At 38.4% G+C, this 72,089-nt stretch overlaps 1 protein-coding gene across 1 annotated transcript; it reads left to right on the forward strand.

The window, feature by feature from the left end:
* The first annotated feature begins 17,323 nt into the window (after positions 1-17,323).
* Positions 17,324-24,974, forward strand: GMNC (geminin coiled-coil domain containing). The gene is made up of 5 exons (XM_069572967.1): positions 17,324-17,712; positions 19,279-19,453; positions 21,115-21,203; positions 22,086-22,202; positions 23,701-24,974. The coding sequence occupies exons 1-5, from the start codon at positions 17,710-17,712 to the stop codon at positions 24,316-24,318; spliced, it is 1,002 nt and encodes a 333-aa protein (XP_069429068.1). The 5' UTR covers positions 17,324-17,709; the 3' UTR covers positions 24,319-24,974.
* The last annotated feature ends 47,115 nt before the right edge of the window (positions 24,975-72,089 follow it).

A 72,089-nucleotide genomic window follows, 5' to 3' on the forward strand; every position in this document is an offset into this window, starting at 1 on the left:
CAACATTAATGTCAGAAAGTAGACCTTGTGATTGAAAGCACTAAACAATGTATAAGGTAGATTGATATGTATTAAAGGACACATTTATTAATATAAGATATACAGGCATAGATCTTTGTAGCACAAACAATACAGGAGTTAAATAAATAAAGAGTTACATATTAGAATATCAGCAACTTGATGAAAATAAAATTACAATCTCATTAAAAACCTTTAATAGATCTCTTTTGAAATTTGAGTAAAGCTAAGTACTTCCTGAACATTAACTGATTTAATACTCATCATAATTACCTTGCGATGTGGACACAGTTTTAATCTTTATTGCAACTAAGGAAAAGCACAAAAGATAAATCAAAATTTTTCTTTTTATAGATGTCTAATAAAAGTGATGGTGGTGATGATTTAGTTATTTGCTAAGTCTTATCCAACTCTTGCAACCCCATGGACTGTAGCCTGCCAGACTCTTCTGTCCATGGGATTCTCCAGGCAAGAATACTGGAGTGGGTTGCCATTTCCTTCTCCAGAGGATCTTCCCAACCTGGGGATTGAACCCGGGTCTCCCAAATTGCAGGCAGACACTTTACCATCTAAGCCCACGAGGGAAGCCCAATAAAAATGATAAATCTCTCATAAACTTGATTAAGGACAAAAGAATGGGAGTAAAATATATAAGATTAGAGCTAACAAGACTAAACTGAAGAGGCTATGAAAAGAATAATAAAATGTTATGATATGTAATTCTATGGTAACAGCTTTGAAAACCTAAAAAATTGATTTGGGGGCAAAATATATAATTATTACAAATGAATGAAAAATAAGTGAAAATTTTTACATAGTTACTTATAATTGAAAAATATTGAAAGGCTGGATAGACTCATAGGTGATTTCTATCAAATATTTAAATTGCAGATACTTCAAGTATATTATAGTAATATGGAAACTATTAGAAAATCTATAGAGATGAAAATAAATGTGATAAAATTTAGTTTTTTATTTAGTTGCGATAAAATTTAGTTGTCTAATACTAGTAAGAAGAATAAAATCAGAAAGAAAAGAAAGTACTAAACTTAATATTTGACTACTCAAGTAAAACAGCGTATTGTTATAAAGCTTTAAAGTAATTATATTTAAGGTCTAGACTAGATAAGGAGGTTTGCTTTTGTCTTTAGTTTTCAATATTTTCTGGAATGTAAAGAAAACAAGAGAGTAAGGGAAAATGAATCTTATTAATACTGGGGGAAAAAAAAAAAAGAGTTTCACTTCTTTCCGCTGATATGATTGTATCCATCCCTGGATGTTCTAGAAAAATCTATTAAAATTAATATGTGAGTTTGTAAGGAAAGTGAGTATAAATAGATGTAAAAAATAGTTTTCTCTTTTGCTCTGAAGCATATAGAAGTGGAAAGAGGAAAATAAAACCTCATTGATAATAGCACAGACACAGAGCTAAAAATGCTTAGAAACTAAGAGTGGAGTAGGAGCTGTATTATATATATATATATGTATATATTTGAAGTATATATGAAATTGTATATGAAATATGTGAAAGTGAAGTCACTCAGCTGTGTCTGACTTTTTGCCACCCCATGGACTATAGCCTACCAGGCTCCTCCATCCACGGAATTTTGCAAGCAAGAGTACTGGAGTGGGTTGCCATTTCCTTCTCCAGGGGATCCTTCCAACCCTGTGATCAAACCTGGGTCTCCTACATTGCAGGCAGAGACTTTACTGTCTGAGCCACTAGGGAAGCCCATGATATATATAGATATAGATATATAGATATAGATATCTAAATATTATATATATATCTGGAGCCACCAGGGAAGCCCATGAAATACATATATATATATGTACATATATATATATATAATCTTTTGAGTAAGATGAAATATTCTCAGCAAACAGAATTAGCTGTATGCTGCTAGTTAAAATGAGAAGTATTGTAGGCAATATAAAAAGAAGTGTCTAGCAGTATCTATTAAAGTAATAAGACCTTTGACCCAGCAAATACTCTCCTGGGAATCTATCTTTGAGAAATAAGTTGCCACTACATCTAGATATATGCATTGAGAAAGTTTATTATGCAATATTTATAGCAACAAAATATGAAAATAATTAAATTTCCACTGAGAGAAATTATTGTCTATATTACATAGCCAATGTATTATGTTATGGCCAATAAACCTTTTAAAATTATTTTACTTGGTTTCTATTAAAATCAGTTTACTTAGTTTCTACAAGGAATCATTGAATGAGAAACATATATAGATGAATCTATATCTCTTCCCATTCTTCTGTAAAATGATGTCAAAATGTAAAATAATGTTAAAAATAGTCCTACATGGCATATGTGGATGTATTGTCTATACATGTTTACATACACTTAATAACATGGGCATGGATAAACTACTTATGTGGGATATGTTGGCAGGAGTCAGTGTCCAGGATGGAGAAAAACAATTGATCACTATGGCTTCTTAACAACCCCAAAACTTAGTGGCTTAAAGCAGTGATTCTTAACTGGGGATGATTTTGCCTACCAAGAGGCATGTTTTGATTGTCATGACTTGAGAAGGGATTGCTGCTGACAGGGATGATGTTAAGGATCTTTCTGATGCACAGGGCAGCTCTCCACAGCAAAGAATTGTCCAGCATATCAGTAGGACAAAGCTGAGAAATCCTGGCTTAAAGAAATGACAATATTTATTTGGCTCATGAATCTGCAGTTTGGTTCAGGAAGAACTGAATAAGAGGAGCTCGTTTCTGCTCTAGCCAGTGTCAGGCTAGAAGGCCAGGCTGAAATCACATGAAAATCCTCTCGCTTAATATGGTTTGGTTTGGTTGTTGACTGTGGGCTGAGACCCTAGATAGTCAACAGGCCTGCGGGCACCCAACCTTTCTCATAACAGTGTGGCTAGGTTCCAGGGAGAGAGAGACAGAGAAATAGAAACAGACACACACACACACACACACACACACAGAGAAACCATATTATCTTATGTTGTTTATTTGGTTCAGGTAGTTCAAGGAACCTAGCAGTTTTAAGAGGAAGCAAACTAGACTCTAGACACCACCTCCTGACAGGAGTGCATAGTTCTAAAAGCACATGTACAGATGGAAATACTGTATTGTCCACTTTTGAAAGTTATAATTTGCCACACAACAATAATGAAAGATACACATTTAAAAAATTACTTCTGTAAAATTATCTATAAGTGTGTGTGGGTATTTTAGCATTCTTGGTAAAGTTAGCAATTTTACATGTCAGTAAGCATTTGCTATTATCTTCTATGAATAAAGTCCATTGCACATTTTTTCTATTGTTTAGAGTTTCCTTATTTACTTGTATATGTTCTTTATTATTAACTGTTCTCCACCTCTTTCCATTAAACACTTAAACTCCTTAAAAGAATAGAAAAAAAAAACATGAAGTTGGCATAGAAAAAATAGGAGAGACAGAATAAATTAAGAAAATGCAAGGACATCAAACAAGAACCAAATGAGGGTAAAAATTAGTGCCATAAAAACCTTTACCTTCATATAGGCTCTACACTTACACAGCAACACAGGGAAGAGGGAAACTTAAACCAACTCTCAATTTACACATTTATTTTGATGTAAAGAACAGATTTAGTCAGGGAATTGTGGGGGAAACATGAGAAAATAATACAATATTTAATGAATTACAACAATTTCAATGACAAACCACAATTACACAATACAGACAGTCCCTGACTTACAGCGGTTTGACCCACTTACAGTGGTGTGAAAATTATATACACTAGTGGAAACCATACTTTGACTCTTGAATTTCAGTCTTTTCCCAGGCTGACAATATATGGTACAATATTCTCTTTGATGCTGGCCAGTGGCAGTGAGGGTAAACACAGGGGTGAGGCGGCACTAGTGGCAAAGAACACGCCCTCCAATGCGGGAGATGCAAGAGACGCTGGTTTGATTTCTGGGTCCAGACGATTCCCTGGAGGAGGAAATGGCAACCCACTTCAGTGTTCTTGTCTGGAGAATCCCATGTAAGCTAATATAAGTGTGCCGAGCACTTTTAAGTTAGACCAGGCTAGCTATGATGTTTGGTAGGTGAAGTGTGTTAAATATATTTTCAGCTTAATATTTTCAACCTAGCGTTTATCAGGATGTAACACCATTTTAAGTTAAGGAATATCTGTGTACAATAGTAAAATAAACCTTTGAAATATTACATGTCTGTTCTCTTTTATGTAATTTCATATACATACTTGTGTAATGGGGCTTCTCAGATGGCGCTAGTGGTCAAGAACCTGCTTGCCAATCAGGAGACATAAGAGATGTGGGTTTGATCCTTGGGTGGTAGATCCCCTGGAGGAGGAAATGGCAACCCACTCCAGTGGTCTTGCCTGGAGAATCCAATGGACAGAGGAGCCTGGTGGGCTATCATTCATAGGGTCACAAAGAGTGAGACATGACTGAAGTGACTAAGCAACAGCTGCATATACATAATGGGATATTTTTCAGCCATAAAAAAGAAAGAAATCTTGCCATTCGCAACATTATGGAGGAACGTTGAGGGCATCATATTCAATGAAATGTCAGCAAGAGAAAGTCAAATACTGTATAATCTCACTTTTATGTAGAATCTAAAAACAACCAACAAAGTGAAAATTAATAAATACAGAGAAGAGATTGGTAGTTACCAGAGATAGATGTGGGGAAATGGGCAAAATGGTTAAATGTATTCAAAAGGTACAAACTTCAAATGATAAAACAAATAAATCATGGGGATGTAATGTATAGCATGGTGACTGTAGTTCATTACACTGTTGCATATTTAAAAGCTGATAATAGAGTAGGTCTGTAAAAAGTTTGCATTTATGCTTAAAAAGCCCTCCTGAAACCAGAGTTTGGATTAGTATTAAGAATATGGTAGCATTTTTTTATTACAACTGAATAATGATGTTTAAACAAATGGTATATGTGGCTAATACAGCTGTAATTTAATTTTAGAGGACTATGTTTTTCTCACAATATTTAGAATACCTGAAGAAGGCCATTAGAATAATTTTTTGTCCATTCTAAACTGTAAAATAAAAGCTCCATAGCTCAAGACATCAAATTGAAAAATGTGACTGCCTCTTAAACATTGAAGAATTATTATAATCACTAATCATTTATTTAAAAACAACATTGATTAGCAGCAAGATTGGGTGGAAATTTTTAGATTCAGTTTCTGGTTCTAGTTTTTCACTTAAGAAGTGGTCTTGGGAAGCTCCAGAATCCTTCTGGATGTTCCTCAGGAGATAAGAGAACAGATGCAATTATATCTAAAGCATCTTTCTATTTTAAAAATTATAAATCCAGAGATTTAAAGTTTTAGGCACAACCCAAGATCAATAAAAATAATATTTTGGTTTTGTTTTTACAGGAGAACTTGTTCTGCCCAAGGGTATAGGGACATGAATTGCCCAGGTGTAACTGATTGGAGGAAGGGCCTCCATTTTATACAATCCTGAATTTGGAAAACCCTTATTGTAACCAACAACTGGTGTTTTGGAAACAAATGTCACTTTACTCACCTAGTTAAACCCTCAATAACTTTCCACTACTCTTAAGATAGAGCTTGACGCCTTCATAACCTTTTCTCATATGCTTCCACAGCCCCATTACTCACCACTTTGGTTCAGAATATGTGTTTCAGTACCTTGGCATGTGCTTTTTACCTTCCTTGTTTTATATTTCCCTCTCCTCCAACTGTTCAACTCCAACTCTTCCTTCAAATCTTTGCTAAAATGTCATTTCCTCAAGAAAATATATCTTGACATCTCAGTCTACTACCAGCTTTCTTCTTCCAGGTAAATAAGTTAGGACACAGGTTCAACATTCCCACACCCTGTAATTCCCCTTTCATTGCACTTAGCCACAGTTTCAATTTAGGTAAATATATCCTTGGAAGAAACTTTATGACCAACCTAGACAGCATATTGAAAAGCAAAAACATTACTTTGCCAACAAAGGTCTGTCTAGTCAAGGCTATGGTTTTTCCAGTGGTCATGTATGGATGTGAGAGTTGGACTGTGAAGAAGGCTGAGCACCCAAGAATTGACGCTTCTGAACTGTGGTGTTGGAGAAGACTCTTGAGAGTCCCTTGGACTGCAAGGAGATCCAACCAGTCCATTCTGAAGGAGATCAGCCTTTGGAGATCAGTTCTTTGGAGGGAATGGTGCTAAAGCTGAAACTCCAGTACTTTGGCCACCTCATGTGAAGAGTTGACTCATTGGAAAAGACTCTGATGCTGGGAGGGATTGGGGGCAGGAGGAGAAGGGGACGACAGAGGATGAGATGGCTGGATGGCATCACTGACTTGATGGACGTGAGTCTGAGTGAACTCCAGGAGTTGGTGATGGACAGGGAGGCCTGGAGTGCCGCGAATCATGGGGTCGCAAAGAGTCGGACATGACTGAGCAACTGAACCGAACTGAACTGATGCACAGTGTTTACCTCCTAGAGCAGAAACATCATTAAGGCAGAGATTATTATCCCCATTACATATATAAAACAGAAGAAAATGGAAGAACTCACTTACTTTTTGAATGAATGCCTACTGCATTCACTAAATAATCTTCTGTTTTCTGCCTTTGATGGAATACCTCCAGGGATGAAGCACCCACTATTGCTTAAGGAAAAAAGAAAATTATTTCTGTTCTGACAGCTCTTTTAAAAAAAGTATCTTCAACTACTGAAACTAAATCTGTGTCCCTGTAATTTCTACCTCATTTCTCTTTTGGCCTCTGACTTTATGTAGAATGAATGATTCTTGAGTCTCATGAAATTTGTAGGACTTTCTCTGTTCTGTACATATATTTTCAGCTAGAATATAGTTCAAATTTTCAATGAAAAATGAATATAGAACCTGATATCTGCAGCAAAATGACTAAATAAAGGAGAGCAAAAGATGAAAGGTGATCTTTTGTTTCACCAAGAGCAAAAAGTAAAATACTTACTTAACGTGTGATTTCTTTAGCCTCCAGAAACCAAAGGATTTAGTAAACCCATTTTCACATTCTCCTTCTTTTCTGATTGTCACTTTTTGATCCATTTTCTTCTTATTGGCTTTTATTTATTTATTAAATTTTATAATTTATTAAGATATCATCACCTACTTTCAGTTCAATTCAGTTCAGTTGCTCAGTCATGTTCGACTCTTTACAACCCATGGACTGTAGCACATGAGGCTTCCCTGTTCATCACCAACTCCCAGAGTTTACTCAAACTCATGTCCATTGAGTTGGTGATGCCATCCACCATCTCATCCTCTATCGTCCCCTTCTCCTCCCACCTTCAATCTTTCCCAGCATAAGGGTCTTTTCAAATGAGTCAGTTCTTCGCATCAAGTGGCCAAAGTATTGGAGTTTGAGCTTCAGCATCAGTCCTTCCAAGAAATAGTCAGGATTGATTTCCTTTAGTATGGACTATTTGGAGCTCCTTGCTGTCCAAGTGACTCTGAAGAGTCTTCTCCAACACCACAGTTCAGAAGCATCAATTCCTCAGCACTCAGCTTTCTTTATAGTCCAATTCTCACATCCATGCATGACCACTGGAAAAACCATAGCTTTGACTAGACAGACCTTTGTTGGCAAAGTAATGTCTCTGCTTTTTCATATGCTGTCTAGGTTCATCATAACTTTTTTTCCAAGGAGTAAGTGTCTTCTAATTTCATGGCTGCAGTCACCATCTGCAGTGATTTTGGAGCCCCCAGAAATAAAGTCTGTCACTGTTTCTATTGTTTCCAAGTGATGGGACCAGATGCCATGATCCTACTTTTCTGAATGTTGAGTTTTAAGCCAACTTTTTCACTCTCCTCTTTCACTTTCATCAAGAGGATCTTTAGTTCTTCTTTGCTATCTGCCAAAAGTATGGTGTCATTTGCATATCTGAGGTTATTGATATTTCTCCCAGCAATCTTGATTCTAATCTTTGATACCTACTTTAACTGTGTGCATTTCATTTTTCTCAACATCCTAGTCTCTCAAAGTCTTAAGTTCCCAAATCAAAGCAGCAATGTGAGAAGGAAGCTCAGCTTCAGTTCAGTTCAGTTCAGTTGCTCAGTTGTGTCCGACTCTTTGTGACCCCATGGACTGTAGCACGCCAGGCCTCCCAGTCCATCACCAACTCCCAGAATTTACTCAAACTCATGCCCACTGAGACAGTGATGCCATCCAACCAATTCATCCTCTGTTGTCCCCTTCTCCTCCTACCCTCAATCTTTCCCAGCATCAGGGTCTTTTCAAATGAGACTACTCTTCGCATCAGGGGGCCAAAGTTTTGGAGTTTCAGCTTCAGCATCAGTCCTTTCAATGAATATCCGGGACTGATTTCCTTTAGGAAATTAAAGCTCAGCCTGGTAACCTTTAATTTTCCCTTGAGCCCTGGTAAGTTATGGCTTAGTATAACCTGACTCATTAAGGTCCTGCACTCCAAATTCTTAGTTTTCCTTAAAACTTAAACTCTTAAAACCTGAGATGGACTCAATATATCCTCACACTAAGTATGCTTCTTTCACTTACTATGACTAGTTCTCAGGATGTGTAGGGGCCCTGAGATTGAAGGAAAAGATGCTAAGGAATGGGGATTGGCAGTGACCCTTCCCTACAACCAACATTTTCACCCACTGCCACTCTCTTGCCATATTCCAAATCACCCTTGGTCCCAATGGAAGTTCAACTAAATTGCAGCAAAACTCAATCTCTATTCTCTATCCCTGTAAAGATATGCATGGAAATTAATTACAAAGATTCTTAATCTCAAAATACTCTTAAATTATAAATTCTCATCATTGGAAATAATTTTAAGGAGCATATCTTCTTAGTATTACCAGGGTATGAATGAAAAATTTAAAAAAAAATCTGAGATTACTGGTAATCTGACCCTTCTTTGAATTTTTCTAATGACCAAGACCTCACTGCTCACAAAGTATCTAGTTCTATGTTTACATAGTACTGAGTGTTGGAATGTCTTTCTTTTTTAAACTGAAATCTGCTAACTTATTAACTACACCTATTGGCACTAGTTCTATTTAATCCCTTTAATATTTGTTTTCATTTAAAGATTATAATAATTTATTTTCTTCTTTTATATATTTAAGAAAGATCCAAACCTTCTTGTATTTTGTGATGTTTTATTTTAGTATCAGAGCCTCACTAAATCTTTGTAAATTTTGGCATTTGGAGCAACGCAGTATAAATAAATAAAGTGCCTATTTTGTTGTAAAGCATTTTTGTCCTCTCTATAGACTTGTACGGTTTTTAAAATAGCTTTGAAGCTGTGGAAAGAAAAGAAATAAAGAATCTTTCTGCCCCCACTTCTTCCTTCATACTACAAATTTGGATTCAAATAAAAACATGTGAAATACTTATTTTAATCAGTACACTCACAGATATTATCTATTACTACTGTTAAAGTTGCTTTCATTTTAAATATGATGTTACACCACAAAAAAATTGTCACTAGTGATTTTCCCCTTACTTTTTCAATTGCATGAATATACTTGTATTATCCTAATAGTTAACATAATGCTGTTTGTCCATGTCTGTAACACTTTTCCAAAAATATTTTCTATGAATACATAGCCCATGCTATGAACATACATGGACTCTATTTATTGAAGTTCCTTTCAAAAGCAATTTATTGAAAGAGTCTCTTATTGGACATTTAGAACTTTTTACAGTGTTTATTATATGATAATCAAAGTGGTATATTATTTTTGTTCAACTTTGTTATTTTTATAAATTGATCATTTTGTGCTGCTTATCTAAAAGATATGGATATTTTATTTATTTTTATTTTTTAATATTTATTCATTTATTTGGCTGCACCAGGTCTTAGTTGCAGCATGTGGGATCTAATTCCCTGACCATGGATCAAACCTGGGCACCCTGCATTGGGAGCTCAGAGTCTTAATCCCTGGACCAGCAGGGAAGTCCCAATATGGATATTTTAAAGTTCTTAAAATATACACATATGGTCAATTTCATATAATTCTTTTCTGATTACTTATGCTTTATTAAAAAGCATAGAATTTGTGTGTGTGTGGCCTATGTATGTGTGGCAGTAAATAACGATCCTTTCTCTCTTTCTTAAACTAAAAATAAGCTATAGACACAAAAAGGCAGGTATGTGAAGTAAAAGTTATCTTTATCAGTTGAAGAAAAGAAGCCTGATTGTCAAATATGACTTAATATTTGTAGTTTTAATAGGCTTCCTAGTAGTTATTTGCCCTATCATGGTGACACTGACCAGCCACACACAGTTCCAGTTGGGATGGAACCCTCCCTTCTTCCTTTCCTCAGAGGAAGCAGAAAAAGTGTGTTATGCAGATGCTGATATAAATGTGGGTAATTCGTTTCCTTTCCTTTCTCCAATCCCACCAATCAAATAAAGCTTGTCTCATGGGAACAGCTGCCCCTTTATATAAAAGTGGAAAAGGAGTACAAGTCTTTGTTTCCCAGCACCTTTTTCACTTCACTTTGTAAGTATTTCAAGGCAATGGGCTTCATTGATTCTGTCAGATACATGCATATATATATATATATATATATATATACACACACACACACACACATATATATATATGAGCAAACATATAAACATGTACATTTATATACATGTAAATATATACATACTAAAGAATACTCAAAGAATGATTGCTAGTAATTTTTTAAAAAAGACAAAAGCTCTGCAATATGCAACTTGAGTTCTTACCAGTTGTGTTCTTGGATGATAAACTATATTTTTTAAGAGCTTAGTCAGTTCACTTGTTTGTGTTATGATACCCTCTCACCTTTTAATGAAGCTTTGGAAACTTATTGTGTTCAAGATTATTAGCTATAGTTTGTTCATGCAGGGCTAATACTGCTGCTCCAGAGGCAGACAGCACAAAGGTTTCTGTTTGGAGGAAGCAAAATCAGATTATTTGCACATGATGACCCTCTATTTATACATTCACAGAGGATTTTGGAGTTTTACTTTATTGTTGTCATGGTACCGTATTCATAGTCTAATGCTTCTGCTTATTCATTTAAGTGTTATTTAGCATTATTAATTACATCACCAACTCAATGAACATGAGTTTGAGCAAACTCTGGGAGATAGAGAAGGACAGGGATGCCTGGCGTGTTGCAGTTCATGGGGTCACAGAGTTGGATACAACTTAGCGACCGAACAACAACGATTTCATTATTCTCTGTATTTTCCTCAGATTGGTTTTGAATGTATAAATGCTTCCACTAACTAGAGGTTGGCATTATGCTTTCATTTAATAATTTTTAAAAAGTGGAAAAAAGTTTGACTAGAGACATCCAAATCTGATTATTACAAATTTCAAAGTAAATTTCTTTGATTGTAAATAATGTGATCTTGCCACAAATTATCGGGTCAAAAAGAATTCAGCTAACATTTTCTGGAGTTTTATGGATTACAAAGATAGATGGGATTATAACTTAACTTAAGCTTAATATTTCATATCTAAACATATATTTTTGTCTTCTTTTCATGAAAGATGTCATATTATTTCAGATTCTTCATTCCAGGGCAGAAGGAGTCTGGTCCTGGTTGTACTGTTTTGCTATTATACTCTGAACTAAACTTTTTGAAGAAACCAGTCAATGATATCCTTATTTTTATTCTCATTGGTATAAAATTAGATGCCACAATCCATGCTAATGTACCTTTTAGTTCTTTAATGCCTAGTCAGCAATCCAGCCACTAACCTCAAGATCAAAACTCTGTAAGAGAGATTGAAGGAGCAGCAAAGATACTGAAGTCTAATTTATGAAAGTACTAAGGTTCCTGAAGCAGAAATCCATTTTATTTCAGGTTAGAATTGGACCAGCATATCTCTGATACATAATAACCATAATAATTTGCTATTTCCATGATTGACTAATGTGACTGGAGTGAAGCAATCATGGGTAGCGTTGCATTTGTTTTGTGTTGTTTAGGATTCCACATTTCTAATCTTTCTGTTAATGTAAATAGCTTTCACTACTCGTGTATTTTTAGAGTAGTATTGAGATTGTTTTATTCCAATTTGATGAGAGAGGTTGTCAAAGAGCACAGTACACCAAAGCACGATGAGTTAAAGCCTTGGGAAACAGCAGTGCCTCCAGGCGTCATAGTGACTTGACAGGGCCTGGGAGGAATGAGATATTTGTTCACAAATATTATTTTTTGAAATGCTATGTTAGGTGAAAAATCAGAAAAAGCAACATTACAGAGTATAAAAGGGGTTTGCTTCACTTTACACAGTGAATACAGATTTGCATTCACTTGCTAGGTATCCTTCATTATGAAGTAAAGAGTTGATATTTGAAAGATTTGTGAATATTATTATAGTATATGATGGCTCTTAATACAATCCAATACAACTGAAAAATTAAGCAATCATTCAATAAGTCAATAAATAAAGTTCTAAATCTGGTTATAAAGCTATTATAATTAATTCTGGCTGAAACTTCCAATAAGATAGTGTCATATGTCTCTATTCTCCTGCCCCCTCATTCTATATAGCTCTAATCTGAGTCAGGCCTGTATAGAACATTGCACTCTATAATTTGTCTTTTCTGGCTAATATCCTGATACTAACAGTTGACTTTCTCTTGTATACTCTTTGTTCATGTAGAGATAGCTTTCACCAGGGCATAAGTTATGCATGAGCTTCTCAGGTGGCTCAGTGGTTAAGGAATGTGCCTGCAATGCAGTAGACACAGGTTCTACCCTTGGGTGGGGGAAGATACCTTGGAGAAGGGCATAGTAGCCCATTCCAGTATTCTTGCCTGGAGAATCCCATGGACAGAGGAGCCTGGCAGACTACAGTCCATGGGGTCGCAAAGAGTCAAACATCGACTCAAGTGACCGAGCACGCACGCAGGCAAGCTATTGCATATGTGATGGTTACTAGAAGCTATGCTGGGTAAGTGGTAGGTGAACGAAAGGCAAGATTCTGTCCATGTTGACATGATTGATTTCTGTGTATCGCTCTGGAGGAGTGATATTCAACACTAAAACTAAATATGTCATGGTTCTCCAGGCATGCTGAAATAAAACATGCAAATGTTAAATCTGCTACTATAAATCAGTTACTGCATTGAATTTTCTCTAAGGTTTTTTTTTTTTTTTTTTACCTATATGTGAAAGCAGGCACAGTATCTTTCTATTCCCTGGAGACTTAGCTATGAAACCTATAGGGAAAGGTTATGTTTTAAAAAGAATTTTAAAATTGTTCTTTTATTATATATGCTACTGAATTAATTAAAGTGTTAGTCTGAATTCACTAATAAGGTAGCCAAATAAAGAGTCCTCCAGGGGTGAAATAAAAGAACATTCCATATGCCAATCTATTTATCTCCTTGGCGCCCACCTCTGATCATACTTTTTTTTTGCCTGAAGACTTGGTTTGGGTGTGGATCAAATTACCTTCTATTTTGTTATATTTTCACCCTGGCAGGAGGCAGTTATTAGCCACCTTCCTTTTAACACCATCCCTTCAGCCACTATACAAAAGGCAGTTTTAAACTGATCTTATTTTCCATTGAAGAAAAAAAATCTACATGGGTTGCAGTCACTAAGGAAGGTGCCCCTTCTTCTTTCATACTTGTAAATAAAAAATGGCCAAAGGATTTCACATTACTGCTGAATTGATTCTTTTTTTCAAAAAATAATCTAACAAACAAACAATAAGGCTTATATCTAAGCTGCTTCTAGTGCTGCTAAGTCGTTTCAGTCATGTCCGACTCTGTGCGACCCCACAGACAGCAGCCCACCAGGCTCCCCCATCCCTGGGATTCTCCAGGCAAGAACACTGGAGTGGGTTGCCATTTCCTTCTCCAATGCATAAAAGTGAAAGTGAAGTCGCTCAGTCGTGCCCAACTCTTAGCGACCCCATGGACTGCAGCCCACCAGGCTCCTCTGTCCGTGGGATTTTCCAGGCAAGAGTACTGGCGTGGGGTGCCATTGCCTTCTCCGATATCTAAGCAGTAGACCTTAAATAAAAATATGTGCTTAAATCAGAACTTAAGAATTGGGAAATTTTTTCTAGTAGTTGATGATTTCAGGAAAGCTTCATCTTCTGATTTATATTAAACTGTCAGTAGCTCTTCACTGTTTAAAGATTCTCTGCCATCATATACACTCCCACACCATTAAGCTAAAGTAGTTAAGGATTTATGAAATATTTGTGTGCTGAAAATCCATCAAAAACTTAAAAAAATTTTCTACTCAAAAGACCCAAGAATTTTACAAATTAGTTCATATTTTTATTTATTTTTAGTAGTCAAGGTACTATAGCTTATGTGTTCAAAGAGTTAATAATAGCTCCAAGTCATGATTTAGGCAGTGAATTAGGGATTTTTCAAGCCATTAGTAATCAGCTTTTTAACAAACCTCTCAAGTAGTTACTTTCTTAATTCACCAGAGGAGCTAACTGAGGATTTGGAGACCATAATATAGCCTCAGCTGACTCAGTCTCAGAGGATACAGCAGGAATTTGAATGCAAGTATATTTGGATGTAAACAAAGCTCTGCCCTTCATATCATTCCATATTTGCTTAGGATTTCTCAGGTGATGCCAGTGGTGAAGAGCCCATCTGCCAGTGCAGGAGGTTTAAGAGACAGAGGTTCAGTTCCTGGGTCGGGAATATCCCCTGTAGAAGGGTATGACAACCCACTCCAGGATTCTTGCCTGAAGAATCCCATGGACAGAGGAGTCTGTTGAGCTATACCACACACACATGCTTGCTTGCTTAATTACCTATTTGTATCATTTTTGGAGTCAAGAAATTGTATCTTCCAAAGGCTTCCATGCCTTATTTATGATAGTTTCCCAAAGCAAAACAACTCCCTCCTCCTTTTGCTTGTCCCTGGTGCTCATTGCAAAGCTCATTAGGATCTTCTTTGCCATGAACAAGATCACTGATTCTTACCACCTGCTGCTGCTGCTGCTGCTGCTGCTAAGTTGCTTCAGTCGTGTCCAACTGATCTTATTTTCCATTGAAGAAAAAAAAATCTACATGGGTTGTAGTCACTAAGGAAGGCGCCCCTTCTTCTTTCATACTTGTAAATAAAAAATGGTCGAAGGATTTCCCATTACTGCTGAATTTATTCTTTTATTTTTTCCAAAAAATAATCTAACAAACAAACAATAAGGCTTATATCTAAGCTGCTGCTGCTGCTGCTGCTAAGTTGCTTCAGTCGTGTCCGACTCTGTGCGACCCCATAGACTGCAGCTCACTAGGCTCCTCTGTCCCTGGGATTCTCCAGGCAAGAATACTGGAGTGGGTTGCCATTTCCTTCTCCAATGCATGAAAGTGAAAAGTGAAACTGAAGTAGCTCAGTCGTGCCCGACTCTTACCACCTAAGTGGTGATAATTTTAGTCTATTTTCCCCCTCATGTTAAGGTCACATTGCAAGGACATCCTTGCCCTTTATGCAGCAAGAGCAGAGAGGAGACCACCGTCTCACATCACTGTCTGAGATGAGTCCTGTTGAGTGACTCTGGCAATATCTTTCAGGGAGTGATTCTCAAACCTGGTACTAGTCACTTAAAAAGGCTTGTGAATCAACAGTATTAGAAAAGCAGAAAGGGACTCTACTGAATCTGGCAACTTCTTCCATTTTTTTTTTTTTAAATTTTGGACACAGAACTTAATGAGTATCTGCTGTATGTTTAGTGTGCATGTGTGTGCTAAGTTGCTTCAGTTGTGTCCTGCTCTTTGCAACCCTTTGGACTGAATCTGCCAAGTTCCTCTGTCCATGGGATTCTCCAGGCAAGGCTGGAGTGGGTTGCTATGCCCTTCTCCAGGGGATCTTCCCAACTGAGGGATCGAACCCACATCTCCTGCGTTGCAGGCGGATTCCTTACCATTGAGCCACCATGGAAACCCCGGCTATATGTTAGTCACTGCTAAATGCTTGTATGGTAAATACAAGGCAGAATGAATAAAGGTTAAAACTGGTTTAGAGAAAGGATTTTGCAAATCAGAATCAGAACTTTTCTCAGTTCCTTCACTATGTCTGTGTTAGTCTGCTAGGGTTTCCATAACAAGAACCACAGACTGGATGCGTTGAACAACAGAAATTTATTTTCTCACAATTCTAAAGGCTGCAAGTCCAAAAATCAGGATGTCAGTGGGCTTCTTGATTTCTCCTGGGACCTCATTCCTTGACATGCAGATGGCTGCCTTTTCTCTGTGTCCTCTCACGGCCATTTCTCTGTGCATGCCATCTTTGGGGTCTCTTCCTTTTCTTATGACCCTGGACCTATAAGATTAGAGTGCCACCCTCGTGACTTCTTAACATTCATGATCTCATTAGAGGCTTTATCTTCAAATACATTGAAGGTTAGAGATTCAGCACATATAAAATTGAAGGGAACACAATTCAGTCCATAAAAATGCCCATTACATAAATGGCCATTAATGTACAGTAGAAAGAAATCAAAGAGAGTCAAACTATAATTATGAGAATTAGCATGGATGCTGATGCCAGAAGTTCAAATCTCTAGTCTGCCACTGTTTAATTGTGTGAACATTGGTCAAATTTAACTTCAGGGCTTCATTCACTATCTTTTGAAACAGGGACAAGACTAATGACTTCCTGGGTTATTGCAGATGAAACAAGAGTTGATGCTTAGTGGTAGATGATTAGTTTTTAAAATGACATTATTCTTTTTTTCTCCTTTGAATATAACATTGTGGGAATGATGAGAACAAAATGCAAGAGGAAAAATGGCAGAAATAAAACACTCTAATTGAGAAATATTAGCACACTAAATTTTCTTTATTATATTAATTTGGTCTATAGAATAGTTGTGAAGAAAAACCAACACAGAGACACAGCTGAGACTCTAAATTTATAGTTTAATTCATTCTTTATTCAGCACTTAGTACATGTTAGAAATTGTTCTGGGAGTTTGGGAGACAGCAGTGAGCAAAATAGTCAGAAATGGCTATTCCCCTGAAGCTTACTTTCTAGAATGAATAGAGATCACCTCCACATTTCACACCCACTTCAGAAGCTGGGGAAAATGAGACATATTTAATAGTAGGAAAAAGCCAATCAATAAGCAAGCTGATATTTACCAAGAAGCCAGAGAAAACCCAGGAGCAGTATTCATCTGGGGGTTGGAAGGCTTCCCCAAGTGCTGCTCTGATGCCTGAGAAGCTGGTGTGGGTTTTTTTTGACAACACTCTCTGGCTCTGGGGCCAACCTGTGCGCCCCGCCCAGCCCGCCAGCTGCAGACTCTCGCGGGCAAGAGCTGGTGCGCCCCGTCGGTCAGGGCGGCGCCGACACCGCGGGTCCTGATGCCGGGCCAGTGGGACGCGCAGCGAGCCAGCATTCGCGCGGATTTTGAAGCCGCGTTGCACACCCGAAGAGCCGCGGGCCCGCCGTGAACACACTGCCTGGAACCCCGAGCCGTTGATCCTGGGTCTGGGGAGCAGGTCGCCGAGAGTGCCAGTGACTTTGGCTTTGGCTGGATGTCTCCTGACCCACGTCACCAGCCTGACAGCCTTGCACCAAATCAGAGGGCGGCGCTCGTCACCGGGAGCTGCTGCAGATTAGAACTCGCCTCTCCTAACTCCTCCCCTCAGTCCCATTTAAAGCTACCACCCGCTTATCCGAAAATTGAGTGGGCTCAGTTTCCTCAGCGCCTTCTTCCAGGGCAAGATGGTAAGTGAGGAGCTGGCATTAGCTAGTTCCCTGGCGAAACCGGGGGCGCTCTGAGAGCCAGAAAACTTTGCCTTTAGAATTTCTTCCACCTTGGAAACAAGATTACTCTGCTACCTGCCAATTAAAACAGGTCTTCTTTGCTGCTCCATCTCCCTTTTCCTCTCCCCCATCTTCTCCTGGCTTTCTGTGTCTGCCTCTCCGGCTCCTTCATTCTCAGCCTCTCTCATCGTTTTGTTCTTTATTTCTATTCTGAACTGTCTCCCAACTTTTCCTCTACAGCTGCACTCACTTTTCATTCCACCTCTTCCTCTCGATTATGCACATATTTGCAAACACTTGAACTTGAGGCTAGGGGTATTTGGGGTTTGTTTTCTTCTCAGGTGTCAATTGCATAATAGCACAGCTCTGATTCCAATAATAACCTCAGGGAAAGAGCCTGCAAACATGCCTTTAGAATGAAAGAAAATAGCACTTGATAAACCTTTGGCCGCATTTCTTTGGTCTGCAATGCCCACGCTGGACTTGCTTCAAGACTGGACTTTTTCAAAACTTAACTTATTGGGAATGTTAACAAAGTATGACTTAATTGACTTCACTTTCTTTTTTCCTCTTATTTGTTTTCTCTCTGTTTATGCTATGCCCAAGAAAGTTCACAAGTCAACAAAAGACTTGTCGTGGTCAAAAAGAGTTTGTCCAAAGCTAGTCTCTGATGAAATGAATGGCTTTTACCTGATTAAACATTGACAAATAATTAGGAATGGTCTGTTGTACAAATTAACCCAGGGAGGCTGCATACCTGCTCCTGACTGGACATTTGGAAAGACTGTGTGTTTGAGGTTTGAGGAGGCAGGGGCAGGAGGGTGTTCACTGGCTCAGAACACAGTAGAGAATACATGCCAGACAGTTAGTCGTGCAAGATAACTTTGGAAAGGCATTGAGACCTGGTGATGGAGGGACCTACATAGAGCTTGCTGTCTTTCCTAACTAACCTATTTCAAGAGGATCCAGTAGCATTTAAAGTCAGAGGAAGAGAGGAAAGAGGAAGTGAGGAATGGAGCAAGGTTATGATTCAGAAACTAAAATTTCAAAGTTAGAGTATATGGTATGTTCTGTCCATCCCAGCGCTAGCATTCAAACTTTTTTTAAGTTATTAGAAATATAACTAAGATATTTGCAAGAAAGAGTCAAATAGTTCTTACACAATTCATTCATTAAGTAGAGTTTCTTTTGCTTAGATCTTGGGTAGCCTGTTAGATGACTGAGGCATAGCAACAGAGAATACTCCTGGATATTTACAAATTTGGTCCATCCAATAGTAGCCTGTTCTATGCTGAGAGGACCTATGGGAAGGACTGGTTGAACCACGAAGCCGATTCCTTTTTAGTAATTATATTTGGATCACTCAAAATTAATCTGGGATCTATACTTAGCATCTTTACTGGGTTTTATTCACTGCATGTATTTTCTGCTTCTTTCTCCCACTCTTTTCCCCCTCTGAATGCCCATCACCGCATCTCTTGGGACAACCCTCCCACCCCCAACCAACCTACATACTGAATTTTACAGAACACCGTTCTGCCTTGCCAAGACCAGTACTTTGTAGGAGGTCAGAGCTATAATTGTCCGTATTCCACTACAACGTCAGAATCTAGTGTTGACGTTTCCACGGAGACTTGGGTCTCTTTCTGGGCTGCTGGTTTCCTGGACAACAGAGAGCCCCAACAGGCACCACAGGCACAGGGTAAGTTCTGCTCTTCTGCTTTGCTGGTAGATCGGAAGCCCTTTCCCAGTACTCATAGTTGCAAGGCATTATGGGCTGGAACTCTGTAGAAGAAGGAATGATCGGCAAGGTTTAAGAAAGCCCAAGGACTCCTGTATTTTGCAGCCCAAATAACTTCCTTGTTTTGTACTTGCCAAAGAGTGAAAATGGGATTCTACTCCTTGCCCACTGGATAATCTGCATTCCTTCCATACTATACTATACATAAAGTATAATATGTATACTTTACAGTTCTTGGAGATTTCCAAGTCATTGAGAAAGTTTGGGTCTATGTCAAAGTTATATAAACAATATTAGTGAATGCTTTGGGAATTAAGAAACTAGTTAGAAGCTTTTTGTTGTGCTGGTTGTTTTTTTTGTTTGTGTGTTTGTTTTTTGTTTTCATTAAGGAATATTTCCCTGGGAATGAGAGAGAAGCAAGCAAAATTACTAATCTTTTATTTCAAAAAGGAAATTCTATGAATAGTGCCTTATAAATGGAAAAAAAAAAGTCCCATTTTGCCTAAAGAAGACTTCAACTTAGTTTTCACATTAGTTTTGCCATGGGGCTTAGTAAACAGTGTCTATAAATATTAAACAAATTTTCTGTATTAACACTCAAGTTTCTGGAATAACTATAAGACACCTCAGAATTCTTTATCTGTAGTGCTATTTCTGCCACATGTATTTGTTTGATTTGAAGAAAGATACAAGCAAAAAGCCCCCAATTTTTGAAACACACTTAATGTCCGGAAGGGAATTATTTAATTTTAGCTTTCTACCACAAGAAACAAAGAAAACAGAATGCCCAGGAATATGAAACCAAAGAGTGTATAAAATTTTATTCCTATCTTGTTGTCCATCATTCCAATTTAAAAATAGTATTTCAGTAATATTTTAGTTGACTTAGAGGTGATCAAGTTTCCAAACTGTTCTAAATCAGGAAAAAAAAAAAAAAGTAAATCAACTTAGCATGCCCAAGCAGTCTTATTGGTAGGCATAATTTGCTGTCAAACATGAAAAAACAAAAACTTTGAAAAAACATAAAACATACAGGTAATGACATTTGACATATATGAGTTTTAGTACAGTTTTGCGATTTTCATTGAGTTCTTCAGGAAAAAAAAGTTCAAATTATTTTGAAAAAGAAAGTGCTATTCCATAAAATTCTGAATAGATACTCTCCATCAGACTTCACTGATAGGCAGACATTTTCATCTGGGGAAAAAAAAATGGTTACATCAAAAATAGGATTTGATTCTAGAGACAAACACTGTAATTACCTAAGCACTATAGCTTAGAAAATAAGATAAAAGCTTAGAAAACATAGTAGAATTGCAATGCAGGCCTAATTGAGGGTGGGGCAAATAAACATTTGCATGAATTAGTAATGCAGACAGGAACTCTTATCTCCTGAAAATTGACCTCTGAGACACTTGCAGATAGTCTTTAAATATTTGTCTTTCATAGCATGCCTGCCCCTTCTAAAAACTTCAAATATGTCATTTTCCCATGTGAAGGCAATGGCTAGCTTCAGAAAGGTAATTGAACTTACTGCCTTTCTGAAATCCTTTGGTTAGTTCTTTATTACACAAAAACTGAGTTTGTATTTTCTCAGTTATCCATTTTGTGTTTTCACATAGAACCATCAGGTGACTCGAATTTCCCTGTTCCTAATTTGTGTTCATGGGAAGAGGCTCAGCTTTCCTCTCAGCTCTACAGGAATAAGCAGGTACGTATAGATAATCAGAACATGGAGATCAGCCGTGTTCCAAGTAGTTCATTCTCAACACCATCCCTTAGTGTCACATGGCTTTCATGGAGAAGTCAAAGTGAAGGGATCAATGCGACAGAAAATAATAGCAAAACCAAAACCCTCTTGAAAGGCTTGCAAGTCAAGCCCTAAACTCTCACCTGTTAGCTGACCTCTTGAATCTTCTTTTACTTTAATCTGTGAAATGGAGATATTTGTACTGTCTACCTCAGAGGGCTGGTGGAAAGGTATATGATATATATGAGATATATATATATATATCAAATGATATAATGAGAGTGATAGTATTTTTGAGTCATAAATAGCTCATCACTTAGAGAAGAGATGATGACTATAAAAATTCTTATAAAGATTGCTTAATTTTCCATATTTTGTTTGTTGTTATTTCTGAGAGTAATTTGATCTTGTGGACATACAAACAGGTTGATCTGAGATGGAGGGAATCCAACCCATATTGTTTTTTCTTTCTTCTTTTTTTAACATGCAAGAAAGAAGCTCAGCAAAACCTTTATAAACACTGTTTTCTATATTTAAACAGTTGCATGCAGCTCGTTTTCCTACATACCTTCTTGATCTCCTGTGGTTATGATTTTAAAAGTCATATAATCTCTCCAAACACTTCGCAAAGAATAAAAAAAATTCAGAGCACAAAGCCGAACAATCAGGTAGTAGGTGGGTGTAGATTGAATTCACTCCTTGGAGGACAAGGGCTCCCTAATATTGTGTTCATAAAACAAACAATAATAATCAAATTTAAGTAGGTTAAGGATCAGTGGTATTATTATAAGGTTACAAAGTCAATATAGTGGAGCAGCCGTCACCATTGTCTGCTTTTTGCAGCTCCAAGATACTCTGGTACAGAAGGAAGAAGAACTTGCTAGGTTACATGAAGAGAATAATCATCTCAAACAATATCTGAATTCTGCTCTAGTTAAATGTCTTGAGGAAAAAGCGAAGGTATGTGACTATGCCCTTTATACAGACAGAGAAGTGACGTGAGAAAGAAGACCATTTGGGTAAAAGTCCTTGATTACATGTAAGAAGTGTATGAAACAATATGTCTTGAAATTCATCAATAGGATGGATGTATTTTTCTGAAAGAAAAATAGCACTTTCAGAAGAATGTTTATGTATCATTTCTCTGAAGTATCTAGATTACAGATTTTAGCCATAATGTTACAAAAGGAGTTGCTAAAGAATCAAAAACCAGTCAAGGGGGTTGCTGAGACAACAGAAATTAATCTAAGATAGATGGTTGAAACATTAAGGTGGAAATTAGATCTGAGAGACATGGGTTTCTTTAAACTGTCTGTTTGACTTTAGGTAAATCAGTCTCTCACTTGGGGCCTCATTTAGTTCATTTGTAAGTGGATGGACTAAAACGATCTTTTAAGAATCTTTCCAGCTCTAAATGTTATAAATATGGCTGGAGCCGAATGGAGCCGAAATCGCTTAACTGACGATTAGACATAGCCAGTAACATTACCTTTTAATGAACATTATGTTCTTACCCGTTAAAATGTTTCTAACTCATGGATAGTTTGCCATTAGTCCCTTTTTGTTATTCTTCCTTTTGAGAGGTTTCGTGGTTTTTTTTTTTTTACCTCTTTGCCGTTCTCTTACCATTATTGTTTTATCGTCAATCTTTACCTTACTTCTAGGCAAGCTACATTATTTATCTAATTCAATCATATTGCTTACAACTCTTACCAGATATAACGGTTTAGAGAAGAAAACCCGCTATATTAGTTTCTTTAGAATTCTGTTTGCTTTGTTAAGAATAGAGAGTATAGCTCACAGTTATTAGCCCGGGTTCCAATCTTTAGCCACCATTCTGTAAAAAAGGTCAGTTATCAAAGCAGTAAGTGATATTAATTAGGCATTTTTTTCTCTGTTGTTCTCAATTTTGCAAGACTTAGAATAGTATGATACATATCACATGGGAGTGCTATGAAAGTGAGTAAAATTAGAGAAAAAGTATTCTGTAGCATTTTAATCAGTGGTTCAATCTAGATTCAGACGGTTTCGGTTTAAATCTAGGTTGAGCAATCCTTAGCAAGTCACTAATGTGCTTCTGCCTCTTTCCTCATTAAAGAAGATTTCAATAGCATCTACATAAAATTAGATCATGCATGTACCTCAGTACATGATAGTTGTTATTATTGCCATAATAACAATAATCTTTACTTCCCTGAACTGAAATTTTAAAGACATCATATACTCCCTTCAACTTTTAAATGACTAGTACGATAATACGAATTGGAATTTCTAAGTGGTAACATGTCATCATAGATTTTAACTTAAAGACAGGTTAATCTGATCAGTTTTGCTTTGTATGAGAAAATAAAAAATTATTCAAGTTTTCTAGGGAACTAATGTAACTAGTAAATATTTGACGATAATAAAGAAAATGATGTTGGGTGATTGATTGTATTTTCAAATACTATTTCCCCAGAAATTGCTGTCATCAGATGAGTTCTCCAAAGCATGTAGAAAATTCAGAAAGGGGAAGAGGAAACCCAAAGAGCAAAGATATTTTCCTCCTGAGATTCCCCATCATAAAAATGCCAAGAGAAGCCTTGCTAGTGAATTTGCTAACTGTGGACAAAATGGACCCCCTGTGGATCCCTGGGTTCTTCAGACACTGGGGTTAAAAGACCTCAACACCATTGATGACACCTCATCAGCTAACTACAGTGCCCTCTCGTCTCATGCCAGACAGACCACTAGCACATTTCCCCAGTTTCTGGATGAGGCAATTGAATATCCCAATGTCCCTGGGGAAGATCTGCCAGTTGACTATGGAGGCGATAGAACTACTCCCTTGCAAGGCACTGCCAGCCACAGTGAAGATTTTCACTTCCTTTCTCAGCTTTCAAATCCTCCAGAAGGACTACAAACTCTTCCTTACTATACTTCTGATGTGTCACCCAATAAGACAGAGATGGCCTTTTCCACATCCTTGAGCCCTCACTGTAATGTGAAGACTCACTCCTTCCACCAGGGACAAGCCTTTGTTCGTCGAGATGAGGAGGGAGGCTGGAAGTTTACCTGGGTCCCTAAGCAGTCTTAGTGACCCCCTCTTCTATCACAAAGGACTGCCATGAACTCTGTTTACAAGACCCTTCTTGCACTTGAACCTGACTATGTGGAAAACACAAGCTATTGCCCAGACAGTCTCCTGCCACTTTAAATGTCACTCTCAATTACCCACTTAAATCTGCAGGGAATGGCTTCCAAGAATCCATAATGAAACATGCCTGCTCTTCTTTCACCTAAATTTGACTTGTTTACACACCCCCACCTGCTGTTGACTTCCTCCCTTGGCCTTTTACTTGAAAAGGTATTTTCCAATTGCCTGAATATTCCTTTGAGATCTAAATGTGCTGTTCCAATTATAACAAGTCTAACAGCTTTTTTTCTTTCATCAAGCAGTTTAAATGTTCACAGCCTTCACCTTCTCAGTTTTATTTCTCTTCTGTTCCTCTTCATTTCTAAAAACTGCTTTTGAAATGACCATTTTAATTGCTCAAAGTACCTGCTATTAGGTGTTCAAATATCTGAGGGTGGGGTTGAAATGAGTATCTTGGCCCATTGTTGTTCCTGAAGACATAATATAGGTATAAGTAACGTTATATGAGACAATTCATTGAGTGTCCCATGGTGGAATTGACATATTACTTCAAATACTATGACTCTGCTATAACACTGATAAAGTAAAAGATAAAAGATATTTAAAATTACTTGCCTGCATAGTGTATCAGCTTCTGTGGGCACCTGGCATTGTATCTGTAACCAACATGACTCAATCAAGAACATTTTTTAAGGGACTTGTGGTAACAGAATAAGTCACTGTCCTAAACTGCTTAGATGCTGATAAACTTCTATTCCTGCAAGTATAGTCTAGCCTAGCCCTGACATTGTATTACTCATCCATTCAGTCATTCATATGTTCATTTTTCCATTCATCAATACACCCAAAGTATTTGTAGAACACCAACTATTGGTGTTAGTACCAGGCATCGTGCTATGGGGTAGTGATAAAATGTGAACAAGTTAGATGCTGTGGGTATCCTCATGAGACTTAGACCCACTCATCTGCTGTGACCTTGAGAAAGCTACTTCCCTGGTATGAACATTCAGTTTTCTGAGCTATAGAATATAGAAGTCAGACTAAATAATCTCTAACATTCTATAAATCGAGCCTGGGTCCCATCAGCTTTATCCTAACATTGTCATCCCAGGGCACTATTCTCTAGTTTTGATTGGCACTGTAGATATGTTGGATGAACTTTTTTATATATGTTTTTTTTTTAATGTGAGCCTTTTGTAGTTAACACTAGAAGTCATTGTTCTGATCACAGTATTCTCTTCCTGGTATGAATCCATTTTGGGGTTAAATCAATCTAATTGTGTGAGAACATGAATCTAAAAAATATAGACATTATTTTTCAAATAAGTGTGCCTAGATTTAATGGAAATATTGACATAAAAGATTTCTCTCTCTAAATTAAACATATTCTTCATGCTCATGCTAGTTTTTCTTTCCAGCTCTAGTTCCCTATCCTTTCTAGAATATTTTACATTTCAAAGATGTGCACCCATTATTTTGGGGGGACCAAGCTTCAGTTGATAATAAAACCCACCATGTTGAATGCCCTTCCCATTTTTTCTTTATTCTGCCCTTCATTAAGTTGTCTGCACAGTCAGTGCCTAGAGAGTGAAAGTTGCTCAGTCATGTCCGACTCTTTGCAATCCCATGGACTATACAGTCCACAGAATTCTCCTGGCCAGAATACTGGAGTGGGTAGCCTTTTCCTTCTCCAGGGGATCTTCCCAGCCTAGGGATCGAACCCAGGTCTCCCACATTGCAGGCAGATTCTTTATCAACTGAGCCACAAGGGAAGCCCTTCATTAAGTTGCGTGTACAGTCAGTGCCTAAGAGCATGAGTATTCTATCTGGAATTCTTTGCAACTAAGAGATATCTTTCATTTTTTGTTGCTGCTGTTTGGTTTTTGCTTTATTTTTGTGATGTGAACAAATAATCTTTGTCATAAAGCTTTGCTACCACCCAGTTTTCTGTATAATCTGTGAAGGGGAATCAAATATATTAAATATTTTATGATTTAAGAATAAATAGAACACATTCTATTTTCTAAAAACAGAATCCAAAATAAAAAAGTTCCTTTTACATTCTAGAATCAGTTCCCTGTATGGGTAAAATTTATCTCTTTTTAACAACAAACTTAAGAATTAGAATTGACTGTACTATAGTAGTAGGAATCAACAAAGCAACATAAATATTTTGAAAGTCTAAATGATCAAGCAGTAAAACAAAATTGATTAGTCAACAAATAATTATTTTGCATTTTTATGTGTTGTATCATGTGTTAGGTACTATGAGGAAGCATCCAGTCTCAGACATTTGGTACATAAAACAAAACCACATAAAATGTAATAGCTTTTAAATGAAACTTGGTCTCAGTCCAGTTTAAAGAAATTACAGCACATTTGTGGTAAATGATAACTTGCTCTGGCTTATCTGGGAGAAAATTACCACTTATTCTCACAATCACATCTATAGGTATTTGATATTTAATTGAATTATGCATAGAATATTATTTTGCTGATGTTTAAAAAATTAAAAATTTTTCTCACCTGAGTCTATGTTCTGACTTTATGGTTTCACTATGCCCATCCAGCAAACCAGAGTTAATATTTTACTAATATAAAGTGCAAAATAAAAATTCAATAGCACTTTTGTGATCGCAATGAATATTTTTATATTGTGCATAACATTTTCTAAACATTTTCTTCTCCTAGATTTTAAGCATACTCATTTGATGTGCACCTGTTTTGTACGATATATGTGGCCAGACCAATATTTTCAGCATTTAGAGTTCATTCTTTATCTAGGATACATTTTGGGTGTTAAGTGGCCTAAAAGGTCAAGTGCTTTTTGTGTATAGCACTCTTTACCTAACCTCCAACAAAAATTAGAATCCAATATCAGTTTTTAATATTGATGACATTTCCAGTGTCCTCTGGTCATCTGAAAATAAATCATACTTGTATCTCACTAGCATCTGGAAAATAAAGGCAATTGCAAAATTACTTATGCAGGTGACATTTAATGAATGGGAGTGTTTAACATTACAGTGATGTTAAACTATAATTTTAAAAATTTTGAAGAAAAGAAACCATGTTAATTAATGAAAATAATTTTTCTGATCTGTTTCAAGAAAACAGCAAAATTTGATAAATCAATTCAATAACTGACCTATTAAGTATAGAGTTAATCTGTAATAGTTTTTTGATACATTTATTTCTTGCCTGTAAGTCAAGATGTGTGATTTACATTTGTTTCAGTTTACCAAAAGATTCACGTAAGGTAAATAAATATTAAATGCATAATTTACAAATTAATAAACCAAATAAAATTGGTTTATAAGTTACAAATATATGGTATATTTCATAACATATTTGTCATATTTTTGTCTACATTTGTTGTTACATGAACATAACCAGACATCCAGTTATAATTGTTACAATGGATATTCTATAACTGTAAAACACAATTTAACACTTAATATTTTAAATGATTTTTATGTTTATGATTTAAAATATTTTTAATTATATCTGTCAATTTTGTAATGAATTTATATCTAATAAATAAATAAATGACAAAAAATTGAATCCTACATTTTTGGTCTTATTTTAGAAAATTTTTCAGTGAATGAGCAACAGGCTAAGAACGTTTTCTGTACTCATTTCTGCCCATAAGTTTGGCAATAGAAAAATATATTTTTTAATTTCCAAATAGTGGTAGACTAATAATTGTCACTCATTTGACAGATGTAGTCTGTGCCACACTCTGCAGAAGATATAAGGATGAAATATGTGCTCAACTAACATGGCTATAAATGAGAGAAAAACCTTAAATAAGCTTAATCAAAGCAAGGGAATAATTAGCCTCCATAAGTAAAAGTTTGTGCTTCAGATATGGCTGTATCTAAGTGCTCAACAAACATTGTCAGGAATCTGGTTTGGGATCTAAAGGAAAACATGATTAGGAATGGATTCTGGAATGGAGTTAAGATAGTACTCACTACACAAAAGTTTGGCAGAAACAAGGATGATAGGCAATATGAATGTGAAGAGCAGCTAGTTATATCCCATGAACCATTGTACAGTTATGTAGCATTCTCCTTATTGTTCACATCATAACCCCTCCCTTCCAAAATGAATAAAACCCCAGTTAATGTTCTGGACTGGTCTCAGTCATACCAAGGGAGATTATGAAAATATTTGGATGTCTGCACATAAAAACTGTGAGGAGATTTTCCCCTGAGATCACTATAGAAGCCCTGCTGCTGCTGCTGCTAAGTCGCTCCAGTCATGCCCGAATCTGTGCGACCCCATAGACGGCAGCCCATCAGGCTCCACCGTCCCTGGGATTCTAGGGGGAAATTAATATCAAGAGATATTAATATATCTATCTATCCCAAAGGAGAAAATTAATATCAAGAGAAATAATTTGAGACTCACGTATCATGTCCATAATCATTGTTACACAGATTTCCAGTAATGGGTAATTCACATTTTGCTTGGTTTCTCTACAGGGATTTTTATTTTTTTCGTTTTTCTTGGAGACAACCACCTCTAAATCTCATGTTAAATAAACTTGAAAATTCATGTCATACGTACAGGCTGTTAGAAATATCCTGATTTCCACTTTACAAATGAGAAAACTGGCTCTAAGTGTTTTATAGTTCAAGTTGTAACAAGAAATTTAGGCCTGAACTAAACCCTGGGCACTGACTTCAGACATAACTTCCCCCCCGCCCCCCCATATTATACAATCTTGATATTTGGGACAAGTAAGTATATTTACAGTCTGCAATCTGTTACAGACTATTATAGGTCTCAGAGCTAGAGACCTGGAAGTAGAAATTTTTGCTTATTTCATCAGAGATCTTTCAGTGGTCCAAGCTGTCTTAATCCCAATGTTAAAAGGGATTATTCACAAAAGACTTAATTCATCTTCCATCATTAAAAAAAAAAGGAAAGTGTAAAAATTGAAATCTCTGTAGAAATTTGGGATTGAGAGTAGAAGTGAGAAAAATTAATGTACTTCTTAAATGAAAGGAAGATAAGAGAAATAAATCTCTCTCTGATCTCTCTGTGCTACCAATATAGAAGCTTAAAGTAGCAGTTTATAAGCAATGTTCATGAAATCTCTTTCTTTCTCCCTTTGTACAGGAAACAGACTTTATTCCTGTCGAAGTAATAACAGCATTCCTGCTCCTTTAAGTATAACTTCTCTGGTGGCTCACTTGGTAAAGAATCCACCTGCAATGCAGGAGACCTGGGTTCGACTCCTAGGTTAGTAAGATCCCCTGGAGAAGGGAATGGCTACCCACTTTAGTGTCCTGATCTGGATAATTCTATGGACAGAGGAGCCTGGCTGACTATAGTTCTTGGGGTGGCAAAGAGTCGTATAGGATTGAGTGGCTTTCACTTTCTTTCACTTTTCTCCTGTCAATTCTTTTAAGTAAAACTCTGAGGAACAGCAAAATAGTTGAGAAAGCAGATTTATAATGCTGACACCACTTCTTCTAAGACACGGGGAACATTCTATTCTCTCCTTCTGGAAATCAAGAGTTAAATGATACTTTTTCAGGGGTGGGGCAAAGCAGATGTTTCTTTCTCATCTCTTTTCCAGGTTTATAATCTGAAATAATAAGGCAGAGAAAAGATGTTTCAAAGTAACTTTCTTACTTCCAGAGGGTCCCTAGTACTCAATGGATGGTCCTTCTGGGATGAGGCTCAAGATCTCAGATCTGTAATTAGGAGCATTCTGAAGGCACTGTTCCCTCAGGGCTCTCTAGTTACTCTGAAACCAAGAGCAGGAGAAGCCCCGTAATGAATGTGAAGTGAGAAATCCAAATGCCTCATTACAATCAGGCAAAAGGCTGAATCACACCCTCCTTTCATGTTAGTCTCCCGAGATTTGCCACCTTTCGATCTTCTTTCGCCCCTAACCCACAGAGGAGTGTGGGATAAGGCTGGGATCTGAAAGCGGCATCTGCACAGTGCGGTCCCTGCGGCATCCACTGGGAGAGTGTGGTGCACCCCAGGAATCCCAGCTTCCTGTGGGAGCAGGGCAGCATATGGCCAGAGACTTAGTCTTTTTCTTCTTTTGATTTTAAGGATCATAAGTAGTCCAGCTAGCCCACCCTACTGTCCTCACGCCAAATTTCTACAATATTTTTAATTAATACGCTTTTTTATTTAAAATTATTTTAAAAGTTTTTTTTTAACTGAAGGATAATTGCTTTACAGAATTCTGTCGTTTTCTGTCGAAGCTCAACATGAATCAGCCATAGGTATACACATATCCCCTCCTTTCTGAACCTCTCTCCCATCTCCCTCCCCATCCCACCCCTCTAAGTTGATACAGACCCGATGTTTGAGTTTCCTGAGTTTCCTGAGCCATACAGCAAATTCCTGTTGGCTATCTATTTTACATATGGTGATGTAAGTTTTCTTGTTACTCTCTCCATACATCTTCTACATCTCACTCTCTTCTGCCCTCTCCCCATGTCCATAAATCTATTTTCTTTGTCTGTTTCTCCATTGCTGCCCTGCAAATAAATTCTTTGGTACCATCTTTCTAGATTCTGTATAAATGCATTCAGTTCAGTTCAGTCGCTCAGTCATGTCTGACTCTTTGCGACCCCATGAATCGCAGCACACCAGGCCTCCCTGTCCATCACCAACTCCCGGAGTTCACTTAGACTCATGTCCATCGCGTCAGTGATGGCATCCAGCCATCTCATCCTCTGTCATCCCCTTCTCCTCCTGCCCCCAATCCCTCCCAGCATCAGAGCCTTTTCCAATGAGTCAACTCTTCGCATGAGGTGGCCAAAGTACTGGAGTTTCAGCTTTAGCATCATTCCTTCTAAAGAACACCCAGGGCTGATCTCCTTTAAAATGAACTGGTTGGATCTCCTTGCAGTCCAAGGGACTCTCAAGAGTCTTCTCCAACACCACAGTTCAAAAGCATCAATTCTTGGGTGCTCAGCCTTCTTCACAGTCCAACTCTCACATCCATACATGACCACTGGAAAAACCATAGCCTTGACTAGATGGACCTTTGCTGGCAAAATAATGTCTCTGCTTTTGAATATGCTATCTAGGTTGGTCATAACTTTTCTTCCAAGGAGTAAGTGTCTTTTAATTTCATGGCTGCAATCACCATCTGCAGTGATTTTGGAGCCCCCCAAAATAAAGTCTGCCACTGTTTCCACTGTTTCCCCATCTATTTGCCATTAAGTGATGGGACCAGATGCCCTGATCTTAGTTTTCTGAATGTTGAGCTTTAAGCCAACTTTTTCACTCCCCTCCTTCACTTTCAGTATACGATATTTATCTTTCTCTTTCTGACTTACTTCATTCTGTACAGTAAGCTCTACGTTCCTCCACCTCATCAGAACTGACTAAGATGCGTCCCCTTCTATGGCTGAGTAATGTCCCATTGTGTATATGTACACATCTCCTTTATCCACTCATCTGTCAGTGGACATCTGTCTTCTAACTATTATAAACAATGCTGCAATGAACAATGGGGTCCATGTGTCTTTTTCAAGATGGGGAACATCTGTCTTTTTGGTTTCCTCAGGGTATATGCCTAGGAGTGGGATTGCTGGGTCATATGGTGGTCTTATTCCTGGTTTTTTAAGCAATCTCCATACCATCTTCCATAGTGGCTGTATCAATTTACATTCCCACCAACAGTGCAAGAGGGCCCCCTTTTGTCCACAACCTCTGCAGCATTTTTTGTTGTAGACTTTTTTATGATGGCCATTCTGACTGGTGTGAGGTGATATCTCATTGTAGTTTTGATTCACATTTCTCTAATAATAAGCAATTGTGAGCATCTTTTCATGTGTTTGTTAACCATCTGTATGTCTTCTTTGGAGAAATGTCTGTTTAGGCCTTTTTCCCACTTTTTATTGGGTTGTTTGTTTTTCTGGTATTAAGTTGTATGAGCTGCTTGTGTATTTTGGAAATTAATCCTTTGTCAGTTGTTTCATTTGCTATTATTTTTTTCCCATTCTGAGGGTTGTCTTTTCACCTTGCTTATAGTTTCCTTTGCTGTGCAAAAGCTTTAATCAGATCCCACTTGTTTACTTTTTATTTCCATTACTCTAGGAGATGGGTCTTAGAGGATCTTGCTTTGAATGATGTTGAGTTTTCTGCCTATGTTTTTCTCTAAGAGTTCTATAGTTTCTGGTCTTACATTTAGGTCTTTAATCCATTATGAGTTTATCTTTGTGTATGGTTTTAGGAAGTGTTCTAGTTTCATTCTTTGACATGTAGCTCTCCAGTTCCCCCAGCATCACTTATTGAAGAGGTTGTCTTTGCCCCATTGTGTATTCTTGCCTCCTTTGTCAAAAACAAGGAACTCATAGGTGCATGCGTTTATTTCTGGGCTTTCTATCTTGTTCCACTGGTATGTATTTCTGTTTTTGTGCCAGTACCATACTGTCTTGATGACTGTAGGTTTGTAGAATATACTTTCTTTGGAAATTGTAAAGAATAAATTACATTTCTTGTGAGCTGTCCTGTTATTAACAAAGGAAGAGTAAGGGCTGGACCTCCAAAATAACCCTCCAACAAATGTAAAGATCCTTCCATTGGCCTTGGAAAGGGCTTCAGGAAGATTGTTTAATATCTATGCTAATGATTAGCATTTATTTGCATCAGTAGATCAGAACACAGACAAAAGACTTTCCTTCCTCTTTCCTACATCTCAGTGATATTATAGAAAAACAAAGGACTCTAGCCAACAAATGGAGCTTCTTCTCTCACAACTGTAGTACCTCAGGAATTAATTTAGCCTTCTTCAGCCTCAGTGTATTCACCTATAAAATGGAGACAGTGTTTTCCCTGTCTCATAAGTCTATGACATCATCTTTTAATTTTTAAGAATCATGTGTAAGTTAAGAGGATTCTGTCATTTCTTACAATCTTCACACAGAGTAAGTGAAGTCACTCAGTCATGTCCGACTCTTTGCGACCCCACAGACTGTAGCCCACAAGGTTCCTCTGTCCACGGGATTCTCCAGGCAAGAGTACTGGAGAGGGTTGCCATTTCCTTCTCCAGAGGATCTTCCTGACCCAGGGATCGAACCCAGGTCTCCTGCATTGTAGGCAGATGCTTTACCATCTGAGCCACCAGGGGAGTCCACACAGAGTAAATGTCTATCCAATTTAATTCTCGAGTGAAAAAAAAACTTCATACTGCATAAAATGTTACATCTTAAAGCTGCTTTTACATATTTCCATTGATTCAAATCAGGAAATGCCCTCTGTTTTCGTCTTATGTGCAAAGTGCGATTTAATGTTCCAGGGACTAAGGCCTATGTCTCAAAAGAGTTTGTAAATTGGTTAGTGGAGAGAAACTAAAAAAGGGGTCATGGGAGGCATGTTGAGATAGTCACTGGAAATTTAGAATTGAGTCAGTAAAGCTAGATGTAGGAGGAAAATAAAGAGAAGAGAAGCTCCAGAGGGAAAAGAGTGAGGTCTTTTCAGGGAGTGATCACTAGCCGAGTGACTTCAGAGCAGATTTTTTATGAAGTAAAATCTATATTTTTGTATTCTAGCAGAAATTTCTGTACAGTGAGACCTACTACTGACTCTACAGATGTATTATTAATAATAGAAGTGGGTACCACCTATGGCATTCAAAAGAATAAAAGCAATAATTTAAATATGTTATTTGCATCCTTAAAATACTTTAATCATAATTTTCATGCCTATTTACATGATGTTGATGTAGTAAATCATAAAGAAGTCCAATTTTTATAGATTAAAAAAAATGCTCTTAATTTCTCAAGACAGAGTCAGGCAGACCCTTCAAAAACAAAGTTATGGAGATACAGGTAGTTGAGACAATCAGTTGTTTTTGACTTCTATCCAAAAATGAACAATGATTTAAGTGTTTTAAAATTCACTTTATATATGTGAACATTTTGAAGTTTCCTTTTGTGTTTTCTCTGCTAAGTCACTTCAGTCGTGTCCAACTCTGTTCGACCCCATAGACGGCAGCCCACCAGGCTCCACCATCCCTGGGATTCTCCAGGCAAGAACACTGGAGTGGGTTCCCATTTCTTTCTCCAATACATGAAAGTGAAAAGTGAAAGTGAAGTCGCTCAGTCGTGCCCGACTCTTAGCAACCCCATGGACTGCAGGCTACCAGGCTCCTTTGTCCATGGGATTTTCTAGGCAAGAGTACTAGAGTGGGTTGCCATTGCCTTCTCCATGTGTTTTCTCTATTTGCTTAAAATATTAATAAAATGTGATAACCCATCTAGAAATCTGAAGCAATATCAATTTTTTTTCTCTAAAGCTGTTTCTATTGTCACCTGCAAATTAATTTTTTAGTTTGATGAAAGAGTGTAAAACATTGCTTCTGTGCAAAATATTAATCAATAACTTTTCTTGTGCCATTAGTTACCCTCAAATTACAGCTTGTAAAAGTTTTCCTGAAAACACACTGCATTTTCATATATGCATATTTGCTTATGTATTTTGCATGTAATATTTATATGCAAAGGAAATGACTAAGAAATATATATTAAATAATAAAAATAGTATAATAAAACATAATTATAGTTTCATTAGATGAAACAATTTAATGAAAATGTATACATGAACAAAGCAAAAAGCAGAAATGAGATAAACAATATAAACTTTTTTTTGGAAGGAGACAGTTGAGGATGGAAAATTTGGATGACATGTTTTCTTCTCATTTGTGTTTCTATTAATATCCTAACCAAAACAATTTGCCAAAAAGCTAAAAAGAAGTGACAATAAAAGATAATGAATGGAGTTCGTTGTGCTGAACATGTGATAGATTCTCATTGTCCCAAAGTAATGAATTACCAGGGAATAAAAATGAAAAACCTGTTATATGATAGAGTTAAACATTTAGGCAACAAATACTTGATCTATTTTCTTCCCAGATGAGATGATTTTTAAGCCATAGGAAATAAGTATTCCAGATCCTTAGTTAATGAGGTCATTTTACTCACCATCCAATTATGCATGGGCTGGAAGAAGCACAAGCTGGAATCAAGTTTGCCGGGAGAAATATCAATACCTCAGATATGCAGATGACACCACCCTTATGGCAGAAAGTGAAGAGGAAGTCAAAAGCCTCTTGATGAAAGTAAAAGTGGAGAGTGAAAAAGTTGGCTTAAAGCTCAACGTTCAGAAAACTAAGATCATGGCATCCGGTCCCATCACTTCATGGGAAATAGATGGGGAAACAGTGGAAACAGTATCAGACTTTATTTTTTGGGGGTCCAAAATCACTGCAGATGGTGATTACAGCCATGAAATTAAGACGCTTACTCCTTGGAAGGAAAGTTATGACCAACCTAGATAGCATATTCAAAAGCAGAGACATTACTTGACTGACTAAGGTCTGTCTAGACAAGGCTATGGTTTTTCCTGTGGTCATGTGTGGATGTGAGAGTCGGGCTGTGAAGAAAGCTGAGCGCCGAAGAATTCATGCTTTTGAACTGTGGTGTTGGAGAAGACTCTTGAGAGTCCCTTGGACTGCAAAGAGATCCAACCAGTCCATTCTGAAGGAGATCAGTCCTGGGATTTCTTTGGAAGGAATGATCCTGAAGCCGAAACTCCAGTACTTTGGCCACCTCATGTGAAGAGTTGACTCATTGGAAAAGACTCTGATGCTGGGAGGGATTGGGGGCAGGAGGAGAAGGGGACGACAGAGGATGAGATGGCTGGATGGCATCACGGACACGATGGTCATGAGTCTGAGTGAACTCCGGGAGTTGGTGATGGACAGGGAGACCTGGCATGCTGCAATTCATGGGGTCGCAAAGAGTCAGACACGACTGAGCGACTGAACTGAACTGAATTCTTCATCACTTTTGAATAAAACAATACTACTATTAAAATTAATATCAAAATCTTTAGTATATTTTAGATACTGCTTATATTAATTGATTAAAATGAAAATCAGCCAAAGTCTATAACATAGAATGGTCAGGAATCCACATGTGCATGTGTGTAGATAAACAAAATGTTGTATAATATAAAATTTTTCCTAGGAAAGGAGTTAAGCTTACTTTGCTGTGTGGCAGGGACCCTAGAACTCAATTTTTATCCAGAATCTTAAATAAAAAGCAGGTCAGAACCTTTATTATTTACGTCATTGTAATTCATCTGACTCTCTTACCATGCTTCTAATCTCTAAGAAGTCACAAATTGTAACAAATCCCTGACCATCTGCTTTTCTTTTCCCTCTACTTTCCCCCTTCTTTTTCTGTTTCAACTTGCCTATTAATAATCCTACTAATTACAACCATGCCTGGAAAGTAATTTTATTTCCCAGTAAATATTATTATCTTCAGAAACATTATCTTCAATATCAAACCTGAATTTTATCAACTGTTTCCTTTGTATCACTACTGTCACAATTCTAACACCCTACCAAGCCAGAGTCTACACATGAATGTCTCCAGATGGTCGGTACCAGATTCAGATTGATTATATTCTTTGTAGCTGAAGATGCAGAAGCTGTATACAGTCAGCAAAAACAAGACCAGAGCTGCCCATGGCTCACATCATGAACTCCTTATTGCAAAATGCAGACTTAAATTGAAGAACATAGGGAGAATCACTAGGCCATTCAGGCATGACCTAAATCAAATCCCTTATGATTATACAGTGGAACTGACAAATAGATTCCAGGGATTAGATCTGATACCCAGAGTGCCTGAAGAACTATGGGTAGAGGTTCATAACATTGGATAGGAGGTGGTGATCAAAACCATCCACAAGAAAAAGAACTGCAAAAAGGCAAAAGAGTTGTCTGAGGAGATCTTACAAATAGCTGAAAAAATAAGAGAGTGAAAGGCAAAGGAGAAAAGGAAAGACATACCCATTCGAATTCAGAGTTCAAAAGAACAGCAAGGAGAGATAAGAAAGCCTTCCTCAGTGATTAGTGCAAAGAAATAGAGGAAAACAGTAGAATGGGAAAGACTAGAGATTTCTTCAAGAAAATTAGAGATATCAAGGGAATATTTCATGCACAGATAGGCACAATAAAGAACCTAAAAAAGGCAAAAGATACTAAGAAGAGGTGGCAAGAATACACAGAAGAACTATACAAAAAAGATCTTAATGACCTAGATAACCACAAAGGTGTGATTACTCACCTAAAGCCAGATATCCTAGAGTGCAAAGTCAAGTGGGCCTTAGGAAGCATCACTATGAACAAAGTTAGTAGAGGTGATGAGCTCTGAGTTTATTCCAGCTGAGCTATTTCAGACCCTAACAGATGATGATGTTAAAGCGCTGCACTCAACATGCCAGCAAATTTGGAAAACTCAGCAGTGGCCACAGGACTGGAAAATGTTAGTTTTCGTTTCAATCCCAAAGAATGTTTAAATTACTGCACAATTGCACTCATTTCATATGCTAAGCAAGGTCATGCTCAAAGTCCTCCAAGCTAGGCTTTAGCAGTACATCAACTGAGAATTTCCAGGTATACAAGCTGGATTTAGAAATGGCAGAGGAACCAGAGATCAAATTGCCAACATCCATTGGATCATAGAAAAAGCAAAAGAATTGTAGAAAAACATCTGATTCATTGACTATACTAAAACTTTTGACTGTGTGGATCACAAAAAACTATGGAAAATTCTTCAGCAGATGTGAATACCAGACCACTTTACTTGCCTCCCAAGAAACCTGTATGCAGATCAAGAAATAACAGTTAGAACCAGACATGGAGCAATTAATGGACTGGCTCCAAATTGAGAAAGGAGTAGGTCAAGGCTGTATATTGTCATCCTGCTTATTTAACTTATATGCAGAGCAGCTGGATGAAGCACAAGCTGGAATAAAGATTGCCAAGATTGTCAATAACCTCAGATATGTGATGGCACAAGCCTTATGGCAGAAAGTAAAGAGGAACTAAAGAGCCTCTTGATTTAGGTGAAAGAGGAGAGTGAAACAGTTGGCTTAAAACTCCTCATTCAGAAAACTAAAATCATGTCATCCAGTCCCATCACTTCATGGCAAATGGATGAGGAAACAATGGAAACAGTGACAGATTCTATTTTCTTGGGCTCCAAAATCACTGCAGACGATGACTGCAACCATGAAATTAAAAGATTCTTGCTCCTTGGAAGAAAAGGTATGACCAACATAGACAGCATATTAAAAAGCAGGGACATTGCTTTGCCGACAAAGGTGAGTATTGTCAAAGCTATGATTTTTCCAGTAGTCATGTATGAATGTGAGAGATGGACCATAGAGAAGGCTGAGCATCAAAGCTTTGATGCTTTTGAACTGTGATGTTGGAAAAGACTCTTGAGAGTCCTTTGGACTGCAAGGAGATCCAACCAGTCAGTTCTAAATGAAATCAACCCTGAATATTCATTTGAAGGACTGATGCTGAATCTGAAGCTCCATTACTGAGGCCACCTGATGTGAAGAGCCAACTCATTTTAAAAGATCCTGATGGTGAGAAAAATAGAAGGCAGGAGGAGAAGGGGATGACAGAAGATGAGATGGTTGGAGGGCATCACTGACTCAATGGACATGAGTTTGAGCAACCTCGGGGAGTTGGTGGTGGACAGGGAAGCCTGGAGTGCTGCATCCGTGGGACTGCAGAGTCGGACATCACTGAGTGACTGAACAGCAGCCAAGCCAGAGACTTGTGTGGGTGTCTGCATGTTCAGCCACTCCATCGTGTCGGACTCTTCACGACCCCATGGACTGTAGCCCACCAGGCTCCTCTGTCCATGGGATTCTCTAGGTAAGGATACTGGAGTGGGCTGCTATTTCCTCCTCCAGGGGATCTTCCTGATCCAGGCATCGAAACAGCATCTCTTGTGTCTCCTGCACTGGCAGGTGGATTCTTTTACCCTGGGCCACCCGAGAAGCCTATGTAACTTCTGTAACAAGTACAAAGAGAAAGCAGATCACTTAGAAAGGAACAAAGACTCTGTGAGTGGGAAGAATGGTCAATCAAATTAGGGTCTTCTTCACAGCATAGTTATGGTCTCAGATTTGTCTTTTTACCTATATTAGCACCTCAACCATCAATATATATTGGACCCATAAGGTATGTTCAGAGGAGGCGATGGCACCCCACTCCAGTACTCTTGCCTGGAAAATCCATGGACAGAGGAGCTTGGTACGCAGCAGTCCATGGGGTCGCGAAGAGTCGGACATGACTGAACGACTTCCCTTTCACTTTTCACTTTCCTGCATTGGAGAAGGAAATGGCAACCCACTCCAGTGTTCTTGACTGGAGAATCCCAGGGACGGGGGAGCCTGGTGGGCTGCCATCTATGGGGTCGCACAGAGTCGGACACGACTGAAGTGACTTAGTAGCAAAGTATGTTACATATTTAAATCTATGATTTCTATCAAGGCTCTTGCTTCACTTTAGCACTGTGAGGGAAAGCTAATGATGTATTTTTACAAATCATTTTTTTAAATCACACATGCTTATGTGAGAAATATTAGAAAACAAATATAAGCAGAAAGAACAACCGTAACTCTGAAACCAACGTACATGTTTATATACATATTTTTTGTCCCTTCTTCTACACACAAATGTGTATTTTTTACAAAAATTAAACCATTGCATTTCTTTTATCTTTATTATGTATTTTCTATTCTTAAATAATAACTTAAGTAGACATCTTTTTCCATATATAAAGGGAGGTAGGAATTTGGATAATATGACCTTTATATTTTCTTCAACTTGAGGGTGACATGATTTCTTTTAAAAGGATGATTATTAAGGTAAAGCTTGTTGAAGACTTTAATGGATACTTAGAAAGTGATTATAACTGGTTATTGCATCTGTTTGCCAATTACTTTTGAATATATATTTGTTAGTATAGAGAAACAATGGTTGCTCTGTTGTATCCAAGGTGTGCAAATGTATTAAAAATGTTCTCAATCTCATTGCTCTGACCAAGGTGCTGAAATCTGCCCTTGAAATTGCATCTCAACTACTAAGAAGCTAGAACTTGTTATACAGAGTAAAGTAAGTCAGAAAGAGAAAAACTAATATAGTATATTAATGCATATATATGGAATCTAGAAAAATGATATTGATGAAATCATTTGCAAAGAAGGAATGGAGATGTAGAAAATAGACTTGTAGACACAGTGGAGGAGGGAGAGAGAGGGACAAATGGAGAAAGTAGCATCAGCATATATATTGTATCAGGTGTAAAATGGTTAGTTGGTGAGAAGTTGCTGTGTGGCAAAGGGATCACAGTGTGGAGCTCTGTGATGACCTGGAGGGATGGGATAGAGGCAGGAAGGGAGGATAGGGAGGGAGGGAATGTATGTGTAATTATGGCTGATTTGCATTGTTGTAGTAAAGATTAAGATTAAAGCCACACTACTCAGTTAAGTTCAGTTCAGTTCAGTCGCTCAGTCATGTCCAACTCTGCGACCCCATGAATCACAGCATGCCAGGCCTGCCTGTCCATCACCACCTCCCGGAGTTCACTCAGACTCATTTTCATCACGTCAGTGATGCCATCAAGCCATCTCATCCTCTGTCGTCCCCTTCTCCTCCTGCCCCCAATCCCTCCCAGCATCAGAGTCTTTTCCAATGAGTCAACTCTTCGCATGAGGTGGCCAAAGTACTGGAGTTTCAACTTCAGCATCATTCCCTCCAAAGAAATGCCAGGACTGATCTCCTTCAGAATGGACTGGTTGGATCTCCTTGCAGTCCAAGGGACTCTCAAGAGTCTTCTCCAACACCACAGTTCAAAGCCACACTATAGCTCACTTTAAAATATTGAACATATGGAAAGCAAGCAAACTTATATGACATATTTAAGAGACCATAACACAAACAAATACACAACATAAATTACAGATAGATATTTTTAGGATATAAATTAGAATTATTCTAATCTTAATGTCATTATTAAATAAAACAGTGAATTTGTGACATGTTATGTTGTAATTTCTTGCTTTTATCATAGAACTTGGGTATGAAATTTTGGCAAGTGGAAAAAATTCACTTCTGTGTCAATATCTTTCCTTTCTCTGGAATTTCCTTCCTTTCAATTTCTGTTGAAAACTCTTCTATTTGTAAACTCTCTTCTCATTATTTATACAGTTTACCATTTAAGTGTCACTAAGTACACTTGACACTTATGTCTAAAGGGAGACAAGTTAGTTCCATGGCTGGTTATTCAGGTATTATATTGTCAGCATTCATCTGCATCTCATTCACCTAGCAGAAATCACTTACTAGCCACTCTATCCTAGTCTATGCTTTGAGGGAAAAGCAAAAGCAATGAGTATGAGAGATAAGACAAAACAAATAAGCATAATATACATGTTTTTAAATGGTACATTACCTAAGACAATAGTGATGAGGAGACTGAATATAGAAAGAGTTTAATTCCGTATCAAGACAGACAGTTATTGCAAGAGTATGAATAAGGACTGAGGATTGATGAAGTGGCATTTGACTAATGGAAGCTGGAAGATCATTTGACAGGAAAGGAAATAATGAGAAGAAAATCATTCAGGAAGGAATTTATGGTGCATGAAGTAGAGTGATGGTATACAAAGCTGATAAATTAGGTGGTAAAAATACGTAGAGAACTTTCTGTTTATCCAGAAACATTTTACGGGGTTTAGGAAATATCTTTTAGAAAATAAGGGTTCATGAAGGCTTTTGGGAAAAAGCATTACCCATTCATAACTATATTTTAGGAAAATAAAGATATCAATAAACATAGGAGGCAATAAGGAGGAAGTGAAATAAGGGGTTATGTGGATATCCTAGCATTGGCAGTAGCAATAGAAAGGAAAGCCAGAAAGGACAATATTGTATTATTTTTTCCCCAGGAGAAACAAAAATAAGATTTTATTTGACAATCAAAAGAATACTGTGTTGGTGAAAACCTGTAGTTGAAGTATTTATCATGTGCAATGTTTTTGTTGATCTTATTTAATTCTGTGGGAAAATCTATAATTGGGTATGAATTCTTATTCTTTACTGCTCTCTCTCTCATCCTCCCACTGTCCTAATTGGTATGAGCTTGTTCAGTTTCACAGATGAAAGAAAGGCAGAAGGGAGAGAATGAATTCTGGAGCTATTTTCTAAAAGCTGATAGACATTATGTGCTTAATAAATCATAACCTGGTCACGTGTATAAAATTTTAAAATCCTACAGAAAAGGCAGCATACACATGATCAGGCTCTTGTTTTTGTTGGTGTTGTTTTGTTATCTCATGAATGCTCACATCTTGGATTGAGATCCATTCAACATTGCATTTTTAACAACCCACTCAATATATTGAAATTCTTGTAAAGAAGATATTTGAATATGATTTATTATAAACATAATTGTCAAATAAACTGGAAAATGTTCATCTATCAAGGTAACTATTTAAAAGTTATTCATTGAACCAATACAAAGTTAATGGAGTGGTTAAAATGAGACACTAGATTTGCTCAATTTAGGAAATAAATGCACACATAATACATTCTCTTGTCCTCAAAACCTTTTATCCTAGTCGGGACACAGATGTATAAACAAATAACTTATATATAACTAAAGATTTGCATAAATTAAAAAAAAACTTATTGAGAGGATCTAGCGATGAGACGCAGAGGAATGAGCGCTGCATTGGCAGTCTGGAAGTCTGACTTCTGATTCACTTTGTCACTTATAGTCTCTATGACCTTGCATTATAAGTCATTTTCTTTACGAAACAGAAATTTGCATGCAGGGGAATTTCTTAGGCATATTCTCAGGAACAAACATGTAAGGGACTATATGCACATTCAGGAAAACAGAAAAAAATAAATAGTGTTTCAGTTAAAACAAAGCCCTCAGACAAACACATGGGGAACTCTGGAGCAGAGCTGGCCCTTCAAAATTGAAGTAAGGAATTTAGTTTTTGTACCCCAACCTTCAAAGCAGAATTAATCTTGGGTTTGGCAGCTCCTTTCAGCTGAAGTCCATCCTTGAAGAGTTAGCGGAGTGAGTGCCTTAACCCTGAAAGGGATTTTGGATCACTTATAGTGTTCCTTAAGATGAACCTCTTGCACTGTTCAGATTCACTTATCAACAATAAGTTCATTTCATATGAAAATATCTCCTATAATATTCTGGTTTATCTTTTTTTCTTCCTGTTGAAACTCAGAAGAATTTAAAAAATTTAGTGTTCACAAAGAAGTTCATCTTGGGACTGCAACCGATACTCATTCTATGGCTTATTATCCATTCTTGCTGCACCCTAAACTTCTGCTAGCACCTCTGCCTGTCTAGGTGACTTACCTTGTAGTGATTCAGACTGTCATTCATATGTGATCTGATGTGCTGGTCACCATGATCTTCCTGCCATAAATAGCTCTGGCTGATGCTTTTGTCCATTTACCATTAAATTGGGCAAGCGAGTACTGTTATTCCAGTCGGTCAGACAGATGTCAAGCATTTCCTCCATATAACCATTCTGTAATGGTAGCCCAGTATCCTCCTGGTAACTAGGATAAACTACCCATACAATTGTTTCTTTTTCTTTTCTGTTACTCTCTTAGCACAAAGAACCCAAATGACTTTTAAATAACCACAGCATAAGGTTCTATGAGACTCTTACTGTATTCTTTGATGGAGGTGTCCCTCCTCTAAGAAGAGGACATCCAGAAAATGGAGATTAAAGCACAAATTCTTCAAGTGAATCAATGAGAGTGAGGGTAAATGGACCATTCTTACCTCCTTGATATGGGAACTACATATTTTACTTAATGGAGGCCTAGTACCATAAAATAGATCACTGATTTATGATGTAAACCACATCCAAGAGGATAACATATCAACTTTGTGGGTTACCATCTTCAGGTTGGTTCTTCATCTGTATTACTCAATTATGTTGGCAGATTCTAGGTGAGAAGGAATGTCATGAGTCATATGCTCACTTCTATATCTCTTTTGGTTTGGTTTCCTCTTTCTGAAATTATATTTTCAGTATTCTCAGATGTCTCAGATGGTAAAGTATCTGTCTGAAATGCAAGAGACTCAGGTTCGATTCCTGGGTCAGGAAGATCCCCTGGAGAAGGAAACGGCAACCTACTCCAGTATTCTTTCCTGGAGAATCCCACAGACAGAGGTGCCTGGTGGGCTACAGTCCATGGCGTCACAAAGAGTCAGATACAACTGAGCAACTAACACTAACCAACTAACCAGTCTACGTGGTAGATCAGAAAATCTATATGTTTTTGGATAGTGATACTGGCCCAAGAGAGCAGTGAATGCAGGCCTATAACTTAAACATGTATCTACCTCAGTCAAAATGAACTTCTACCCTTTTCTGATGAAAGGGATCCAATATGCTCATCTTGAAACCAGATAACTAGCTGATCTCCTTGACAGATGTGGCAGAAGCTCTGTGTTGGTCTCCATTGATGGTAGATTGATACTATGCTAGAGCTAGATCAGATGTGGGTTGTTGAAGACCATGTTGGTGGGTCTCTGCATGCACTGCCCTCATCTTCACCATCAAGGCTGCTCCATTTGTCACCTCGCTGTGTTCCATTACAGTGTCTTTTAGGCTTCTCCCACAGTTAGGTTTTCTTTGGTGAATATTAACTTGAAATGGAAAGATCTTCACCCTCATGCCCACACCCATAGTTTTTGGTGTATCATCTTCTCCAGGCTAGGAGATAGATTTAAGGGTTTCCACTTTACTTTCCCCATTTCAACAGCTCTGATCCCAAAGGTTAAAAAACCATCATGGGGTTCCTTCCATAACCAAATATGTCCATTCCAATTATGTGTTCAAGAACCAGAGGAAATGTCTGCAGACCCAGTGAACACAATGCCAGCTGCACTTGGGCTAGAATTCCACTTCCTATCAGGTCCTTACATGCACCAACTTTAACCATAGGACTGTAATAATGGTTCAGACCCTCAAGTGTTAATATAAGTGTAAATTCTTTCACAGGGTTCAAAATGTCCGGGTATTCACATTTTCATGAATGCTCTGAATTTATGGTTATCTGGTTAAGAAGCCATAAGTCCTCTGGAAGATTAAGGAAATATAACTCTATACATGCCTTGGTGTTCAAAGTCATTCCTCATGGAGACTCAGTCTCTCCGTTAATCAATGGATTAATTAATCGAATTTGAGAATTGGCTCAGATATGGAAACTAAACAAGGGATTGGAATATTTTACTGGAGTGGCTGCTAGTACTCTTATTGGCTGATCACCCATCTTTCCCACAGGAACACTGTGTCCTTTGAAACATTTCCATAGTTTTGGGGTTGCACACTGACATTGATAGTCATTACCATAACGACTTCAAACTTGCTGTTATCCGGCATCTCTTATTTTAGAATCATTATTCCCATTACTATCAGTGAGCCCAATTCTTAGCATCACCTCCTGTCATCTACTTTGGACTGGAGAGGCTAACCATCAATGAGCTTTGCTTTTTTTGTTTAATTTTTATTAGAGCATAGTTGCTTTACAATGTGGGGTTAGTTTCTGCTCTACTGCAAAAGGGATCAGCTATACACATACATAACACCCCTCTTCTTGGAATTTCCTTCCTAGTTAGGTCACCACAGAGCACTGGGTAGAGTTCCTTGTGCTATAAAGCTGGTTCTCACTAGTTATCTATTTTATACATACTGGTATCTCTTATCGGAGCACTGCTAATCACTTTGGTAAATAGAGTCATCAGCTATTGTTCTTTCTGGCTTCATTTAATAAATTTACCGTAGCATGCCCACTTGTCTAAGCATTCTTTCATCTTCTGCCTTAGTATTTCTGTTATTTCTACTTCACTTAGGTGGGGGCCATTATTTTCTTCTGGGACTTCTCTGGTGGCTCAGCTGGTAAAGAAACTGCCTGCAAGGAAGGAGCCCAGGTTTGATCTCTGGGTAGGGAAGATCACCTGGAGTGGGGCATGGCAATCCACTCCCGTATTCTTGCCTGGAAAATCCCATGGACAGAAGAGTCTGGTGGGCTATAGTCCACAGGATTGCTCAGTTGGACACAACTGAAGCAACTTAGCACACAGAACATTATTTTCTTCTAACTTCCAATAGTCATTTTGACATTGTATTCATACCATATTTCAGGGTCCTGTACTACTTATTCTTGTAAACATTCTGCCTCTCCTTGATCCAACACATTTAGTATTCATTTAACTATGTGTACCTGAGGTATTCTTATGCATATTTATTTATTTTTAATATAAATTTATTTATTTTAACTGGAGGCTAATATTGTATTGGTTTTGCCATACATTCTTATACATATTTAAGAAAAGAAGTGAGGCATTCAAGGCATTGAAAGGAGGTATATAAATGATAATTACATATTAAGAATCAATGCACACTTAATTGAATTCTATTTTAACTTGATGCTTCCCATTTACGTATGTCCTTACCCTTATTGAATATGGATATACTAAACATAGAACTTGCCCTCATTTTTTCAAGAGATCACCACTTCAAATGCACATCACTTTGGGTAAGCACATGTACACACACATACACAGTTACACGTATGCAAATACTCACACATCCACCACAGTTCTGGACCCACGAGTTTAAACAAGAGCCTGAAACTAGGTCAAAGGATGAGAGGAAGAGGAGTTCATATCTTTTAATGTTTAAGTAACCTCAGTTATGCATGAACAAGAAGACTGAATCCAACTTGCCAAGTAGGTCAGCAGACAGTATCATGAAAGATCAGAACAGTCTGGTCATGGATCATCCTTTACAACAGTGGTTCATTACCTTCTATTTTAGCTCATGAACAAATAGCTCCTTGCTGCCAGAAATACAGTGGGTGGAGAACAGAGAAATTCCTAATTCAATATTGGAATTCTTTGGAACGTAATTTACCAAGGCCAAGTTAGAGGATCATGAAGTCATGAAGTCACAAGAGAAAACTAAGCCTTATTGCAGAGACGAGAAACATGGACAAAACAACTTTTAGATATGAAACAAGCAAAATTGATTGTGACTAGGCATTTACAAAAAAATACTAGAAGAAATGCTACTAACTGATAACCTCTTCTGACAGACTCTAAGCCTCTTTATGATGATCAGAGTTTGTAGGTTTCACATTACTGTTAGCACTGTGGATAAAATACTGTATTTTAATGAAATTTAAGTATTTACATGTGTCTTTTTCTTTTCTAACCTGGCATTTTATCTTCATGTTTAATTATTTAGGGTATAGTCCTCTCTCTCTCTGTCTTTCCTCATCTCTACATTTTGAGGGAAAAAAAATGTCTGCTCAGCATAAATCTCCCTCTAAAATGTTTTTGCATGATTAATTCTTATAGAAGTCTGATAAGGACACTTGAAAATAGGACATTGATTTCATTAAATAAAGAAAAGGGAAGAGAGTTTCTGAAACCTCTTAATTAATTTCATTAAAATGGCTCCATTAAAGGGAAAAAAGAATCTTGAAGGATATGAGGAGTCTGGCACAATTAAGCTTACTCCCATCAGCAGGGTCATATATTAAGCTGGCTCACTTGAAATTTCCATTTCTATAGGACAGATATGGTCTAATATTGGCCATTTCATATAATTTAGTCTACCTGAATAGGTATCAAGAATGTACTTTAATGAAAAAATAATCTATGAAAGTACTTAACAAATTAAACTGGCAAACAAAGTAAATAAACAAAAACCTAGAAGTAACTACTTCACATATAATTGAAATTAACGTATTTTTTCCGAGAAATTGTTTGATAGTAAAATAATGCTTTCTAATTTCAAAGTTTACAGCTAATTCAGATAATTTGTAACCATTAAACACACTTTGGAGTTTAGTCCAAATGTTAGACCAGTAACAATCATTACAAAACGCCAACCTATCAACAATGTGATTGTTAGTTAACTTTATCTTGGATTTTATTGGATGAAAAAGCTTTCTTTTCCATACAAAGGTGTATATCTTCACTGGAGACCTTCATTAGACTCTAAAATTTCAAATATGCTAGATGGTAAAGTTATAGTTACAGTTCTGAGGAATAAAGCAAAGCCTCTAACTCAGATACTCTTTCTATTTTGGGGAGACATTGCTGCCATTTTTGGAACAATACTTTAGTGGAACATAAATATTTCCTGCTTATCTTGAATCCATTCCAATGAAAAAGCTGTCCTTTATATGTATACTTAACTAGGTCAGCATATACCAGCATTCAGGGATCTACTTTTATTCCAACAGGTGCAATCAAACGTAACAGTGAAATGCAGAGGTACATCCAAGGACAATAACTAAGTGGCTTCTGCGGGCTAAAATTCAGTCTCTTGAATTGCTAATGTCCTTCTGTGCTGCAGAAAATTATAAAAGTAATTGTTAAGGAAAGATTGTTTTGCAAATGATATAATGAAGAAATATATGCCAAATATATCTGTAAATCTAAATAGCAAAGTAGCACTTCATATTTCCATAGTACTTAGGGAAGTGAGGGAAGCATTGAAAAGGTATTCAGAGAAGGTTTGTTAAAATAACAAAAGAATAAATGCATTAATTAATGAAATAATTATTTTAGAGGTCAACATGGTACCTCATGTGTATGCAATACCTTACCATTTATCAAGCACTTTCAAACATATACAATATGATTTTGATACTCAGAGGATGTACGAGGTGCTGAAATGCACATACAATTTGGAACGAGAGGATAAAGATGTGTAATTCTTTCTGTTTAGACAACTTTGAGCACGCAACACTCTGAATCTTAATTTCTACACCTGCAAATAGGATTGATAAAACCTATATAAAAAGTGTTGCTGCAAGAATTGAGAGGTTGCAAAATAAAAAGTGATCTATAAAAACAATTTAAGTGTTAGAACATCTAATTAGAGATGAACAAACTTCAACTCTGGAAATTGTTACTTGATGAAAGTACAGCTGCAAATCCAGTTTCCCAGATGTGGTTTACAGCAATACTGTTATTCATCATTTTAATCATTCTTATGAACTCCTTATAAAAACATATACAGTGTTTGTATATAAACCCATAGTGGAAGTGACAAACAGATTCAAGGGATTAGATCTGATAAACAGAGTGCCTGAAGAACTATGAACAGAGGTTAGTGACATTGTACAGGAGGCAGTGATCAAGACCATCCCAAAGAAAAAGAAATGCAAAAAGGCAAAATGATTGTCTGAGGAGGCCTTACAAATAGCTGAGAAAAGAAAAGAAGCTAAGGCAAAGGAGAAAAGGAAAGATATAACCATTTGAATGTAGAGTTCCAAAGAAAGCAAGGAGAGATAAGAAAGCCATTCTCAGTGATCAATACAGAGAAATAGAAGAAAACAATAGAGTGGGAAAAACTAGAGATCGCTTTGAGAAAATTAGAAATACCAAGGGAACATTTCATGCAAAGATGGGCACAATAAAGAAATGGCATGGATCTAAATGTTTTCCTAATTTCCTCTCCGTTCTAAGCTGGTTCATGAAAATCAGCCTTAACCAAGTAGCCAACTTTTGATCTCCACACTCATGTTTCTGAGCAATGAGTGTTCAGCCACTTTGTTGTTCAGTCGCTCAGTCGTGTCTGATTCTTTGTGACTCCATGGACTGCAGCATGCCAGACTTCCCTGTCTTTCACCATCTATCAGAACTTGCTCAAGCTCATGTCCATTCAATCACTTTATCTGCTATTAGTTCTCTGAGTGTTACTGAGTCCAAGCTCATACTGGTCAATGTATGACAGGCCAATAAAACGAGACACAAAGTAATGGGGCAAGAAATATCAACTGTATTCAGAAATCCAGCAGACAGAGAGGATGGCAGATTAGTATCCCAAAGAATCATCTTACAGAATTAGAATTTAGGCTTCTTTTATACTAAAAGGGACTTTTTTTTTGGGGGGGAGTGTTAGTTCTAGAAGGTATTATAGGTCTTCATAGAACTGTTATGCAGCCAAGAAATTAAAAGACGCTTGCTCCTTGGAAGAAAAGCTATGACCAACCTAGACAGCGTATTAAAAAGCAGAGACAGCACTTTGCTGACTAAGGTGTGCATAGTCAAACCTATGGTTTTTCTAGTAGTCATTTTTGGATGTGAGAATTGGCCCATAAAGAAAGCTGAGTGCCGAAGAATTTATGCTTTTGAACTCTGGTGTTGGAGAAGACTCTTGACAGTCCTTTGAATGGCAAGGAGATCAAACCAGTCAATCCCAAAGAAACTCAGTCCTGAATATTCACTGGAAGGACTGATGCTGAAGTTGAAACTCTAATCCTTTTGCCACCTGATGCAAAGCACTGACTCATTGGAAAAGACTATGATGCTGGAAAAGGTTGAAGATGGGAGGAGAAGAGGATGGCAGAGGATGAGATAGTTGGATGGCATCACCAACTGGATAGACATGAATTTGAGTAAGCTCCTGGAGTTGGTGATGGACAGGGAAGACTGGCATGTTGCAGTCCATGGGGTCGCGAAGAGTCAGACATGACTGAATGACTGAACTGAACAACTTATAGAACGTTCTTACACATTTAAGTTCATTATCCCTTAGTAAGCATTTTTAATTACAATCATAATATTTTAACAATTCATTCAAGGCCTCTAGCTCCGTTCTTTTAATGACAGTAATGAATGGCTTGTGCTTTTGAACGGAACAAACCATTAAATTTCTTCCTCTTTTCAGCTAACTTTATTTGGAAACAATTGTATGTTACCCTTATTGATAAGGGCTTTGCAGGTGGCACTAGCGGTGAAGAATCTGCCTGCCAATGCAGGAGATGCAAGAGACATGGGTTCAATCCTTGGGTCAGGAAGAGTCCCTAGAGGAGGAAATGGCAACCAGCTCCAATATTCTTGCCTGGAAAGCTCATGGACAGAGGAGCCTGGCGGGCTATGGTCCAGGAGGCTGCAAGGAGTCAGACACGACTAAGTGCATGCGCACACACACACATACAGACACTCACTGATAAATTTATTAAGAAGTCCACAAGACAGTTTCCATTTTTAGACTTTCTTCTCTTTTTCTGCAGACTTCAGCGAAATGCAATATTTCCTCCCAAGAAACCTCTTTTTATGCCCCTCAAATTAAGCCAGATTCTCCTGATTTTCTTTCCCTGAGAACCCAGAACATTTTCTTTATGGCAATTCCTACAGTTTGAGTCTTTGAGGGCCAATAAGTTTCCAATATTATTTGTCTTTTTTTGCCCCAATATTATTTATCTTTGTTTGGGATATAGTATGTTCTCAAACCATGTTGAATGAATACATGAGTCATCCAATGTGTTTGCCTCAATGGTTTCTCTTTCTGTGAACATTTCTTGCATCATTCTGCTAAGAAAGACATCATCAAAGATCTGGTGTTTTAGTCCAGAAAATAAATACCTCATCTTGTGTTCATCTGAGCTAGATACAGAATAGGAAAATTGGTTTCATATACCTTTTTTTTTTTTTTCACAAAAATCATGAAGGAAAATTTAAAGCCTTTGAAGCTAAACAAAATATGCCTTTCTTTTCTTATTTATTATACCATGTTCTAATCTTCCCAGTCTGAATGCATCCCATTCTGACTTATAACTAAACCTGTTCATTCATATGACATGCCACTTTCTCTTTCTGTGTTGCTGGGAGAAACTTCAAAGATTTTAGAGACTTGCCTCATATGTGAGGATAAAGTCTGATGGAGACAGTTGTGAATGATATATCAAGATGAATTACTGGCATTGGAATAATCAGGGATTCTAGGGTAGAAGTCACCCTAGTTTTCAATGCAGGGAAGACAAATATGTAACTCTGGGGGCCTAGAGGGTTACTCTCTCCTCTAAGTGATTTTGTACTTTCGCTTTTTTTTTCTTTCTTTCTTAGCTTCTGTGGATCTCTTTGGAATGTGCTGTTCATTTCAGCATGGATGCACTCAGCACTTTGTGGCCCGTTTGGCTGTTTTATTACTTCACTGCCGAGTTGTGCTTGCCAGCTTTTGTTGAGAAATAACAGGAGGTCATACACAGTGTCAAGAAAATGTTGGCATCATTAGAGAAACAGGTAGGGTATTAGTTGCAATGAATTCAGACCCACTGATGGTAGGATTAATGAAATCCATGTCTGGCACTCTCAGCAGCTCGATAGAGTTTGCAATGAGCTATAGCTTGGACACCGGAGAGGCTCAGCAAGACCCCTGGCCCTTGGCCTGCTTGATCAAGCCAGATTGGCCGAAGGTATTGAAAAACAAGTGCAAGCCTAAAACGCTTACCTAGATGTGAGGAGACAGAGAGGGCGAAAGAGAGAGGAAAGGAAGTGAGAGGAAGGGAATGGAGGGAAAAAAGAGACGGAAGGAAGAATGGAAGGCTGGGAAGGAGGGAGAGAAGGAGGGAAGGATGGAAAGAAGGAAAATGGAGCGTAGAGACAGAATTACATAAAATGTTCAGTTCAGTTCAGTGAGCAATTTCCAATTGAGTTAAAATAAGCAGTAGTAGCAACCCTTTATTAATTGCTTTGCTCTTGATGAATCATTGATGCCAAAGCTTTGCATGTATTAATGAATGTAATCTCGCAACTACACAATGGTGTCAGTAGCAGATGTATTAGTTGGTGTCAGTTATCTGTTTTGCAGACGACAAAATGAGACACAGGGAAACTAGGTAAACCGACCAAGCGTTTACAGCTAGGAAAGGGTAGACCTAGGATTTGAACCCTGTAAAATCTGATTACAGAGCTGTGTTCTTAAACACTGGGTACAACTGCTACTGTCCCGAGGCTGCCACCCACATGCAGCTGGTAACCCACAAAAGTGGCTTGGTGAATCTGGGAAGAAGTCCTAGGAATATGGAATGATAGATGTACTAGACGTCTGCAGAAGGTAGATGTTTTTAGAGAAAAACTGGAGTGAAGGAATTTATATATCCTATGCTTCAATATGGACAATTTTTCCCTCTATATTTTATATCGTGGACAGGAGCTTATCCTCCTGTTCCACACAAACTACCTGCACTTTAGTTCTTCCTTTTTCTTACAGACTCTGGAGATTGTACTGCTTCTAGATATAATTTACTTAAATTCCTAGCTAGGGAGGGTCAGAGAGAAAAAGACGCTGGTATATAAAAAGGCAGTGGGGATGAGAGAACCCAGGGCTCCTGAGCCCTAGGTGAGTGTTCCCTTTAGTCCACATGCAGAGAGACCTAAGCCATAATAGGTTATCACAAAACCATGAAGAAAGGGAGAGACCAACATAGAAAGAGGCTCCAAGAGAGACAGACACAAACTCTTTCCCTTTCAGAGGTCAAAAATAATAATTACAAAACTCTTTCTGCTGTTCTGTTGTTGTTCAATTGCTCAGTCAAGCTGACTCTGTGATCCCATGGACTACACCAGTCTTCCCCGTCCTTCACTGTCTCCCAGAGTTTGTTCAAAGTCATGTCCGTTGAGTCGGTGATGACATCCAATCACCTTATCCTCTGTTTTCCCCTTCTGCTACATTTAACCTTTCCCAGGATCAGGGCCTTTTCCAAAGAGTAAGTTCTTTGCATCACATAGCCAAAGTATTGAAGCTTCAGCTTCAGCATCTGTCCTTACAATGAGTATTCAGGATTGATTTCCTTTAGGATTGATTGGTTTGATGTCCTTGTAGTCGAAGGGACTTTTGAAGAGTCGCCTCCAATACCACAGTTTGAATGCATCAGTTCTTCAATGCTCAGCCTTCTTTATGGTCCAACATTCACATCCATACATGACTACTGGAAAAGTCATAGCTTTGATTATGCAGATCTTTGTTAGCCAAGTAGTATCTCTGCTTTTTAATATGATATCTAGGTTTCTCATACCTTTCCTAACAAGGAGCAACCATCTTTTAATTTCATGGCTGCAGTCACCATCTGCAGTGATCTTGGAGCCCAAGGAAATAGAGTCTCTCACTGTTTCCATTGTTTCCCCATCCATTTGCCATGAAGTGATGGGACCAGATGCCATCATCTTTGCTTTTTGAATGTTGACTTTAAGCCAACTTTTTCACTCTCCTCTTTCGCCTTCATCAAGAGGCTCTTAGTTCCTCTTCACTTTCTGCCATAAGAGTGATGTCATCTACATATCTGAGGCTATTGCTATTTCTCCCAGTAATCTTGATTCTGGTTTGTGCTTCATCCAGCCTGGCATTTCACATGATATACTCTGTGTAGAAGTTAAATAAGTAGGGTGACAATATACAGCCTTAAGGTACTGCTTCCCTGATTTGGAATCAGTCTGTTGTTCCATGTCCTGTTCTAACTGTTGCTTCTTGACCTGCATACAGGTTTCTCAGGAGGCAGCTAAAGTGGTCTGGTATTCCTGTCTCTTGAAGAATTTTCCACAGTTTGCTGTGATCCACACAGTCAAAGGTTTTAGCATAAGCAACTAAGCAGAAGTAGATGCTTTTCTGGAATTCTTTTGCTTTTTCTATGATCCAGTGTGCTGGTAATTTGATCTCTGGTTCCTCTACCTTTTCTAAATCCAGCTTGCATATCTGGAAGTTCTCTGCTCGTGTACTGTTGAAGCCTGGCTTGGAGAATTTTGAGCATTAGTTTGTTAGCGTGTTAAATAAGTGCAATTGTGCAGTAGTTTGAACATTCTTTGCATTGTCTTTCTTTGGATTGGAATGAAAACTGATCTTTTTGAGTCCTATGGACACTGCTGAGTTTTCTAAATTTGCTGGCATATTGAGTGCATAACTTTAACAATATTATCTTTTAGGATTCGAAATAGTTCAGCTGGAATTTCATCACCACTAGCTTTGTTCATAGTGATGCTTCCTGAGGCCAACTTGACTTCAGACTGCAGGATGTCTGGCTCTAGTGAGTAATGACACCATCATAGTTATCTGGGTCAGTAAAAATTTGCAACCTTTGTTAGATTCATTCAACTTTCTCTTTCAGTTCAATTGAGTTCAGTTCAGTCGCTCAGTCATGTCCGACTCTTTGCAACCCCACGAATCGCAAAGGACTCCCTGTCTATCACCAACTCCTGGAGTTTACTCAAACTCATGTCCATCGAGTCGGTGATGCCATCCAGCCATCTTACCCTCTGTTGTCCCCTTCTCCTCCTGCCCCCGATCCCTCCCAGCATCAGGGTCTTTTCCAATGAGTCAACTCTTTGCATGAGGTGGCCAAAATATTGGAGTTTCAGCTTTAGCATCAATCCTGCCAATGAACGCCCAGGGCTGATCTCCTTCAGAATGGACTGGTTGGATCTCCTTGCAGTCCAAGGGACTCTCAAGAGTCTTCTCCAATACCACAGTTCAAAAGCATCAATTCTTCAGCGCTCAGCCTTCTTCACAGTCCAACTCTCACATCCATACATGACCATTGGAAAAACCATAGCCTTGACTAGACAGATCTTTGTTGGCAAAGTAATGTCTCTGTTTTGAATATACTACCTAGGTTGGTCATAACTTTCCTTCCAAGGAGTAAGCATCTTTTAATTTCATGGCTGCAGTCACCATCTGCAGTGATTTTGGAGCCTCCGAAAAATAAAGTCTGACACTGTTTCCACTGTTTCCCCATCTATTTCCCATGAAGTGATAGGACCGGATGCCATGATCTTTGTTTTCTGAATGTTGAGCTTTAAGCCAACTTTTTCACTCTCCTCTTTCACCGTCATCAAGAGGCTCTTTAGTTCCTCTTCACTTTCTGCCATAAGGGTGATGTCATCTGCATATCTGAGGTTATTGATATTTCTCCCGGCAATCTTGATTCTAGCTTGTGCTTCTTCCAGTCCAGCGTTTCTCATGATGTACTCTGCATATAAGTTAAATAAGCAGGGTGACAATATACAGCCTTGACGTACTCCTTTTCCTATTTGGAACCAGTCTGTTGTTCCATGTCCAGTTCTAACTGTTGCTTCCTGACCTGCATACAGATTTCTCAAGAGGCAGGTTAGGTGGTCAGGTATTCCCATCTCTCTCAGATTTTCCACAGTTTCTTGTGATCCACAGAGTCAAAGGCTTTGGCATAGTCAATAAAGCAGAAATAGATGTTTTTCTGGAACTCTCTTGCTTTTTTGATGATCCAGCGGATGTTGACAATTTGATCTCTGGTTCCTCTGCCTTTTCTAAAACCAGCTTGAACATCTGGAAGTTCATGGTTCACGTATTGCTGAAGCCTGGCTTGGAGAATTTTGAGCATTACTGTACTAGCATGTGAGATGAGTGCAATTGTGCGGTAGTTTGAGCATTCTTTTGCATTGCCTTTCTTTGTGATTGGAATGAAAACTGACCTTTTCCAGTCCTGTGGTCACTGCTGAGTTTTCTAAATTTGCTGGCATATTGAGTACAGCACTTTCACAGCATCATCTTTTAGGATTTGAGATAGCTCTACTGGAATTCCATCACCTCCACTAACTTTGTTCATAGTGATGCTTTCTAAGGCCCACTTGACTTCACATTCCAGGATGTCTGGCTCTAGGTGAGTGATCACACCATCGTGATTATCTGGATCATGAAGATCTTTTTTGTACAGTTCTTCTGTGTATTCTTGCCACCTCTTCTTAATATCTTCTGCTTCTGTTAAGTCCATACTATTTCTGTCCTTTATCGAGCCCATCTTTGCATGAAATGTTCCCTTGGTATCTCTAATTTTCTTGAAGAGATCTTTAGTCTTTCCCAGTCTGTTGTTTTCCTCTATTTCTTTGCACTGATCTCTGAGGAAGACTTTCTTATCTCTCCTTGCTGTTCTTTGGAACTCCGCATTCAAATGGGAACATCTTTCCTTTTCTCCTTTGCTTTTCACTTCTCTTCTTTTCACAGCTATTTGTAAAGCCTTCTCAGACAGCCATTTTGCTTTTTTGCATTTCTTTTCCATGGGTATGGTCTTGATCCTTGTCTCCTGTACCGTGTCATGAACTTCCATCCATAGTTCATCAGGCAGTCTGTCTATCAGATCTAGTCCCTTAAGTCTGTTTCTCACTTCCACTGTATAATCATAAGGGATTTGATTTAGGTCATACCTGAATGGTCTAGTGTTTTCCCTACTTTCTTCAGTTTAAGTCTGAATTTGGCAATAAGGAGTTCATGATCTGAGCCACAGTCAGCTCCTGGTCTTGTTTTTGCTGACTCTATAGAGCTTCTCCATCTTTGGCTGCAAAGAATATAATCAATCTGATTTTGGTGTTGACCATCTGGTGATGTCCATGTGTAGAGTCTTCTCTTGTATTGTTGGAAGAGGGTGTTCGCTGTGACCAGTGCTCTCTCTTGGCAAAACTCTTAGCATTTGCCTTTTCATACTGTTCATGGGGTTCTCAAGGCAAGAATACTGAAGTGGTTTGCCATTCCCTTCTCCAGTGGACCACATTCTGTCTTTTTCAAACTTTGTCTTTAATTGATATGAAAGCTTGGTCAAGACCATGAAAAATGATACAAAGCAGTATGATCTCAAAAACAATAGTGTTTTCTACACTTTGAGATTATGAAACTATAATACTGCTAGACCTTCAGTTTGCAATACCTTGATTAGGGTCTGAAGACTGCAGCACTAACCAAAATGCAAGAGGTGAAATACCTTTACGTCACTGAAACAGAAGCAAATCTCTGGATAAACAAAAGCAATGAAAAACTTTAAATTTATTGAAAAGCAATGGACCTAAATTGTTCAAAATATAAATGTAAATTCAAGAATGATGATCACAAGGGAAAAAGTTTGCTTCCATACCTGGTGTAAGGTTGGAAGCAGCAGGTTGGGAAAAAAAATAAAAAAACTAATCTGCCCAGAAAAGGACAATTTGTCAGATGAAGAGAAGCCAAACTTCAGGTTTATCTGTCTTCTAGTAGGCCAGAATTCTTTCTGTAAAACACATCAACTCAGAGACGATCTTCTCTGTTAAATGTGTCTCTTAAATAGGAAATTTTTTAAGTAAGCAGAAGCTAGAGGTAGCACTCAATAGCAGAAAGGATCTTGTAGTCTTTCAGTCTCAAAGTTTCAAAATCCTGCAAGTCTTGAAGACTTGCTATTTCAGAACCCTGTGGTCTCCCTGGTTATCAGGTTCACAGTATCCAGTCTATGTACATACACACACACACACAAATATTGGTTTCTTTATTTAAATTCTCTTGAAAGTGAAAGTGTTAGTTGCTCAATCACGTCTGACTCTTTGCCATTCCATGGACTTCCAATGCTTCTCTTGTCCAGGCAAGAATACTGGAGTAGGTAGCCATTCCCTTCTTCAGAGCATCTTTCCAACTCAGGGATCGAACCTAGGTTTCCTGCATTGCAGGCAGACTCTTTAACGTCTGAGCCACCAGGGAAGCCCAATATATCTCTTATTATGATGTTATTAAATGTATTGTTTTATATTTTTGTCCACATATCCTCTGTTGTATATTATACTACACATTCTCCCTTGTGATATAATCCATTCCCATGTTTTTAATTACCAAACACATACCTTTAACCCAAATCCCTTTCTTAAGCTTCAGACTTACTTGCTTTACTTGCTCTTTCCACTCGAATATCACATATACTTGAAACTTAAAGGCAAACTTAATTCTTTACTAAGTTAAAAATGCTATCTTAATTCTTTATCTGCTCTCTCTTAATTCTACCTCAAATCTGACCATTCTCTTCCTTATCACAGAGAATAATCCAGTTTCCCAGGTCTGAATCCTGGAAGTTATCACAATTGATTCTTTCTTTTCCCTTATATCCAAATAACTACAGAGAGCTATAGTTACTATCATGTAAACATATTTTGATGTCATCTATTTCTCTTTAATCCTTTTACTACTAATAATTCTCAAGAGAGCATTGAGGGACCACTTAATGGAGGCTAATTACTTGTTGAGCCTCTAGACAGTTCAACCATCGTTTTGGAAAAAAGGAGAGTAGAGAATTATGACCACTGGGGCAAGTGCTCTCCCTTTCTTTTATTTTCTTGAACTGTCATCTCTGACTCCAGACCTGTGTATCTGTTAGTAAAGCAAAATCATAGTAAATAATAAGATTCACCATTCTAAAATGTCAAGTTGCTTTCCACCTGTGGAAAGTTTGAGTTTGCTGTTTAAGTATCTCTATCATCATGTTAGGAAACATCACTGAACATCTTGTTAGGAAGCATCATTATGAACAAAGCTAGTGGAGGTGATGGAATTCCAGTTGAGCTATTCCAAAACCTGAAAGATGATGCTGTGAAAGTGCTGCACTCAATATGCCAGCAAATTTAGAAAACTCAGCAGTGGCCACAGGACTGGAAAAGGTCAGTTTTCATTCCAATTCCAAAGAAAACCAATGCCAAAGAATGTTCAGAGTACTGCACAATTGCACTCATTTCACATGCTAGCAAACTAATGCTCAAAATTCTCCACACCAGGCTTCAACAGTACATGAACCAAGAACTTCCAGATATGCAAGCTGGATTTAGAAAAGTTAGAGGAACTGGAGATCAAATTGCCAGCATCTGCTGGATCATAGAAAAATCAAGAGAATTCCAGAAAAGCATCTACTTCTGCTTAGTTGCTTATGCTAAAGCCTTTGACTGTGTGGATCACAGCAAACTGTGGAAAATTCTTCAAGAGATGAGAATACCAGACCACTTTAGCTCCCTCCTGAGAAGCCTGTAGGCAGGTCAGGTCAAGAAGCAACAGTTAGAACAGGACATGGAAGAGCAGACTGGTTCCAAATTGGGAAAAGAGTACATTAAGGCTGTATATTGTCAGCCTGCTTATTTAACTTCTGTATGGAGTATATCATGTGAAATGCCAGACTGGATGAAGCAAAAGCTGGAATGAAGATTGCTAGGAGAAATATCAATAACCTCAGATATCCAGATGCCACCACCCTTATGGCAGAAAGTGAAGAAGAACTAAAGAGCCTCTTGATGAAGGTGAAAGAGGAGAGTGAAAAAGTTGGCTTGAAACTCAACATTCAGGAAACTAAAATCATGGCATCTGTTCCCATCACTTCATGGCATATAGATGGGGAAACAATGGAAACAGTGAGAGACTCTATTTTCTTGGGCTCCATGATCACTGCAGATGGTGACTGCAGCCATGAAATTAAAAGATGCTAGTTCCTTGGAAAAAAAGCTGTGACCAACCTAGACAGCATATTTAAAAACAGAGACATTATTTTGCCAACAAAGGTCTGTCTAGTCAGAGCTATGGTTTTTCCAGTAGTCATGTATGGATGTGAGAGTTGGACTATAAAGAAAGCTGAACACTGAAGAATTGATGCTTTGGAGAAGACTCTTGAGAGTCCCTTGGACTGCAAGGAAAGAAATCAGTCCTGGACATTCATTGGAGGGGCTGATGCTAAAGCTGAAACTCCAGTACTTTGGCCACCTTCTGCAGAGAACCAATTCTTTGGAAAAGACACTGATTTGGGGAAAGACTGAAGGCAGGAGGAGGAGGGGATGACAGAGGATGAGACGGTTGAATGGCATCACTGACTTGATGGACATTCATTTGAGCAAGCTTCAGGAGTTGGTGATGGACAGGGAAGCCTGGCATGCTGCAGTCCATAGGATCACAAAGGGTTGGACATGACTGAGTGACTGAATTGATTGAGTTGATGATCATGTTAAGCTGCTTTTCAAAGGATTTCTTGCCAAAACATACCTCCCTCTCCCAGTCAGTTCAGTTCAGTTCAGTCGCTCAGTCATGTCCGACTCTTTGCGACCCCATGAATCGCAGCACACCAGGCCTCCCTGTCCATCACCACCTCCCGGAGTTCACTCAAACTCATGTCCATCGCATCAGTGATGCCATCCAGCCATCTCATCCTCTGTCATCCACTTCTCCTCCTGCCTCCAATCCCTCCCAGCATCAGAGTCTTTTCCAATGAGTCAACTCTTCACATGAGGTGGCCAAAGTACTGGAGTTTCAGCTTCAGCATCATTCCCTCCAAAGAAATCCCAGGATTGATCTTCAGAATGGACTGGTTGGATCTCCTTGCAGTCCAAGGGATTCTCAAGAGTCTTCTCCAACACCACAGTTCGAAAGCATCAATTCTTTGGCACTCAGCCTTCTTCACAGTCCAACTCTCACATCCATACATGACCACTGGAAAAGTTTAATTACACTGAATTTTTTTTTTAATCCTTTTGGAGAAGGGAAATGGCATTCTTGCCTGGAGGATTCCATGGACAGAGGAGTACTGGTAGGCTACAGTCCATGTGGTCACAAAGAATCGGCCATAACTAAGTGATTAACTTTCAACTTTCTCTTTTCAGGTTGAAAAAAAAAAAAGAAAGAAAGTGAAAGTCACATCCAACTCTGCGAGACCCCGTGGACTGTAACCTGCCTGGCTCTCAGTCCATGGGACTCTCCAGGCAAGAATACTTGAGTGGGTTGCCATTTCCTCTCTCAGGGATTCTTCCTGATCCAGGGATCGAACTTGTGTCTCCTGCATTGCAGGAAGATTCTTTACTGTATTAACTACCAGGAACTTTTAGGTTGGCAGCCCCTTAAAAATCTTTATTGCTCGCCTAACTCTCTCTCCAGATCTGTTCACTACCCTAGTAACAATCAGAACATTTCAGTTTTGCAACAGTTCCCTAACTGGTCTCTCTGCTTCCTGTATTGCACCATACTCCTTTCCACCACACCTATACCAAACACAACTTAGTTTCCACACTTCAGCCAGAATGATCTTTGAAAAATATAAATCTAGTCACATCACTCTCATGCATGAATTATTATAATATTTCATTTTACTATTAGGCCAAATTCCAATACCTAACAGTACCTAATTTCCCACCTTACCTTCTGACACTCCTCATCACACAGTGCTTTTTTAAGTAAAATTAATTTCCTTGTTACTCATATATTCAGTGACATATTTTTTGATCTCTAGTCTTTCTCAAATGTTTTCTTTTCCTGGAATATTCTCAATAGATAGCACTTCTTTACTCATTATTCAAATAGAAAAGTAGACTTCATTTCTTTGGAAAAACCTCTCCTAACCCCTAATATCAGCTTGAAAAGAAGTAACTTTCCTTTGTCCTTTCATAGAATCCTGTCCTTCCACTACCATATACCTGCCACACTAGAGTTCAGTTAGCTATTATTTCCTCTCCTCCCCTCATAGATCATAAGCTCTGTGACCAAGAGACTAACAGGAACTCGATAAATACATTTGAAAGTGGTGACTAAATACATGTGCAGAAAATTCTATCACTAGACCATGGTGTGATTCACTAATCAATTATTCAATGTTAAATAAACATTTATTGAGTATAAGTATAATGTTAGGAATGTTAAGATAAAATCAATAGAATCCTTTGATTTTCTACTGTTGTAAAAGACATTTGTAAAAAAATATGAGATGCACCTAGTTCTTAAATAATAGGTGGAAGTACAGTTGTTTTTTCTTCCAATCACTCAGTCATGTCCAACTCCTTGAGACTCCATGGACTTTTAGCACAGAGCTTTTAAGTACGAGGAACAGAGCCGAGAGATGGGGAGGGATGAGGGGTAGAGAAGAAACAACTCATACTGGAAACTAACTGGGAAACATTTAACACTTATATATAGTTAATGTCACAGGATACAAGACTTTCTCTATACTAGGGAAAATCTCTCCACTGTGGTGAACGGAATTTCTATTCGATTTGAGTCACCAGCACTATTCTGATTTATAAGCTAAATAAGAGTTGTTTAAAAGGCTTAATAAAAATTTAACTCACATTTTAAACCTCCCTTCCCTAAGCCACATAAATGTGCATTTTTTTCTGTATTAGCTATTCACCATTTTTCCCTCAGATCATACTTGTCTCATTCACCTTAAACCCCCCATCCTGCTATACTTACCCAGGCAAGATGTTTGCTAATGCACAGCGCCATCTGCTGGCAATACTTTGAAACCAACCTTTTACCTGCGCTAATATTGAGGCTTGTTTCCAGTGGAAACTCGAATTCTGGTTCTGGTCTGGTCTGATTTCTGGTAGGGCCGAGTTCCAGTCCTCCCTTCTCTGGAGGCCCAGAGGAAAGTCCCATAACGCCTGGGTATCTGTAGGTGGCAGGAGACGTCTGTAAGGCCACGCCTTTCGCCCCTCCCTCTCCCGCCTCCTCCTCCTTCTTCTTTCAACCTGGCTTCCTTTCCTCCCATGAAATCTTTGATGTTAGTACTTGGATCTGAAGTTCTGTGTCTCTATAAGAGGTTTTCTGAGAGACTGTATTCTTGTATTTAAGGGCTTCCCTGGTAGTGCAGAGGTTAAAGCGTCTGCCTGCAATGTGGGAGACCTGGGTTCGATCCCTAGGTCGGGAAGATTCCCTAGAGAAGGAAATGGCAACACACTCCAGTATTCTTGCCTGGAAAATCCCATGGACAGAGGAGCCTGACGGGCTACAGTCCATAGGGTCGCAAAGGGTCGGACACGGCTGTAGCGACTTAGCACAGCACTGCACAGCAGAACCATGGCTAAACAAGTCTTTCCACTGGAAAGTGAAAGTGAAGTCGCTCAGTCGTTTCCTGACCCAGGGATTGAACTCCTGTTTCCTGTTTCTTCAGCATTGGCAGGTGGATTCTTTATCACTGAGACACCTGGAAAACCCATGGTTAGCTAGTGAAATTAGATTGCACCTTTCAGGACACAATTAAATCTGACTCAGATACCATTGAAATGGTATTGTATGAATTCCTTGAAAGCAGGAATTACAAGTGTGATGTTTTTGGGGGCTGAGAAAAATGGAGTATACAGATTATTCATAAATCCACTTGTGGTCCTGGGAAAAATATTCTCATTCCCCTGAAAGCCGCAGTCAACAAAGGCTGGACAGTGACCTCAGAGAAGGAACCTATCGTACCTGGAAAGAGCTGGCTTCACCACAGGGTGGTCAAAAACACTATATGAGGGTTCACGTGCCCATTAAGTACAGCTACACCCTCTGGCTTTACTTGAAGTCCATACAGAGAGGAAGCAGAACAGATTGATGGCAGCTCTTTTTTCTATCCCCCAAACCACTGGTGCACCCTCTGCTCTGATGCCCGTCTACTCATTTAAGATTAATTTTTAATGCACATTTACCCTTTCGAGAGTAAAGTTTTGGGGGAGTTGTGCTTATGACTCTAGTGTACAATAAGCCCAATCACTTTTCTTGTTTTTGTTATGTTTTTGTTTCTGTTTTTTACAGATGAAACCACTGATCACCAGAGTGTAAACAGCAGAAATTTCCTCCTGATAGCACAATGATCTAGACAGAGACCTATATATAGTGAACCCCCAACAAGTGTTTGGTTTTGTTTGCTTCGTTTTAACAGGACAGCTGCTATCCTGGCTTTGTGGTTCTCCTTGATCTGCATACACTCTAAAGACTGATTCTGATTATTAAACACCAACATCATAAAACAGATAGCATCCAATGGCCAAATAACTACTCTTTGGATTAAAAACATCGACATAGATCACAAACATAGATCAGAAGTTCCATCACTAGTGAAACAGCAAGGATGGGTACTTGGATGTCCATGGGGGATAAGCAGTGGAGAAAGATAAGCCCAGCTGTACGTAATAAAGAAGGGCTGGTAAAGCTGAAAGTAGGTCCAGAGATAGACAAATGTCAACCATCCACATGGGTGTCTAATGTCATGCAGGTCAACGAGAGGATAACCCAGATGATGACCCAGCATGTGTGCAGGCAATAGCCAGGAGTCTGGGCCAAGGGAGACAGTGGAAATCTCATAATTACTAGGCAACAAAGCCAGAGGCATGTTTCTGGGGTAAAACTACTCATCCTCTTCTGTGAAGGAGTGAAGGTCTGAGCTGCTTGTTAGCAGTAGAGAGTAGTCTTCTCTTACTTTCTCCAGACTAAACCAGAGAGTCTGTGGGACCTTCAAATGTGGTTCTGAACCAAGAGCAGCTCTTATAGCCTCTGGCTCTAGGTGAGCATAACAGGAGCTTCTGACTCTGACCTTACATTTGAACTCTTTGGAGGCAGACTCGGAATTTCACTGAGTTTGAAAGACTATTCACTTTCCAGAGGGATCCTAGATGTCCCAGGGTGAAGGTGTGGAGAAGACTGTGAGGCCAACCAGCAGTCTTCTTCACTCAGGCCTAACTCTGACCCTTTAGAAGAGTACATGGAGCAAATACTCATTGAGCTAGCTGGAACTTGTGGAAACACAGAATGAGGAACTCAGGGGATGATCTCACGTGTCTGGACTCCCTGGACTGCTTCTACTTTTTTTTTTTTTCCTCAATGACCATGAGTGTATCTGTTTCTGGAGCCAAAAGCTTTAGGAGATAAGCAGTAGGCCAAGAAGCAAGCTGTGACTTGCATGTCCATTCAGGTTTAAGTATCCTAAAACCCAGAGATGCAAAATCTGGAAAAGAAACCTCTTTACTGCAGATCTCCTTAAATTTTATCCAGTATCAAAAAGAAATTCTACAGGGGTGTCTGGATTTTACTCAAGGGAAATAAGCAAGGCATATCCATTGCTAAATACATAAATCTATGTGTCACTAGAAAGCATGAGCCTAAGCCAGACCAGACACAGGGGCCCTTGGTCCTTCCTGTCCTAGACACGACTCGAGACAGTTAATTCTAGAGGTCCGTGTGGCAAGGCTCGGTCTGTACTGTGAGTTATTAACATTGGCTGCACGCTGCGGACCCATCAAAGCACAGTGACTTTCTACTGTCGTTTAAACCACAACCTTGGGCCCTGTGTCAGACAGCATGTCAGACAGCATGCCAAGGAGGATGAAGGCATGTTAATAAATAAAAGCAGGCTTGAAACAGAACACAAAATGCCTCTGCTTCAACTATTCATTTTGGAGTCTTTAATGTTTAATATCTAATGGGTGTAGATATAATTGATCATTGTGAGCCTTTGTTTATTTGGCACAGATTTTTGAAAGCAATCAACTCAGCTGCCTGTCTGTTGACCTCATGGGGTGAACCTTCCCGGCCAGTGACCTGTGAGCAGCCTAGAGTCAGTCACAACAGAAATCTTCCTCTTCAGATTTTTCAGTGGCTTCTTAGGAAAATATTAAAGTTTGAGATCTATCTGGAATCACTTCCTGTTACTAGGATAATCTTGGACCTGAAGTCACACAGGCATCTCAGGAAGATTTCTAGGAGGGATTTTTAGAGTCATCTCTGGACACTATTACTTTTTGATTCTATCATATTCAATACATATTTATAAGAACCTATTATTGAGATGGGCTTTGAGGAGTAAATGACAAAACTGATGTGTGAAGTACCTAGTAGCATGCTTAGAACATAGGGGCTAATATGTGTGTTAAAATGCATACCATTAAGGTAATAAATATTTAAACAGATATTTTAGAAAATTCAGATAGCATTAAACAATAAAATCACCAATCAGCTCCTGCCACAAAAATAATCCCTGTTAACACTTTCCACTCATTTTCCTCTTGTTAAAATACCGATCACTATATAAATTATATTTTCTAACTTTGTTGAGGGGAATTAGATAGCCATCCCTTAGAAATTTGGTGCAAAGAGTACTGAATTAAAAAGTGAGAGATTATTATTTTAATCTGATTCTGCAGAGAACTAGCTTTCTGACCCTGAGGGATTCTCTTACATCTTCGTAGTTTCCATTTTCACCTCTATAAATGTGAAAGTCGAGCTGAAAATCATTAATGGCCCTCTCCACTGTAAATGGACATTAGAAATAAAGACCTACTGTCCTCTTCACTTTCATTAACACTCTCACCCTAGTGTGCAGAGACATGAAAAGGATTAAATCAGCTAATGTGGTTGAAATTATCAAGAAGTAAAATTAGTTCTCATGTACATTTACAATTTTGATGAATGATCATTCATATATCGTTATAAACATATGCATGCCTCCACACATATGCACACACAGTATGCATGGATTCTAATTGGTCATATCTGAGACCTGATACAGTTTCAATAGTCAGGCAGGCTAAATTCACTTGGTCTCTTTACTTGTCAGTGAAAAAAATTGATGAGTTGTGCCTGCTCAAACTCTGAGCTAAGGTCAAAGCACCCTTGAGGAGACAAGAAAAAAGAATAAGTGATTTACAGATAAGGCCGGTAGCCTTGGCACCAGGAGCTTTTGTTTCCTTAGCTCTAGGCCCCGGGAGAGGAGTGTGTCTCCACCGGCACAAAGTGTTCCCCAAACAATGTGAGACACACGCCAAATTGGAGTCCAGCCAGGCCCCAGCTACAGTGCTGAACTCCTGCTTGCCGCCCATGGGCACACACAAAAGGCAGGCCCAGGTTACCACAGCCTCCCAGGTAAAGACCAAAGCTGCTATTTGTCATCATTAAGCGAACGGGCTATTCTTTTTCCTTCTGTGCTCTAATCAGTGGCAGTGAAACCGGACTGGAAAAAAAAGTGGGACAAAGAACCACTCCAAATTCTGGACTCAGGTAAGAGTTAGCTCCCTCCCCTCAACTGCTTCTATGTCAGGAAATGATGCCAAATTTGCTACTTACTCTCTGTCATCTTGAGTTATTTATTTTTCTCTAAAGCTATATGAAGATTAATATAGTCATTGTTCTCTGAGGATGAAAGTAATGCTCATCATTGTAGATAATTTAGAGGATCAGAAGAGTCCAAGAAAGAAACTAAGAAACTTTCAAAATCCGTAACCCAGATATAGATATAGTGACCACTTTACTGTGTATAATTCTGACCATTTTCATCTGTGTATCATGTATATAGCTGTGTACGCAAGTGAGTAAATGTGGAGAATTATAGAACTGGGTTCCATAATTAGTAACACATTATACATAATATTTTGTATTTTCATCATTTAACAACATATCATGGACATTTCTTCAGGCACTAGTTGTAAAATTGTGAAAATGATATTTTCAGGGTCATTATAAGTACTAAACAAATAAAGGTAAAAGCCCCCTACAATGACCCCTGAGAAGTAGCAATCACTGATATAATGCTAATTCCATTAGATTCTAATAAACATGAAATTATTTTTCTGTTTAAAATACTCAAAACTGTATAGCAAAGCAATATCTGCAAAGAGAAAGAAAATGGAAAGGGTTTTGCTGAAGATCACAGCACTAAAATCAGTGGTCTTTGAGTTAGGTTATATTTCCTCCAGGTCTCCTCCTAAAGAGAGGGTCAGGATATATGTGAGCAGAGTCACTAGCACAGAAATTGTTCCTTACTAACACAGCCCATTCTACTGTCTGGCAGCTTTAGTCATTAGAAAATGTACCTAACTCAAAATCTAATTTTGTCTTCATATCAACCCTGTGATCCTAGTTCAAGGTATTTAACATTACGAAAAATGTTTTGTTTTGCTTTGCTCAAGACATTTGTGCAGACAGTGTAAGATCGTAATGTGCAGAGTGTGTTAGTCCCTCAGTCATGTCTGACTCTTTCTGACCCCATGAACTCTAGCCCACTGGGCTCTTCTGTCCATGGATTTCTCCAGGAGATCTTCCCAACCCAGGGGTTGAACCCAAGTCTCCTGCATTATAGGTGGATTCTTTACCATTTGAGAGGTATAATCCCCTGTGTTCTGCCTAATAGAGAGCACTTATATCTTATGCTCTGGATACTTTGCTTCTATCTATGCAGTCAGACAAGAGTCGGACACGACTGAGCGACTTCACTTTCTGTTTTCACTTTCATGCATTGGAGAAGGCAATGGCAACCCACTTCAGGGCTCTTACCTGGAGAACCCCAGGGACGGCAGAGCCTGGTGGGCTGCCGTCTATGGGTTCGAACAGAGTTGGACACGACTGAAGTGACTTAGCAGCATGCAGTCAGATAGCTGCAAGTCGTTGCATCAAATTAGAACTTAACTCAGAATGTTAACTCATTCTAAAAATGGCATCAACCTTGTGAACAACATTGTGTAAAGTATATAGCATGAGGGTACAAGAGGAAGAGAGAACTTCTTCTGAGAGCCCATGATCAATACCAGAGCCACATGTTAGACTCTGGGTCCCAAGTAAGGTGTTCCAACATGCTCAGATCTTGACTGATGGTTAGGAGGATAAGCTACCAATCAGTTTCAGTTCAGTTGCTCAGTCGTGTCTGACTCTCTGCAACCCCATGGACTGCAGTATTCCAGGCTTCCCTGTCCATCACCAACTCCTGAAGCTTGTTCAAACTCATGTCCATTAAGTTGGTGATGCCATCCAACCATCTCATCCTCTGTCATCCCCTTGTCCTCCCACCTTCGATCTTTCCCAGCATCAGAGTCTTTTCCAATGAGTCAGTTCTTTGCATGAGGTGGCCAAAGTATTGGAGTTTCAGCTTCAGCATCAGTCCTTCCAATGAATAATCAGGACTGATTTCCTTTAGGATGGACTGGTTGGATCTCCTTGCAATCCAAGGGACTTTGAGGAATCTTCTCCAACACCACAGTTCAAAAGCATCAATTCTTCGGTGCTCAGTTTTCTTTATAGTCCAACTCTCACATCCATACATGACTACTGTAAAACCCATAGCTTTGACTAGATGGACCTTTGTTGGCAAAGTAATGTCTCTGGTTTTTAGTATGCTGTCTAGGTTGGTCATAGCTACCTAACAGAAAAAAACTCTGAAAAAGTTTAAGTCCAATGGGAAAATATGGAAGCTACTTTCCAGTATTTCATCCTATTATTCACCAACAATTATTGTCTGTATATCCTAAGCGCTGTGATTGGAGCTTCTACATACGCAATTCTGTTGAATTATTAGGGCTTCCCTGGTAGCTCAGCTAGTAAAGAATTCACCTGCAATGCAGAAGACTCCAGTTCGATTCCTGGGTCTGCACGATCTGCTGGAGAAAGGATAGGCTACCCTTCCAGAATTCTTGGGCTTCCCTGGTGACTCAGCTGGTAAAGAATCTATCTGTAATGTGGAAGACCTGGGTTCAATCCCTGGGTTGTTTAATTATTAATTTTGTTTAATTCTCACAACAATCAAGAATTTTAAAGATAAAGATGAGAAAGTTGCTATCCAGTTATTTAACCTTTAAAATACTTTTCCTATGACTATATAGCTTAAAAGTGATGGTACTGAGTTTCCAAAGTTCAAAATCAATTGTACTAAAATTGTACTATCAATTGTTCAAAATCAATTCTGTACCATAGCCAGAATAATTGTGGCTGTTTAAACCAGTGTTCACCCTCTCCACCACCTGCCCTCCTCCCCTACACACACTTCTTTAGGATGTACTCAAAACTCAAAACATCATAAAGACAAAAGTATTCTTTTTATCATCTGGACTGTTCTCTTGACTTTTTAAGTGAGATTTTTGCTTGCACGCTTTCTTTTAATATATCCTATGTTTTTTAAAGTATATAGCCAGGACATGGAAACAACCTAGATGTCCATCAGCAGATGAATGGATAAGAAAGCTGTGGTACATATACACAATGGAGTATTACTCAGCCGTTAAAAAGAATTCATTTGAATCAGTTCTGATGAGATGGATGAAACTGGAGCCAATTATACAGAGTGAAGTAAGCCAGAAAGAAAAACACCAATACAGTATACTAACACATATATATGGAATTTAGGAAAATGGCAATGACGACCCTGTATGCAAGACAGGAAAAAAGACACAGATGTGTATAATGGACTTTTGGACTCAGAGGGAGAGGGAGAGGGTGGGATGATTTGGGAGAATGACATTCTAACATGTATACTATCATGTAAGAATTGAATTGCTAGTCTATGTCTGACGCAGGGTGCAGCATGCTTGGGGCTGGTGCATGGGGATGACCCAGAGAGATGTTGTGGGGAGGGAGGTGGGAGGGGGGTTCATGTTTGGGAATGCATGTAAGAATTAAAGATTTTAAAATTTAAAAAATAAAAAACTAAAAAAAATAAAATAAAATAAAAATAAAGTATATGTCATCATAACAATTCCCTGCTTGAACAACAACAAAGCAAACTTGGTGGTTTGTTTTTGTTTACTGCTTTTTTTTTTTTTTTTTGCTTTTAGGAAAATCTCCAGATTCTTTTAATTAGAACTCAACTCTTCAGCTCTTTCTAATGTTAGTCGTGGACATTGCATGGTCCTTACTGTGTCACTACGTCTTTCATCCCTCTGTAATCCATCCAAATAGAACCATTCAACCTTCCCCATGTGGGCATTTGCCTTCATATTTTTGTTCATGCCATTCTCTTAGGGAGGTTGTCACCTATTTTAATCCTTCGTGCTTATCTTATGTGTTGTTTGCTTGGTTTTGTCTTTTCCATTGTATGTTTAAAAAGAATTTTTTTCCACCCCTCCGCTCGTGTGTGTGTGTGTGTGTGTGTGTGTGTGTGTGTGTTTGTGTGCGATGCGCACGCAAAGTTGCTTCAGTCATGTCTGACTCTGTGCAATCCCACGGACTGTAGCCCCTAGGCTCCTCTGTCCATGGGATTCTTCAGGCAAGAATACTGGAGTGGGTTGCCATGCCCTTCTCCAGAGGATCTTCACGACCCAGGGATTGAACCTGTATCTCTTATGCTTCCTGTGTTGGCAGGCAGGTTAGTTACCACTCGCACTACCTGGGAAGCCCTCTCTGCTCTTACATCACTTTAATTTATACTTCTGTCGTAACATGAGTTTCCTTTTGCCTTGGAAGCTCTTCAAGGTCAGAGAGTACTTGAAAGTGAGGTACTTTACTAGACACTAAAAGTTTAAAGAAAAACAAGAATTGATCCCTGCTCTTTATGAGCTTACTGTCCAGTGTGAGCAAGGCTCTTGATCTTTAACCTCCTTTCTGTCAGAAATACTCATCTGCTTATTTGTTCTACTTGTGCGGTATTCTGCACTTTTACCATGATGTGTCTCAGTACTTAATGCAATTGAAGACTCATCATGTCATTCTTCAATTCCCTATTTATTTGTACCAGCATATAATTGGACTAACTTTTATATACAATTTAA

Source organism: Ovis canadensis, chromosome 1 (assembly GCF_042477335.2).
Source record: "Ovis canadensis isolate MfBH-ARS-UI-01 breed Bighorn chromosome 1, ARS-UI_OviCan_v2, whole genome shotgun sequence".
NCBI classification, from domain to species: domain Eukaryota; kingdom Metazoa; phylum Chordata; class Mammalia; order Artiodactyla; family Bovidae; genus Ovis; species Ovis canadensis.

Bases quoted from the DNA above. Each gene is read 5' to 3' on its own strand.
- GMNC (XM_069572967.1), top strand. The intron at 19,454-21,114 runs GTAAGTTCTGCT...GTTTTCACATAG, and splicing joins ACAGGCACCACAGGCACAGG to AACCATCAGGTGACTCGAAT. The intron at 21,204-22,085 runs GTACGTATAGAT...TGCTTTTTGCAG, and splicing joins AGCTCTACAGGAATAAGCAG to CTCCAAGATACTCTGGTACA.